This window comes from Oncorhynchus clarkii, chromosome 17, assembly GCF_045791955.1.
Source record: "Oncorhynchus clarkii lewisi isolate Uvic-CL-2024 chromosome 17, UVic_Ocla_1.0, whole genome shotgun sequence".
In the NCBI taxonomy this organism is placed as follows: Eukaryota; Metazoa; Chordata; class Actinopteri; order Salmoniformes; family Salmonidae; genus Oncorhynchus; species Oncorhynchus clarkii.
Genome location: NC_092163.1, coordinates 51748664 through 51820035, shown reverse-complemented (window position 1 = coordinate 51820035; position 71372 = coordinate 51748664). Strand labels below are relative to the sequence as shown.

The window sequence follows — 71372 nt, the reverse complement described above, 5'->3', positions numbered from 1 at the left end:
CTAATTATGACGATATTGCATATTGTCATCCCATTTTGTCCTATTTTCTAAGGACGTCAATGGAAATATTGGTAACGGAGTAAATCAAATTGCATTAAACTGGGAGTTTTGAAAATGCCATGGACGTTTCATTCAACTTTTTTTTTTACCCGTTTTATAGAATAGCCTACATTGGGGAATATTTACGCATGCATTTAAACACAGGCCGTAATATATACATTCATCAAAATATACATAAAAATTCTAGCCTAGCTATTACATATTTGTATTTTTATTTAGGCTATATTTATTATCGACAAGGTATCTTATATTGTTTGGTCTAAAAATGAACTACGTTTTAGTTTTTAGTTTAAACGGTGTTCAGTTTGTTGAGTGCACGGCAGTAATTCAATACACGGTCATAGTATTCTGGTTTTAATATAGGCTATATGTTGTTTAACTCAATTATGGATTTAGATCAAACAAAACTGTTATAACACTAAGATAGCTTAAATATAGCGTATAAAGCCTATATCCAATAACATGATTTCAGTGTGGTCTGTCATAATAATAATAATATAAAATGATTATTTCATCATCATTTTACTCTGTAACACAAACATTTGTAACACATTTTCGAGATAAGATGAGACTCACCTGAGCACGACCGAGTTTTGCTTTTACATTTCGGGGTGAAGCTGGAGGATGATCCTCCGAGCAGGCTGCCGGGGTGGAAGAGACTGCCCCCGTAGTCATGCGCTGCCGGGAGAGAGTATGTGGGGTAGGTCGGTATGGGGTGGTGGGTGGATGGGGTCTGTGCGCTCATTGAGGCAAGGCTGCTCCGGAGAGGACTGGAACCCTCCATTTTCATGCCTTCAGAAATTGACATTTGATACTTGATAGAATCTTTCTCGTCCATTCTCGGGGTAGAGGATGAGGGTGAGGCGGCCCCGAGGTCTGGGGACACATCTTTCGGCGGGGTAGGGGGAAAACTGTAGAGATGTGGACTCGAATGGGACGCGGGTGTTAACGAGGATGCCGAGGCCGTGCTGGCGTTGCTGCTGCAGGGGTATAGGCCACCATGAGCCCCGGAGCCTGAGGCGTGTAGCCCGGTCTTGCTGAAGTGGCTGACCGCCCATGCGTTGTGATGGTGGGCCGCTGAGAGGGCTGCTTTGCCGGGCTCTAGCCATGAAATCCCCGGGCTATGCAGGAGATGTGGCCGGCAGACCTGACCCCCAGCGAAGCGAGCTGTAAGAATAGTAGAATAATATGTTCATAGATGGAATACACAAACCAGCTAATAATGTTACAACTCTCATTGATGATGTGATGCTATAGGATTACAGAAAGTTGGGACACCGAAGTCCTTAACCTGTTGACGCAGCGTACTTAAAGGAATTATTCGATTCGCGAGGGGCACAAAAAACGCAGTTGGCAGGTATTCAGACAAAACGACAGAAACTATAACCGCAGAAATATATTTTCTCGTTTTGAGTCATCTTGATATTTTATAATCCGTGATAAAGATTTAGCAAAGACATGCATGGGGTCTGGTAAGTGCACTGGAACCTCTTTCGCTTGACCCAAGCACTAATACATGACACCCTTTCAGCTGTGTATTATTACATAGTTTCTCACTCCTTGTTTATCTGACTAGTTCTTCAGTCAAGAAGGGTAAATTACATTTATTTGACTATAATTTCCTTATTTTTGTCATCGGCTGAATTGCTCTCGTGTCCACAACTTTTAATGGTCTCATCCACTGCCTTACATTTTTGTTCTCCCATGCAAATTAAACTTTATAGTATGCTCTCTATCAGACATTTCTGCAATTTCAACTAGTAGGCCTATCAAACCGATGCATATAAACCCACCCACATTAATGGGTAAATAAACCTGTGCGGGTTGTTTATTGCTTTGAGAAAATACATGAATAGCCTATGCCCACGATAATCCCTACTTTATCCTGATAATTAAGTTGTTTAGGAAAGTGAATGTGAGGTCTTACCGTGAGCTTGACTGTAGGACACTCTGGCCCGTGCATGAGCGGAGTTGTGGTAGTACGGGTTTCCCTGCGAGTCAAGATGGTTAAAGAAAACATCCACCTCGTCCGGGGGCAGAAGCTGCGCGGTGGGCTCCATGTAGTTATGCGAAAGGCCGGGGTGGTGAGAATCCGGGTGTTGGCCGTTCAGCACGGCGTGGTGGTGCATCCACCGAGGTGGATCAGCCGCTATATCCATGTCTGTGTGGATCTCTCCGTGTTGGGCAAACAGGGTGAAAAGAGAAGAGGGGCCTCTCTAGAGAGAGGACAACGTGTTCCTGAACCTTACTCTCTCCGCTTTGTCTTAAAAAAATGTTTTGCCTCCCTCTCCTGATAAAATGTCCTCCTATTGTGGAAAACAGAACATAAATGTGTAGAGAATTTTCGCTCGTCAATCTCCTATAACTCGGTCTTCACTAGTAGTCCGATGAGATCCTCTTGCCTCTCCTTCTTCAACAGGCATCGGGTAGTGTTTGACACTGGACACCTGTAATACAACCAAAAATAGGATGTTTATATTTCAGAGGCATTTACAAGGTGTTACGTGTTTTTTTCTTTGTATGCCTGTCCTGTCCTAAGAGAATAATTCGGGGAGGCTGCTTCTTTTTTATGTACGATTTGTAAGTGATGTATGTAAAGGTAAAACATAAGATAAACACCTCGAATCACTCGTCCCCACCCACTCCCATTCCGAGGAACCTGAAATCATCGACCCATCCTCACCGTAACGCGCACAGATAAGTACTTTTGAACTCATGCATACTCTTCATTTAGGCTAGTAAACTAATCATCGTCAGTACACTCAGAACAAACTGTTAAAATGCTTACAAAGCGGAAGAAGTCATTTGTTTTCTTCACACAATTTTGGAGAAAAAAATAATATATATTTTATGCAAATACCTTGTCTGTCTCAGGCTTGGTTATTCCGATTTCAAGCCCCTTTGGTAGAATTCTCCTCCAGTTGGCAAGTATATTTTCCTTTCTTGTATTGACTCAATTTATACGGCATATGTTTGGTCTATTTTTCCTTGGTTTTGGCGTAGGGTTATTTGCTGCGTAAACTCCGATGGAGACGGATAGGCCTTTAGCGACATGCAGCTGTAGGAACTGTCAGCACTGGCGCCAGTGAATTCCATGTCATGTGCGCAGGGGCGGGGTCTTGACTTCAGCGTTGATCCCGCGACAGCCAATTGGATTCTGCCTTTGCCAATTCTGACAACTGCCTCTGCAGAATCACCATGCCATTCGCCTCTCCATCCCAAGCACCAGCGAGCGGACAGCCCTGGCCCCTGTATGCTTGTCTCATCCCAGAACGTATTAATCAACAGCGTCACCTTATTAGTTAAGCAGCCCCGGGCCACCACCCACACCAATGCTTTCTCAACCAGGGGAGAAATGTCTTTGTTTATGCCAAGTGTAATGATCACTTTATATTTGAATAAAAAAGTTATTTTCAATAGGAATGAGTATGTAAACCTCTTTATATTTAGGCTACATTAAACTATATGCCAGACTTTTAAATCCCATACGTAAAAATGCGTAATAATTTAAATAGGCTAGGCTACTCCAATGTTAATCTTATTCATGCTGTTCAGCCTATGAATTACAAACATTCTGACATAATTATGGCTGTGGTGTAGGCCAGTGTGGTCTTTCGTGTAGTATAAACATGTTTGTGAATCAGTGGCAATCACATGCTGCTTTACATATTAATGCCTCATTTGACTGGCGGGTCAGCAGCGTATACCAGCCATAGAGGGCCACCAAATGGGGTTGGTGTAGTAAATGGTCACAATAACGCAGACCCAAGAAACCGAGCAGTCCAGCCACGGGTGCAAAGACACAGTGTCGCCACCGGTGTCTGGGCATCCTCATTATCCCGCGGGCAAAGCTTTCCAGATTTTTGTCGCACCTATCAAACCTGAGTAATCTCACATTAGATGAGAGAAATGAATGATGAATGTTTGTTGGGAGAACTGTTTGATTTTGGAGTGGGGGGCACATTTCAGCTGGTATATGTTACATGTTGTCATATCTCCTTATCGCCATAGCCGCGGGAAATAAAACTACTTATATGTTTACCAGTTTCTTGAAATACTTTGCAAATGTATGTTTACCAGTTTCTTGAAATACTTTGCAAATGTGAAAACTGAAATGCTCTATTCATTCCTTTTATATTTTCGTAGACACCCTTGTCCAAAGCAACTTACAATAATAATGCATACGTTTTCATACTGGTTCCTCATGGGAATCAAGCCCACACCGTTCTCTACTAACTGAGCCACATCACATCATCACAAACCACTTGATGTCTCAATGTACTCAATTACTGTATTGTGCATTGTTTTTCTTCATGGTGGTGGAAAGTCTACAGGTATAAACCTAGATGACCAGCCTATGTACAATACAGTAATGTACATTTACATTAAGTGGTTTGTAAGGATGGTAAATTAATACTGCACAAAAAGTTATTATTTTCGATGTTGTTTAAAAAAGAAAAATATGTAATTTGATGTGGATGTTTTGTGTCTTTACCCAGAACTCTGCACCTTTTGATGTAAATGTTTGAGGACAGGGTTTTGTTCTTTCTGGATTCCATTAGAATGTCAATTGCAGAGAAAGGGAGCGGGAAACAACTTTTTAATTCCAACTATTGAATCCTGCAAGACACTGTTGTAAGCGGAGATGCTAAAAAAAATGTTTTTGCCCCATGCTACAGACATCTATCTATATGGTACGCGAATACTGGTAAAGTCCCAGTGCACTACTTTTGTGAAAAAATATATTTTTCAAAAATTATATTTATTTGTGTAACTTATAATCATTTGTATAAATATGTTTATTTTTTGGTAGTGTGAATATGAATGACAGGGAATAATGTGAGGAGGGAGCACAAGGCCCTGTCCCACCAACTAGCCGCTTATCTGACGCCCCTCCCTGACGTCACCGCATCTTTAGAGGAGAAAAAAAACATTATCGTGAAATTAACTTTTAATAATACTTAAAGGAGTAGATGGAGATGGGGGAGCACGAGATCTGCTTACCTCCCAAAGGATAAACTTGAATAAATGCAAGGACACTCTATTGTGAGGAATCCAGTAGATAGCAGTATTAATTATACATAAAGTAGTCTTTTGACCTTTGATGTGGTTTAGAAATGTGTCTACATGGATCCAGTGGCAACAGAAGACAGCGAGACGGAGATTGGGTCCCACTAGCCCCACCAGGAATTTGATTTGACCCCAGAGAACACAAGACACAATCAAACACAGTCAATAAAGCAGAGAAGTGAAGTCTGATGGACTATGGAGTGGACACAGCATGGGGGAACATAGACGAAAAAAATCTGCTTTAATGCACTTTTGTTGTGAACATCCTTCCTGGTGGTTGGATGGTGGTCAGCGTGGTATCGTCACTTCCCTCTACCTGTTATTACAATGGTACAAGTAGCAGCCGCTGATTAGCCTATATAGCCAGACATTTAGTCACCAGAGTCCTCCGCCTCCTATGTTTTTTATTTAACCTTTATTTACCTAGGCAAGTCAGATAAGAACACATTCTTATTTGCAATAACGGCCTATTGAGGAACAATGGGTTAACTGCCTTGTTCATGGGCAGAACGACATATTTGTACCTTGTCAGCCAGGGGATTCGATCCAGCAACATTTCGGTTACTGGCCTAACGCTCTAACAACTAGGCTACCTACGGCCCCGATGACATGTTGATGACATTGCCACTACTAGACAATAGTTCGTTGTTTTTATGCTGTGCTGTAGCAAGGGTCTTGTGGGATGGGTGCCTTGGGGAAACAAAAAAGGCATTCAGAGCAGCAGTAATCACACTGATAATTAGCAAATGTCGCGACAAGGATTTGCGTTGCTAACCTGTTTGTTCCTACCGCGCTTGATCGCTCTCCCATTGGCAAGGTGGGCGTCTGGGCGAGGACCAAAAGGTAGGCGCGCCGCAGATAAGGGGTTGACATTACTGAGCGCCACCGTGTGAGCGCGCACTGCAGAGAGATGGTCCCTCGTCATTGGTAATTAGCCTGGATAGAAGAGGGGAGAGGGGCAGAAGGTCCTGCACAACAGGGCCCAGTCAGTCTCCAGCCCAACCACGGGAGGTGGCTGCTGAGATCAGTAATTGTTTTTTGAATTGGGTTAAAAATGTAAATTGAATGTCAAAATAAATTATTATTAGGCTATTATTATTATTATTTTATTATTATGATCACATAAACTATATATCTAGCCTACTATACTATTGTTATGTTATTATTATTGTTTCGTCATTGTTTTATTGTTATAAAGCAATCATAATATAGGATAGTTTTCAGAAATTAGGCCTATCCATGATTCCCAATGAAGTGCTACAAATAGTCTACTATAATGACGATAGGTCTACTGAATTGGAAGTCAAATAGTGAACATTCTGCACATATGTGATCTCTCTATGATACTAAAGCTGTATCAAGCTTTTAGCCAATAGCGCCCCTCATGCTTTCGATGCAGGATTTACGCTCACTTACAGCCACCCTCGCCATTCCTAAAGACGTTGCATTTGATAACACTGGGCTACTACAATACCTGTGAGCAGATGTCCATTGAAAATATAGCACCATTTCTCAATTCAATGGTTCTATTTTTTCTGTGTGCCGGAATGAACAAATGCCACATGCAAAGTATGTTACAAATACGAATATGCTTTGGAAAAAGTTGAATATGCTCTCAGTAACACGTCTTCCAAAACAAAACTGCATATCCTATACATGGGAGATTTTCAGATTTTCAAATAGGCTACGTCTTGGCAATACTTGGCGCCTACTCTGTGGTGTGTGACACAACTAGGCTACTGTCCATTCAGAGCAATGCGCAGTGCTTGACTTTGCCTGAAATAGTTTCCAGTACTCATTTTGGGTGCTGGTACTGTTTATATTTAGGTGCAGGAGTTCCACAATAATTTTCAGAGTATATTCTATAAGCGAACAGGAGCTCAAGCAATAAAACAAAATTGAGTTGCGGGTACTCAGCTCCGGTGAGCTCCTGCCCAAGTCAAGCACTGGCAATGCGCAACGACAGCGGATTGATAACAGAACGGACATTCAGTTCGGATTATCCTTTTCTCAAGTGAAAAGGCGTCGTTTACTATAGTCTGTGGCTGCGGTTAGAACCGTTACATTCTCTATTTTTCCAATCAGACGCGAAGCTGGATTTCAGGTATTTTGAAAGTAATAGCCTATAACAATGCGTCAGATAGGGTTGAAATATCATCCTCCCTACTTCACCCCTATGCTCCCTGTCTTCCCGGCCAGGGTAAGTAAGCTATGTGACAGGGGAAGCTGGAAAACAGACTGCACTGTGAGGGATAGCAAGGCGGATTACAAAGTCGCGAGTCCCTGTTGTGATTGAGCCAACCCTGGGCGCGCGTGGAGTAGGCTACAGCTGTCAGAGCACGACTGGCACGGATGGCGGAGTCGTATTTTACACGCACTAGACACTCAAGAGCCTAAAAGCAAGATGGACAATCGGCAGATAGACCGTTAGCTAGGCTTATTTTAGGGCCATCAGAACCACATACCTGACAGTATTTAGATACATTTATCTCCTAATTTTACTGTAGCCTATAGATGGATGAGACAGAACTTTGGCTGGCGAGATCTCGCATTTAAATAAGAAATATGTTAAATTAACCAATTATGTCCAATCCAGTGGTGCACACGATCTTGCCTTAATGGTTTACACGATTAACTTTTGTATTTAAAACATTGAAGTTACTCCCCCTCCTTGGCTATTGTGATTATAAATATACCCTTTACTCCTCCATTCATCCCCTTCACACATACACTTCACATTATGGAAAATAGCCTAGGCCTACTACACGCTAAGCCTTTGCAAAGCTGCCTAACAAGACCATGGGCTCGTGGCGCCGCAGCCGGCAGGTGCTTGAGAGCACGGGCTCGGGGTCTCGTGCCCACGTCCCCCCAGGTTCAAAGGGTAAAACACACACACACAAACACACACACACACACACACACACACACACAAACAAAAGATTACTCGAGAAACCAAAACGTTAACGGAATTAAATTCACATATTTTAGAATAAGACAATACAAATCTACTGGGGGGAAAGGTGGCTGCTCTCAATTGCCTAAATGTTGGATGGAGTTGGATTTGAGCTGTATGATCATTGAAGAGAGAATACTATTATGAATACTATTCAATATAATTGAGAATGTTGACATTGTGTTGATAAATGTGCCTATCATAGACCCTAGCCTAATAACCGTTGCATAATGTTGCCTGTGTACGGTGTCTTTCTTCATTTATCTTACTCGTGCTCCTCCTCAGAATCGAGAGAGAGAGAGAGAGAGAAAACGTGCCAAAGTTCTATGTTGCTATGTGGCAGCAATCTCTCGCAGCACCGGCACATTGTGCCAGTTGTGTAGCCTATTTATGAGAATAATGACACCACTCGTCCTTTCCTCTTCATTTGCGTCATTACAATATGTGTACAAGCAGCAAGCGCGTGGCAATGTGCCTTTACTGCTTCTTTTGTACACCCCCCTGTCTCTGCGTCTTGACTTTAATTTCAAACGAAAAGGGAGCCCATTTCAGCCGTTCCTCTTTCAAAGATGCTCCGAGCACGACAGGGCATGTATCATTTACTTGTTAGCATGATTAACTGAACAACTGGCTAATAATAAGGATGGAGATTATTATTATTATGTTGAGGGATTATAATCGTGAATAGCCTAATGATAATAGTGTGATAATGCATTGATGATAAGGATAAATTGCCTATGCATGTCATATTTTCATTAGGCCTATAGATACATTATTATTAGGCGATGTGTTGGAGCATCATTCTCAATAAGAAATTCTGATTTAGCAATATACGTTGTTTATTCTCACGTGAATCCTATCTTTTTTTTAAAAAATCGGGTTTGGTTGGTCTTAATGAATTTACAAATGTCAGACATTGGCTAGGCGGGGAATTTGTCAGTGATGTGGAGTCTGGAAGCCTAAGGTCAATGTCACTTGGTAGACTTAATCACAATAGGACTGAACGCAGGCAGTGTTGTTAGACCGGCGACGGTGAAATATTTTGATTGGGCCTTATCTGCCATCACAGCTCCCAAAATAATCCTGTTTAAAAGACAGGAGAGGAGAGAACCTCAATGCAACAAATGAAATTTTGCATTAACAAGTGACAGCATTGTGCACAGTGAAATCTTGGATACAATACCCAGCTAACATATTTAAGTGTGCCAAATATTAAACTCATCTGCATGATAATGTGGCTATATCAATGTTGGCTGCGATGGGCATTTAGTGCGAGCCTTTTTGATCTGGTGTGGCGGGCAGAACCGGAGCACTCTTGATGCGCACGCGATAAAACCTTATCAGTGGCGAACATCCACTTCCATCTCACTTTTTTAATTAATCTCGCCACACTAACCCCTTTCCCTTTCTCCATACTCTTTATGTCTCTCTCTCTCTCTCTCTCTCTCTCCTCGCTCTCTCTCAACTCTAAACACACACAGGCACACACACACTGCCCTTTGCCACAGTGGCAGCAGTAATTCTATTCAAACCAATAAAAAAGAGGAGAAGGAAGAGAGAGAAAGAAAGATGGAGATGCAGTAATTTACCACACTAATAATGTTTTTCAAAAGGAGGTGCAATGGACAATGCACAGTGTATCCCCCCCCCCCCCCCCCCCAATAGTTATTATTGTTTTTCTAAATTGTTACTATTTTGAGTCTGAGATTATTATTATTATTATACCTGGTTATAATCTAATTCAAATAAATCCAAGAAATCTTATGTGCCGCATCAGTTTGTTCCATGCAGTGGATTGTAGGAAACATCCCTTATGCAATATATTGTGAGGGGCAGTCAATGTTTGTTTAATAGGAAGGAGAAGATTTCAAGGCTGTGTGTGTGTGTGTGTGTGTGTGTGTGTGTGTGTGTGTGTGTGTGTGTGTGTGTGTGTGTGTGTGTGTGTGTGTGTGTGTGTGTGTGTGTGTGTGTGTGTGTGTGTGTGTGTGTGGGTGTGTGTGTGTGTGTGTGCGTGTGTGTGTGTGAATGTATGAATATGCTCGTTGGATCCTCGGGTCCTCCTTCTGATTATAACCCATCCCGGGGTAATTTTTCAACGGTGCTAGCTAATCTTTGTTCTTTGTGAAGATAATAAATAGCCTAATCGTTATCAGCGAGCTGCTGAAGGTGTCGGGAGAATGAGGCTGATCGGCCCGGGAAATAGGCTCCAAAGTGCCGCGGAATAAATGGTATTTCTTATCTCCCTCATCCAGATTATCGCCGCCTTTTCAAACTCGCACAACAAATACATCCAATGCATCGAATGCATCATTTACCCGAGTAGATCTCTCCAAATGATAGACAGATAGTGGGGAGGGGGTTCGGAGGAGGGGGTACTGGGTCCCTGGAAATATTTCATGTGGCCCATGCGGCTCGTTAAATAAGTTTAAGCAAAGGCTTATATATTGATTTAGGCTTCAATGTATTTGGAGAGCCTATTTATTTCAATTCAACTCAATTATATTCTGTTACATTTGAGATACAGATTTTATCTTAAGAATCTGCAATCCATGGTCTTTGTTGTGGTATCGCACACCAGCTAGTTATTTTATGTTGAATTTCACTGGATAACGGTCTCAGAGGGAACACAAGTAATTCCTCCCACGGATAAAAGAAATCGAATAATTATCGCGACGGTTTTTTCTTTGCGAGAGAATTGTTGACTTTTCAGTATCCCTGTGCTAACATGCTAATACAATTAACAAAATCATAAAATTACTCACGTAGAATCTCTCAATTGTAAAATACTTATAATAATTATAATAACTTTTCGGTTAGAATTCGGATGTTAAATTTCTTTCGATAATAGCGGTCGTGTGGAAGTTGATTAGGCAGTTGTTGATTCACAGTCCACCCCCCTGAAAAAAACTCTAGGAGCTTAAAGGGTGTTTTGTTATAGCCTAATGCTTCCATGTACTATATGCTTCTTATTATTGTTACTTAATAAATATAATTTTTTAACAGACAGAGTTCTTATTAATATCAGAATAACGAACTTGAATGATGTAGGGAATATAGGTTACTCACCATGAAACCCAACAGGTCTGTTATTTTTCAATCTGAGAATCTAGAATCCATAAACATTCATATAATTTTTTGCATAATATGGCGTCCCCGCATCACAGCCAATCAATCATGTGCTGTGATATTTACATTTCTGTGTAGGATCCCCACGCCTGCCGCCCACGCCTTCTCTATGTGCGCACTCTTGTGGCCAGTGATCGCCTTTCCATTAATTGAGTAATTAGCCGTTCTGCAATAATGAGCTGGCCAAGATTCGTTTTTTTGTTGTTGAGCGAAGCCCACCCCATGCCCAATGAATACGAATTGACCTAACCACGTTCGCGGCTGCCCCACTGTCTGCAGTCATGAACCACAGAACTTGAAAACATAGGCTTAAAATGAGGGAACGAACCATCAAACCGACTTTCTGACCACAAGCAGAGTAAATCAGAACTAACACAATTGAGAGCAGAGTTTTTGATATCCAATGGGCTATTTTAGAAATATACATATCTATGTTCAGCCCAGCCTCACACTATGTTTGTAGCTGACCTAGGATGTATCCCCTACAAGTTAAACTCCACGTAGGCCTGGAAAGTAGATTGTGATGGTGTTGAGCCTGAGACGACTGAACCCCAGGAGGAGACTGAACCCCGGGAGAAGGAGTAGTTGAGGAGAATGTATGTATCTGTACACGGCAGCAACAACACATCAGCAACGGTATTATCTTGTATGCAAAACTCGGGACACCAAGTGCGACCTCTCATATGTTGACTATTTGATTAGTAATTTTATGTCATATATTAATTCGTTTAATTTCTAATTTAAAACGCACTTTGTCCCTAATGCACGTTCTAAGCCTATGTGTTCGTAAAGCACGTGCACATTATCCTGAAACGCTTCTGTAATGTCTAAACATGTAGCGTAGGCTTACGCAGGTTCCAGTGGGCCAATCCTGTAACCTATAACAATATTATTTTTCGTGAAATCCTTTCATATACGAAAATTAAGCAGACTCGTACACATTTCATTCCTCTCGACAAATTGCATTCTTCAGGCAACGACGGAAAAACGAAACGCGTGGATGGCTCTGTGAGGGCACAGGGCACAGGGAATGAAAAAGAGGCATCGACTTATTATCGCACTTGGAACATTATGTATATCTGAGTGACACGTTATGACAAAAAGCGGTATTTTTCCAATATACACAAACTCGGCGCTTAATAACCAGGCATCTCCAGGCGTCTCCCGGGCAACACTGATAATGCTACAGCCATTTTCCATATCTTTGCCAGAGTCTATTATACTCAGGGATTAGCCCTCCTTCCGGGAAAGGTCAAACACAAAGTCATTGAACCTGGAGTATTTTTCCCTCCCTGTTTATCCCCCCTTGTGATAGTGCACATTCTATTTCCCCCATCCTCCCGTCAACCTGTTTTACTATCATTAAAACTACCCTTGTTTGGTTCCTTTGAAATAATCACAATGAACCTAAGCAGCTCTTCTCACGACTTCAGTGCATGTAATAAATATTTAACAAACACAAACACGCGCCAAGGAGTGTGCCGTTATCTCAATAGTCTCAATGCATTATTACAGTTTATATGATAATGGTCTATTAGCTGAAAGAATATGAGCGCCAGGCAGTGGGATGTGGTTATAAGCAGGCAGACAGTGACACCCAGTGGCGAGGCCGTGGCCAACACAACATTTTATGCATTTAGCACTGCTTTAGTACCATCCACTCTTGCCACTTTTATGAAAAATACCATACCAGTTAAGTTGGAGAAAGCAGTTTGCTAACTCTTATACTGCTCTAACTCTTCTACTGTTCTAACTCTTCTACTGCTCTAACTCTTCTACATGGAGTTTCACTTTGAAGAGGGTCTCTCTTGTCTGAGAGAGACACACCTGCTAGTGGTCTCCTTAAACTGTAAAACAGAAGTGAGATGTAGAGGAGAAAAAGTAGGCTCAAAAGTCTATGTCCTCTTTTCTGTCTCTCTCCACCCCCCTCTCTAATGTTCATTCAGGGTATTTCTGTGCCGAGCAGTAGAAGAGTTAGGTTAGTATTTCTGTGCCGAGCAGTAGAAGAGTTAGGTTAGTATTTCAGTAGAAGTGTTAGAACAGTAGAAGAGTTAGAACAGTAGAAGAGTTAGAACAGTAGAAGAGTTAGGTTAGCATTTCAGTAGAAGAGTTAGAACAGCAGAAGAGTTAGAACAGTAGAAGAGTTAGAACAGTAGAATAGTTAGGTTAGTATTTCAGTAGAAGAGTTAGAGCTGTAGAAGGGTTAGAGCAGTAGAAGAGTTAGAACAGTAGAAGAGTTAGAGCAGTATAAGAGTTAGAACAGTAGAAGAGTTAGAGCAGTAGAAGAGTTAGATCAGTATAAGAGTTAGAACAGTAGAAGAGTTAGAACAGTAGAAGAGTTAGAGCAGTAGAAGAGTTAGACCAGTAGAAGAGTTAGACCAGTAGAAGAGTTAGATCAGTAGAAGAGTTAGAGCAGTAGAAGAGTTAGATCAGTATAAGAGTTAGACCAGTAGAAGAGTTAGAACAGTAGAAGAGTTAGAACAGTAGAAGAGTTAGAACAGTAGAAGAGTTAGAACAGTAGAAGAGTTAGAGCAGTAGAAGAGTTAGAACAGTAGAATAGTTAGAGCAGTAGAAGAGTTAGAGCAGTATAAGAGTTAGAACAGTAGAAGAGTTAAGTTCGATGTGTTAAAGGTGAAGAAAATAAACAGTTCTCTCTGGCCGTCCTGTTGGGGCCGGAGAGAGGGGGAGAGAGGGAGGGAGAGAGAGAGGGAGGGAGGGGGAGACTGGAGGGGGAGTGTGGTCCATGACCCTTGGGGACACAGGTTATGGACCTCATGTTTGTTATTGTAAAATGTTAGAGAGGTGACAGCAGGGGAAATTCTCCCTCCTCCGTCTCTCTTTACTCTCACTCTCTCACTCCCCCTCTCTCTCTGTTTCTCACTCTGGTTGTCTATCTCCCCTTTCCATCCTCCTCTCCCGTATTGAAAATCGAAATCACAGGAAAGCTATTTGGAATGATTAAATTATATGAAATTGGACTGTCTATATACGAAATGGCCAGACAGTTCTGCAGTCAGGGATTCAGGGATATTTTAGTAAAGGTTTTGTTTAGTTGCATTTCTGCTTATAAATACCATTTGGACTACACGTCTTCCACTCTATACAACCTACTATCTCTTTTCATTTAACATTTAAATATCTCTATCCCTCCTTCTCCTTCTCCATCCCCCTTTCCCCATAACAGTGTGGTGCCCTGAGAAGTGGCTGTGCTAATTCATTAGAGGTCAGGAGTTCACTTCCTGCCCAGAGTGCAACAGGAAGACATCGTTTACAGCACCTCGTTGCTGACAACCGGTCAATCACACTGGCTTTCACAGGCCCTATCTAGGGACTTGGAGAATTCCAAACACTGAACTCAGCCTGTTTGCCTTCATCTGTCCGTCTGTCCGTCCGTCCGTCCCTGATTGGTTACCACAGACCTCTATGCAACTCTTGTGTTCATGTTGCTATCACTACCAGTGTTAGTGTAGCAAAAAACAGGCATGTTAGACCAACGACTGGGCTAAGCGCGCACGTATGTGTGTGTGTATGTGTGTGTTTGTGTGTATGTGTGTGTTTGGGTGCACGTGTCCATTGGGTGTAACATAGTGCAATAATGTTCCAGACTTGAAGCCCAGAGTCTGGACGGGAAGTGTGGAGAGTCCATAAAGGTAGCATTTACCGGTAGTGTGGAGTGCTGAGAGAGAGAGAGAGTGAGAGAGAGAAAGAGAGAGATCACACGGTCTCTGTCTCTCTATATTTCCCTACATTTTCCTTATCTCATCATCTTCGTTCCAAATACTTAATGTAGCAGAGTTTCCCATTTCCTCTGTGCAGGGATACATTGATAAGTAAGGTGCAAAGACAGCAGGTAGAGTGAGAGAGAGAGAGAGAGAGAGAGAGAGAGAGAGAGAGAGAGAGAGAAAGATAGAGACACACCTTCATATTTTGTGTATTTATGTACGTATGTCTGTGTGTGTGTGTAATGTTGTTAATCTGTATGTCTGGTTTGTCTGTAGATCCTGGTTGATGGAGAGACATAGATCCCCAGCAGACGTCATCCTACTCTGAGGAGCTGTCTCTGCTTTAAGCTGATTCACCAGAAACATCTGGTCCTGCCTGTCACATCCACTCTATATACACACAGACAGGGAGTAAATAAGATGCGGATCTGTCTGTGTGTATGTGTGTATGTGTGTGTGTGAAATGTCACTCTCTCCACACCGGAATCCTCTCCTCTGTTGGAAGTTAGCCAGTCAAAATCAAATCAATCACATTTTATTGCTCGCATACACAGATTTGCAGATGTTATCGCACTACAGAAAAATGTGTGTGTTTCTAGCTCCAACAGTGCAGTAATAATACCCAGCAATACAAAACAATAGGCACATAATCCAAAAGTAGCAATACATTTTTTTTTTACATTTTAGAAAAATCATTGTCAGAGTTCAGAAAATAAATATACTTTTGTTTTGGCCATTTAGCAGTATGGCCAGTATATGTATGGAAAAAGGTCTGTACAGCGGAAGATTTATAGGATGAGCCATGACTAGAATACAGTGTAAAGTGGGGAAAACAGTGACCAGTGTTCAATAACTACGTTGCCTTCGGAAAGTATTCAGACCCCTTGACTTATTCTAAAATTGATTACATTGTTTTTTCTCCCTCATAAATCTACACACAATATCCAATAATGACAAAGCGAAAACATTATACATTTTTTGTTGTTGCATATATATAAACAAAAAACTTAAATAACACATTTACATAAGTATTTAGACCCTTTATTCAATACTTTATTGAAGCACCTTTGGCAGCGATTACAGCCTTGAGTCTTCTTTGGTATGATACTACATGCTTGGCAGACCTGTATTTGGGGAGTTTCTCCCAATCTTCTTTGCAGATCCTCTCATGCTCTGTCAGGTTAGATGGAGAGCGTTTCTGCACAGCTATTTTCAAGTCTCTCCCGCGATGTTCGATCAGGTTCAAGTCCGGGCTCTGGCCGGGCCACTCAAGGACATTCAGAAACTTGTCCCAAAGCCACTCCTGTGTTGTCTTGGCTGTGTGCTTAGTGTGGCGAAGGCCGAATGGCATAGGCAAGATGCAGTAGATGGTATAGAGTACAGTATAAACATATGAGATGAGTAATATAGGGTATGTAAACATTATACAAAGTGGCATTGTTTAAAGTGACTAGTGATACATTTATTACATCCAGTTTTTAATTATTAAAGTGGCTGGAGTTGGCAGCCACTCAATGTTAGTGATGGCTGTTTAACAGTCTGAAGGCCTTGAGATAGAAGCTGTTTTTCAGTCTCTCGGTCCCAGCTTTGATGCACCTGTACTGACCTCGCCTTCTGGATGATAGCGGGGTGAACAGGCAGGGGCTCGGGTGGTTGTTGTCCTTGATGATCTTTTTGGCCTTGTTGTGCCTTCTTCACCACATTGTCTGTGTGGGTGGACCATTTCAGTTTGTCCATGATGTGTACGCCGAGGAACTTAAACATTTCCACCTTCTCCACTACTGTCCCGTCAATGTGGATAGGGGGGTGCTCCCTCTGCTGTTTCCTGAAGTCCACGATCATCACCTTTGTTTTGTTTATTTTGAGTGTGAGGTTATTTTCCTAACACCACACTCCGAGGGCCCTCACCTCCTCCCTGTAGGTGTCTCGTCATTGTTGGTAATCAAGCCTACCACTGTAGTGTCGTCTGCAAAGTTGATAATTGAGTTGGAGGCGTGCATGGCCACGCAGTCATGGGTGAACAGGGAGTACAGGAGAGGGCTGAGAACGCACCCTTGTGGGGCCCCAGTGTTGAGGATCAGCTGGCTGGAGATGTTGTTTCCTACACTCACCACCTGGGGGCGGCCCGTCAAAAAGTCCAGGACCCAGTTACACAGGGTGGGGTCGAGACCCAGGGTCTTGAGCTTAATGACGAGTTTGGAGGGTACTATGGTGTTAAATGCTGAGCTGTAGTCGATGAACAGCATTATTACATAGGTATTCCTCTTGTCCAGATGGGTTAGGGCAGTGTGCAGTGTGATTGCGATTGTGTCGTCTGTGGACCTATTGGGGCCTTAAGCAAATTGGAGTGGGTCTAGGGTGTCAGGTAGGGTGGAGGTGATATGATCCTTGACTAGTCTCTCAAAGCACTTCATGATGACGGAAGTGAGTGCCAAGAGGCGATAGTCATTTAGCTCAGTTTACCTTAGCTTTCTTGGGAGTTAGTCAGACCAGATTATCTTGTTTCTCATGGTCTGAGAGTCTTTAGGTGCCTTTAGGCAAACTCCCAAGCAGGCTGTCATATGCCTATTTACTGAGGAGTGGCTTCTGTCTGGCCGCTCTACCATAAAGGCCTAATTGGTGGAGTGCTGCAGAGATGGTTGTCCTTCGGGAAGGTTCTCCCATCTCCACAGAGGAACTCTAGAGCTCTGTGGAGCTTGGTTACCTCCCTGACCAAGGCCCTTCTCCCCCGATTGCTCAGTATGGCCGAGTGGCCAACTCTAAGAACAGTCTTGGTGGTTCTAAACGTTTTCCATTTTAAAATTATGGAGGTCACTGTATTCTTGGGGAACTTCAATGATGCAGAAATGTTTTTGTACCCTTCCCCAGATCTGTACCTCAAAACAATCCTGTCTCGGAGATCTATGGACAATTTCTTCGACTTCAAGACTTGCTTTTTGCTCTGACATGCACTGTCAGCTTTGGGACCTTAAATAGACAGGTGTGGGCCTTTCCAAATAACATCCAATCAATTTAATTTACCGCAGGTGGACTCCAATCAAGTTGTAGAAACAGCTTAAGGGTGATCAATGGAAACAGGATGCACCTGAGCTCAATTTCACGTCTAATAGAAAAGGGTCTGACTACTTATGTAAATAAGGTATTTCTGTTTTTTTACTTTTAATACATTTGCAAAAATGTCTAAAAACCAGTTTTTGCCTTATCATTATGGGGTATTGTGTGTAGATTGCTGAGAAAAAAAACATTGAATACATTTTAGAATAAGGCTGTGACGTAACAACATGTGGAAAAAGTCGAGGGGCCTGAATACTTTCCGAATACTTTTCACTGTTTGTACATAGGGAAAAGCAAAGCAGTCTCTAAGGGACAGGGTAGAGTACCGGGTGGTAGCCGGCTTGTAACAGTGACTAAGGTTCAGGGCAGGGCACTGGGCGGAGGCTGGCTAGTCTGATGGCCCGGAGATAGAAGCTGTTTATCAGTCTCTCGGTCCCAGCTTTGATGCACTTGTCTCCTCCTTCTAGATAGCGGTCAGTCAGTGAGTCTCAGTCTGCGTTTGTGTTTGTGTCTGTGCACGTGTGCTCTCTGTCTGTCTGTCTGTCTGTCTGTCTGGCTGGCTGGCTGGCTGGCTGTTTTCTTTTCACCACAGCCCTGCAGGTGCAATTGAGGGAGACAGTTGGCTGTTGTGCTACTTTACCAGATCCTTCATCCTCCACCTCTCTCTATGTCCATCCCCAACACACACACCTGCACAGACATGGGTGGTGGGGAAAGACAAGGGGAGGGGCTAGGGGGCTAATGTCACTGAAGATGGTGGTGTTGATTGGCCTATGGATGATTGTCTACGAAGCTAACATACATAATTGTTTTAAGATGTTCATACAAAGGATCATTTAGCTATTTGGTTTAGAATTTTAGGATCCCTTTAGGTATTTAAAAATATATACAGAAATTATTTTATTAAACATTGAAGAGATTGGGGCCTCCTGGGTGGCGCAGTGGCTAAGGGCGCTGTACTGCAGCACCAGCTATGCCACCAGGTTCGCACCCAGGCTCTGTTGTAACTGGCCGCGACCGGGAGGCCCAGTAGGGAAATCCTTGTCTCATCACGCACCAGCGACTCCTGTGGCGGGCCGGGCGCAGTGCGCGCTAACCAATGTGTCGGAGGTGCACAGTGTTTCCTTCGACACATTGGTGTTGGATGGCGCTGTGTTAAGAAGCAGTGCGGCTTGGTTGGGTTGTGTATCGGAGGACGCATGACTTTCAACCTTTGTCTCTCCCGAGCCCGTACGGGAGTTGTAGCGCTGAGACAAGATAGTAGCTATTAAAACAATTGGATACCATGAAATTGGGGAGAAAAAGGGGTAAAAAACAAAACAAAAAAAACAAACATTGAATAGATTTATACATGGAAAAACAGATAGTCCAAAAATAAATCAAAAGGAAGTTTGTTTTAAAGTGTCTGAGAGATATAAGAAAGATCAGGAAAGATCAGGAAAGATCAGGAAATATATTAAATGTACCAATTGTTAATAAATATTTTTGGGGGCACTAAACTACTTCCATATACACTGAGTGCACAAAACATTAGGAACACATGCTCTTTCCATGACAAACTGACCAGGTGAATCCAGGTGAAAGCTATGATCCCTTATTGTTGTCACCTGTTAAATGCATCTCAATCAGTGTATCTGAAGGGGAGGAGACAGGTTAAAGAAGGATTTTTAAGCCTTGAAACATTGAGACATGGATTGTCCTAGAGCAAAACAGTTGATGTGTACATGTTCACGAGAGTCTCACCTTTCCATAGAGGGGCCAAACCGTTCAGACGCTACAGAAATGTTTGTGAGAAGACCAATTTATGGGATTCTCCTGGTCTGACAAACACTGCTGTAGCTCGGCCACCTTCCACCACAGAAGGGAAAGGTCGACATTGGCAGATATGGTGGATTGAGACGCAGCCCATACAAAAAAACAGATTCTCTAGCTTAGACAGATTTTGATGGGGATTTTTTTATTATGCTAATTCGATTTCTGCAGGGGCTAATTTCATGGAATTTTACACATTTTGTTATGACTTATGCCATGTCAATGATATCTGAGTGAGAGTGACTAACAAAATGAATAGAGCCCCCCTGGTGGTCAGGACCCCTGGGCACGTGCCCTGCATGCCCGGTTTGTTTTCGGCAATGATTACTACAAGTTTAGATAACTTGCTAGACTAACTTACCAATCAATGTTTTTTTAGCTGACATGGCTAATTGAGTGACTGTCAGTGACTGGCAAAACAAGATAAACTGCTGTTGCACAACCAAATGTTGAACTTGCACCTTCTGTATTCTACTATTCTAACTCTCAACAATAGGTTGAAACCCCGACTGAGTGTATACTTTACTTGACTGACTTCATCAGGAAATAGATTGATGAGGGAAATCTGTGTGGAATGGTACTAGTTAAACTACAGAAGGCCTTTGATACAGTTAACCACTGTCTCCTAATCTCCAAACTGGAGGCACTGGGTTTAAGCAGTATCCCTCTAGGCTGGGTAAAGTACTACTTGACAGGTCAAGAGCAAGTGGTAGAGGTTAATGGTTCACTGTCTCAGGCAAAACCAGTAAGTTGTGGTGTTCTGCAGGGGAGCGTGCTTGTGCCTCTACTGTTTTTACTGTATATTAACGATATGATACTTGTTCTTGCCGTCTTTTCCTTTATGCGGATGACTCTACACTTCTGGTGTCTCATAAAAGTAAAACTATGTTGGAGCGAATACTTAGCCCAGAGCTTCCTGACATTAGCAAATGGGTTGTAGGTAATACGCTATCTCTGTACATTGATAAAACTGAGGCAATTATTTTGGGGTCCAGACCTAAATTGTGTAGGTCCTCTGAAATCAGAGTGAAGTTAGGGAGTGAGATGCTGACTACTTAAATCTCTGTTAGCTACCTGGGATGCATCCTTGAACGAAGCTTGCGGCGTGTGAGCATGGTCACTAAAGTGCAGTAGCGTGCCGTGGGCCTGGGGCCTGGGGCCTGGGCCTTCAGTGAGATCCTACACAGTCCCACCCGAATGAATCCACCTCTTATTACCATCATTATGATGCCATGGCTCTAGACACTATACATTTAGACAGAAACGCAGTATAACCAGGCGTTGCGTCACCTTGAAATTTACATTTTTATTCAGAGAATTGCAGGGGAAGAGTACAATACCTTTTCATTGTGCAGCTCCGTTGCCCTGCACGCTTGTTCGTTGAGCTGTAGATCCACTCGGGTGTCCCCAAAAGTTTTCAAAAGCACCATTGCTTGTAAGTGCCCAGCCGTACTTTGGTGTCTCGTTGCTGCCTTGGTTAGACAACTCACGTGTACTTCTCGGAGCCTGTGAGCCATTGATAGCGCTCGTAGTTGGAACTTTGAAAGTGGCGAACGAACCCCTTTCCCGCCTGTGACAGGCTTTGTAGCGTCGGCGTCGAGCGACCTCTCCTGACAATGTCTAACTTTTCTTGAAAAGTTTGTCTTGAGAATGGGGCTATAATTATATCCTCGACCAAATCGATATCTTCTCCTCCTTCCGCCATTGTGGGTTGAAAAAACAGCTTAGTAGTACGCAAATTAATTAGTTTATCAAATTCAGTTTCCTACATTTTCATTTCCATTCACTTTAAGCTACAAGCGCCAGCACTGTTGATTCTGAAGGCCTGAGGGCAGATTTTAGACTCCTGGCAACACATGATGGCTGAATATGATTGGATAAAAGATCTAACATAAAGACCAGCCCTCCAAATCTCAACCTGGGGTTGGAAGCAGTGCAACCAAGAGGAAAGCTATGAAATGAAGAGTATAACTCTTACTCTGGGGAATAATTTAATACATATTTGTGGGAAAATATATATTTTTTAAATAGGCCAGCAGAGAAGGCCTTGCTGGCCCTGACGGCCCACCACTGCTAAAGTGCTAGGGAAGGTTCATTCCTGGACTAAAGTTTTGGCTAAAAAGTCCAAGCTGCTTGATAAGGACTTAATGAGAGTGCTAGCCACTGCCCTCATTCAATGTCATTTTGACTACACTTGAACTTCCTGGTTTGGGGCTTATCTAAGCTTCTGAAGGGGAAGCTCCAGATAGCCCAGAATAAGCTGATCAGGGTAGTATTGAAGGTGAGTCCACGTATTCACATAGGCAGGAGCTGCTTTCAGGAACTCAACTGGCTGCCTGTTGAGGATAGGGTGTCCCAGATTAGACTGGGTCTGGTTTACAGGAGTATCTATGGTTCTGCACCCAGTTATCTGACTGGTTACTTTTACCATGTTAGGGATGCACACAACCACAGAACCAGATCAGGTGTTGCTAATGTGTGCTTATACAGGTTCAGGAGTAATGCTGGGAAAGGTACTTTCTTGTGTACCGGAGCCTCAGATTGGAATGAGTTGCCTCTGCCCATAAAAACTGTGTCCTCTCTGGGCAGCTTTAAAAATAAAGTAAAAACCTGTTTGATGTCTTCTGTGCCCAAATGAATGTACCCTACGATGTAACTGCAATGATAAGATAGATGTTCTTCTTCTTTGTTTTCTTATCTCGCAGTCATACTATGTTCAACTGTGTTTGATCTTGCCTAGCCATCTTGTCTCAAGAGGACCACAATGGAAATAAGTCCCAGACTTTATTGTGTGTTATCCTCCATTCTTTAACAATGGAAATAAGTCCCAGACTTTATTGTGTGTTATCCTCCATGCTTTAACAATGGAAATAAGTTCCAGACTTTATTGTGTGTTATCCTCCATGCTTTAACAATGGAAATAAGTCCCAGACTTTATTGTGTGTTATCCTCCATGCTTTAACAATGGAAATAAGTCCCAGACTTTATTGTGTGTTATCCTCCATGCTTTTACAATGGAAATAAGTCCCAGACTTTATTGTGTGCTATCCTCCATGCTTTTACAATGGAAATAAGTCCCATACTTTATTGTGTGTTATCCTCCATGCTTTCACTCATGTGCATGTATGGCTTTTTCTAGTTTTTGTGTGCTTGTTTTTTTAAATGGTCAAATTAATAAACGTAACTTAACACTCTGTGTGTATGTGTCTGTGACTTTCAGGGCAGTTTTATTAAGGGGAGACATCCCTTTGATATGAGGATTAGATTCTGCCTCATCCTCATCCTACCCTCTCCTCCTCTCTCTTGTAAAGGTGACAGATGACAGTTGAGCACTGGATTATTGGAGAGCAAATCAGCACATTCTGCAGCCTAAATTCCTTCCTTTCACCCTCTATTAGTGTGCACAACATTTACGGCATCTACTGTTGTCTTCATATACAGTACGTGTGTGGAGTTTGTGGTTGGAGATACACTGCACGCCTACACATTCGATTTGAGAAGGTGTTGCTTGAGGTTACCAACCAATTACACAACAAACCGTCCCTTACAAAAAAGTCCCTCCACCACACCTCCCCTCTCTTCCACTCAATCCACCTGTGAGTACAGAGAGAGCATTAGAAACAGAAGACAGAAGGAGAGTTAGGCCAGCCACACGGCGCCCTCTATCTTCTCCTTCCCTCCCTCCCCTAACCTCTCTCCTTACCACATCAGGATACACTTGTTTTGGTGGGATCCGGTTTCAAACGGAACCCTGTCTTTCTCTGGTGTGCCGCAGGCCCGGTATTATTAGCAGACACATCCCGTCCCCTCTCAGTGGGCTGGTGGTCAGGGAGGGTTGCCCCTAACGGACTCTTAACCCCCCCACCGCCTTAGTAACCCCCCCACTCCACCGCCGACACACACATTCCCACCCTCCCCCAAACTAACTCACCTCACCTTACATTCGGTCCAGAGTGCATTGCAGAGTGCATCCCTTCGTAGGGATCTTTGCACGTTAAAGATCATAAAGGGATAAAGTAAGAGACTGCTGCTTCTCACTTACTGAGCTCTCTTTTCTCTTTTCTCTTTATCCCCTTTTTCAATCTCATCGTTTCCTTGCAATCCCTCTTCTACCCCTATAGCTGAGCACCAAGCCTTTATGCCTCAGCATAGGAAGTTAAGGGCAGAGACCTAGCCCAGCAGCACAGAGACTGAGTCACATGTCACAACTCTCTCTTACTATCCCCTCACTCTATGTGCCCCAAATGACCCTTAGGCCATGATCTGCCACTCCAAGTGTTGAGATAAGGTAAAGCATGACTCAGGTCAGCAGAAGCTTAGCTCAAGTCTAAACTCTAGTCCTACAGGAGTGAATCTGGGAATGCCATTCTCGGCTATTGTCATATAATTTTCGTATGGCTATTCAGTATTCATACATTTGACATACTTTCAACAGTTGCTAAAGATCACATTAGGACCCACTGTGTGTTGTGGTTGAACTGCACTCTACCGTACAGATTATTTGGAGACTCCTGTCCCCACATACTCTTCATATCTCTGTCCAATGGCTATAGAATGGCATCATGCTAAGCTGATCCTCCACTGTAGGATATATGATACAGCCAGAGAACCATAGAGTGTAGAGTAATGATGAGGTCAAATCCCAGTGCAGTGGGAATGGCCTCTTATTCCCATAGAGAGGCACTGATCACGTCCCCTGTCCCCCTCCGCTCTGCTCCGCCACAATGTGCTTCTTATACACACTTGGGTTTTCTGTATGCACTGTATGTTACCGTACTATTTATTTTCCTACAAAACACAATATCTATTGTCTGGTGACGGAGACCTCGCTTACACACATTGTGATTCTGCACGTAGCTGCACATTGCCTCTGTGTGTTCGCTTGTGAATCTTTTAGGCTTTTGCCTAGTTTGTTCCCAGATGAACTTTTTAGTACAGGTCAGAAAGAGATTATTTTTTCCAGAACCGTCTCTCAACTTCAAGCGTCAACCCTCAGGCAACGCTGCCATCTGGTGCTGAGATCTGCTCTAGGGGTTTGTGTGTTCAGACCTGCTGAGTGTGTCAGGATACGGCCCTAATGGAAGGCTGGCTATAGAGTCATGCTCCAAATCCAGGCCCACACTTTGATTGGGCCTGTTTGGGTCCGTATGAGTTTCATTGTGTTGGATCTCTTTGCGTAACAGTCTTTCTATTTTACGGTATTTGGACTTTACACACCTAAACAGGCCAACTGATTGTAGACTTCTACCATGTGCTCCCAAAAGGTTGTATCTAATATGGGAAAAACAGAAAAAGAGTAACACTGAGTCTATCTTGGTCATACAACGCTCTTGAACATCACCAGTAGTGCTTTGAGGTTGCCATGGTAATGTTGGCACAGAACCAGAGGAGAGTGGGTTGTGAGAGCACCTGTCTGCTGACTCTCAGGCTCACTGTTGCCCAATGTCTATCTAGTGTCAGTGCCGAAGTGAGGTGAGGCAGGTTGTTGTTCGTAAAAACACTGTGCACTCTGTGCTCCAGGGCTGTTGAAATGGAACGGGTCACGTGTGTCACTTCCCCCAGGGGTGCATGGCGGTTCTCAGGGGGGATGTTGCTGGCTAACCGCTGCCCAGGCTGGGCTTCCGGCCCTTGGGCAGCTCAGCCTGCTGGGGCCCCTCTCGCCCTCCAGCACCCTCACTATCACCCAACTCCAGACACTGTGTCAGGATACTGTGGTGACACAGCCCTGGGCCCTCGGTTCCTCCAATGTCAAAAAGACTGATGGGAGGATAGGGGAAGAGAGATGCTTACAGGTATGAGGAGTTACTGAGTGACGGTGTTCTTAATCATCAATGTAGCGATCTTCTTCTGCACTGTTCCACAGCCATGTGTTCTGGCATAGTTTTGCCATGTTCAACTTGACTGTGAGCCTAAAAGATGATTGCGGGCCCACAAAACATAGCCCTTCAACAATACTGTAACTCCATCACACTACATATACTTTGACGTTATATGCTGTTGATTGTGTCAGTGACAGTGAACTTGCCATAGGTTTTGATCCTAACTGAAGATGTTCAGATCTGAGTTTGTTGGCACTAATAATTAACCTCAATAATGAGGTTTTTAAGCTAATTTCCTACAATTCAAAGTATTTTGACATGGTTAAGGCTGTATTCTTATTCTCAAACATTATAACAAAACCAGTGAGGGTCTGATTGTCTAGCTTTTATTTTGTTGATTGTAAGTTCTCAAAGATTTTAGGCTATTATTGAAAAATATATAGAGCCATTATCTTTTCCACATACTTTCTATTTGGTTTTAGTGATTTAAGTTTACACTGAAAGCATTTTTTCCATCGCAAACACGTATTACATTTTTTTGGGGGGGGGGCAGGTCGACCACCAGTTTGACCACCACAACATAAAGGACAATATGCCTGCTTTGGTTTTTACCCTTCTAACTCAACCCTGGCTGCAGTGATCAACAGTTCTCTCTTTATATATCCAACCACAAGGGGGTAGATTGTCTCTCATCCCACATCAAGCTACAGTAAAGACCAAAATGTCAGTCAATGATATGACAAAAGAGCCATTATAGGATAGTGTGTGTGAAGGGTGGACTGGTCATAGGACAGTCAGGGCAAATGGCAGATGGCCTGGTCCATTTTCTGTCTCACTTGAGGGTTTTGCCCAAAATTGTCATTCTTTGGCTAATACCCTGCTGAAAGAAAACTGCATAGACCAACAGAAATTTCAAACGGGTCTATGCCGGTCTGATGCTGGTCAGACGAACATGGTCTAGCTGCAGGGCAGTGCACATACCTCTGGTGACCAGCATAACCAGGTCTATGCTGTTTTTTTCAGCAGGGTAAGGAGGGCCTCAAGGGAAAACTTGGGACAGTGTGTTAGAAATGCCTGGGACAATTTCTGTGTGTGTGTGTGTGTGTGTGTGTGTGTGTGTGTGTGTGTGTGTGTGTGTGTGTGTGTGTGTGTGTGTGTGTGTGTGTGTGTGTGTGTGTAAGAGAGAGATAATGATAACTGAAGCGGTATGATCAAACTACATCTGTGAGGGGAGAAGCCAGCTTGAAGCCTTTTCATCTCTAATAAAGGCTTGTTTTTATTAAGCCAAGCGCATCATTCACCTCCCATTCAAGAGAGAGAGAGAGTGTGTGTGTGTGTGTGTGTGTGTGTGTGTGTGTGTGTGCGTGCGTGCATGTGTGCATGAGCATGAATGAGCGTGCTTTTCTGGAAGTAGTGTTTATTCATACGTACAGTGTGGTCAGTTGTACAAGTTATTGAGCTTTACTGCATATAGTATCTGCTATTCTGAGGACAGCGTGTGTGCTTGCTTTGCTGCAGGCAGTATGTGTTTGTGCTTGTCGGTGTGTGTGCATGGGTAGTGTGTGTGAAATACTGTGGCTGGTTGGGAGTCTGCCTGCTCTCTGTCCATCTGTCTACATCAGCCTTGCCCCCCCCCCCCCCCCCCCCCCGGTGTTATTATCAGCCACTCGGAGCTTGTTGGACAGACTGGCAGCTCGTCGCGAACGCTGCTAAAATGGGAACAACAGTTTACACACCCCCTCACCCACCACTACCACATAGCCTCACCAGCCCCAACGCACACACTTACACCCCGCAGACACCCTGCACACACCTGCACACAGACAGTGCTCACACACGCACTCTAAACTCCCAGAAAAGCTCTGTGAACCACAGCCAGAGAAGGAGCCGCCCGTCTGACGCCAACTCCAGAGGACAGCCAGAGGTCAGTATGTGTGCGTGTGTACATTTGCGTCTTTCTCACTCTGTGTGCCAGAGAGTGAGCGAGCTACCAAGGTAGGCTTCATCGTGCCCCTAATGCCCATCATGATTGTGTGGGATTTTGGTGTGGGACAGTGTGAAAGCTGTTACAGGTTCTGTGTGGGTGGTACCAAAACGGAGCTGTTCTCTGTTGAGTGTCATAGCATCATTTCAAAAGAAGCACAGTTAGGGTTTGGCTGAGCAATCCCACAGCTGGAGTCAGAACACAGCGGCCTGGAGGCCTGTGGGTAAAGAGTGCTGAGTTGGCTTTCGGCTGCCTCTCTGTTGTACATTAGTACATTATCATGTTATCGGGCCATGGTTTGGAAAGGTCTGAGTATCACCCAACTGATGACTGACCCCCTTCTGCGTGAAGCTGGCACCAGTCAGAGGGGATGGGGGGCAGGAGAAGCAGCCACCGTGTAACTCAGAATGTCTACGTTTTACAGTGTAGCTTTGGATTCTTATTGAAGCTATACACCTTGTTCACCTAGAAATACAGGTGAAAAATGAAGAGGTGCTTGTTCTCTTTGGTCAAGTACTGTACTCAACTGGCATTTACAGTCAATAACACCAAAATAACACCTATAAACTGTTTTCAGAGACAATAATGAAGTCATAGCAATTTATTTCAAAAGTAATTTCTCTACAGGCATGATTGTTAATGCACATTTCTACATTACATTTTTGTTGAAAGATTTGCATAACATATATATGAAAACTTTACAGTTGTTTTAATCTCACAAAAGAAAAAGATGCTGCATGGTATATGACTTGAATGAGGGATAATACAAATGAAGCAGGGGCGAGGAGCCCATGAGCCTTTAGGGTCACAGATTCTGCTGGTTAATGGTGTAATTCAATTACAATACATACTTCAATCATAAACGCTACCTTGTCCTGGACCTAGTTTTCAACCCTCTCTCTCTCTCTCTCTCTCTCGCTCTCTCTCTCTCTCTCTCTTGACCTCTAAATGCTCAGCTATGAAAAGCAAACTGACATTTACACCCTCGACAACCACTGAGATTATTATTTGACCCTGCTGGTCATCTATGAACATTTTAACATTTTGAAGAACAATCTTGCTTTAATGGCCATGTTGATTTGACTTGATAAGGACAGAGTCATCTGACCAGTTTTCCATTTAGCACCATATTTACACCTGGAAAAACGTATTTAATGGCTCACTATCCCAACATTATCCAGTGAATCAAACATCCAGTCATTAGCTGAGTAACAATAACCTTCACACACTCTGCATCCAGTTTAGGGTTTCCCTAGCCTGTTCCCAGATCTGTTTGTGTGGTCTTGCTAATATTGTTTGGAGTGACATGACTATAGGAGTTGGCAAGACAGCACAAACAGATTGGGACCAGGCTATTGTTCCCCACCCTAGATTTGCATATACAGTACCATGGCTCAGAGTATTGTGTAGTAGGCCTATGTTTTAATTTGAAGATGTTAAGTCCCCTATATAGGGGACTTTGAGCGGTTCAGGACATGTTCCAACTGATTTTGGGGTACAAAGCGTTCTGTGAAGGTATTAGGGTCCTGTGCCTTATATTGTCAGAAAGCCCCATCTGTCTACTCTGCGCTACCACTCTCTCAGCGGAGCTGACTTGAAGTGTCAGGTACAGTGCCTTGCGAAAGTATTCGGCCCCCTTGAACTTTGCGACCTTTTGCCACATTTCAGGCTTCAAACATAAAGATATAAAACTGTATTTTTTTATGAAGAATCAACAACAAGTGGGACACAATCATGAAGTGGAACGACATTTATTGGATATTTCAAACTTTTTTAACAAATCAAAAACTGAAAAATTGGGTGTGCAAAATTATTCAGCCCCCTTAAGTTAATACTTTGTAGCGCCACCTTTTGCTGCGATTACAGCTGTAAGTCGCTGGGGTATGTCTCTATCAGTTTTGCACATCGAGAGACTGACATTTTTTCCCATTCCTCCTTGCAAAACAGCTCGAGCTCAGTGAGGTTGGATGGAGAGCATTTGTGAACAGCAGTTTTCAGTTCTTTCCACAGATTCTCGATTGGATTCAGGTCTGGACTTTGACTTGGCCATTCTAACACCTGGATATGTTTATTTTTGAACCATTCCATTGTAGATTTTGCTTTATGTTTTGGATCATTGTCTTGTTGGAAGACAAATCTCCGTCCCAGTCTCAGGTCTTTTGCAGACTCCATCAGGTTTTCTTCCAGAATGGTCCTGTATTTGGCTCCATCCATCTTCCCATCAATTTTAACCATCTTCCCTGTCCCTGCTGAAAAAAAGCAGGCCCAAACCATGATGCTGCCACCACCATGTTTGACAGTGGGGATGGTGTGTTCAGCTGTGTTGCTTTTACGCCAAACATAACGTTTTGCATTGTTGCCAAAAAGGCACTGTATCAGACCCCACATTTGAATATGGAGTGACATGTCACATTTTCTGGCCTATACAGACAAATAATTGATTCGCTCTGCTTATGAGTGACAGAGCCCAGCCTGGGAGGCGGCATATGAACAGTAACAGTCTAGCGTACCCAACAATTGTGGTTCATGTCACTGTGATATTCTCAACCGGATTTAGAGATCTCAACATGAAAAAATACTAAATAATTTCATAATCATTTTTTATATTTTCATAATATTTGAACTATGTAATTGAGCTTGTGTCCTCACAAGTGAGTATATCTCAGCAATTTCTAAATTTTTTCTTACTGAAAGGTGAGATCCAGACCTTTCTATAACTATGCAACATTACCAGTTATTGTTTATGGCCATCTCCTGAAAAAAGATTATGTTTGGGTATGTTTATCTACTAGCTCCCAGGTCAGTCTTCATTAGAAGTTGCGTGGGCGTGTCTTCATCTCCACACTCTTAAAGGAGTAGCGCTCTCCGCTGTGAATGTCTGTCAGGATGTACCAGGTGCCCCAGTATATGCCATTAGTCAGCCCGCTGTAGCGCCCGCGGTAGAAGAGTCCATTCAGGTTAGACGCCAGGCAGGCGTCGAACCACCAGCCTGCACCATAGTACTCTGCACAGTTCCCTGACGTGTAGCGATCGTGGTCACGGTCGTTGGTGCTGAACGCTCGGCCGTCGTGGTTGTAGCGTTTGCTGTAGCTCAGGGCATTGCCCGCGTCACCAGAGTACTCCCGTGCTGTCAGACGGTACCTGGGAGAAGGACAGACAGCATTAACACCATTTACTACTATGTTAAAGAGATATGTTCATGCCAAAATCGAAGTTTGTCAGATGTTTTCAGACCTCAAAAGAGGTCTAATGAGAAAACGAGTCCACGTCCTACTCCACCTGTTGTGTAGATCCAGCTACATGCCTTAATCCCAAATGAATGGGAAAGATTGTCCCCGTCTGATTTCAGGCCATCCCTATCTTCCCATTCAGATGCCGTGGGACCTGAACTGATCTCGACAATATACCACTTTTGTTGTCGTTTGTCAAATACTTTCAAACTTTAATTTTGAGGCAAATAATCTCTTTAATTTGTGTGTATCCTTGTTTGCTCATCGGTGTATGTGTGTGTTTGTGTGTTTCCATTACCTCTGTGCCTCTGCTGCCACTCTGAAAGTGTTGTAGGTGGCTTGGCGTTTCTGCTGGTGCCAGTCCTCCAGTTGTATACGCAGTAGGTGTTGACCAGTGTTGGTGAGAGCATGCAGCGCTGCGTTCCCCAGCCAGTATTCTCCCTGTGGGGAACCAAAACCCTCGCGGTACTCCTGCCACGTCCGGTTGAAGTCCACCGAGCCATCTCGCCGACGCTGGAACACTGTCCACCCCCCACCTGCTGTCTCCATGTCACACTCTGCCTAGGGCAGGAGGGTGCAAAGGTCACAACTCCTGGACATCAGACATCGGTCACATTTACATCAGAGAATAATGATGAAGTTTGCCTGACCATTGCTAATAGTAAAGGGAGTAAAGGGGGTGAGGAGTGAGAGACGTAACACATTGAGAGTTTCTACTCTAATCTGTAAGCTCCATACTATATTTTACACTCTTTATCTCTCTGTATGTTCCCCTCCAAGCTCTACAGATGGGACATAACCCATATACAGTATACAGGTTGTTTGCATTCAGTGTGTGTAAGTATTAGGAGGTACCTCCACTGCAGGTCTGCGTGGGTCAGGCTGGATGGTGTAGATTCCGTTCTCTTTGATCCCCAAACGATAGATCTCAGCACAGTCCTGAGGATGCAGCCTCGCTGAGGGGACCGCTGCAACACACACTCGTGCTCTTACAGCTGTATATTCTGTACGCACACGCACACGCACACGCACACGCACACACACACACACACACACACACGCAAACAGAGTACACACACACACAGAGTACACAAACAGTACACACACACACAGAGTACACACACAGAGTAAACACAGAGTAAACACGCAGAATACACTCACTGAGTACACACTGAGTACACACACACAGAGAGCACACACACAGAGTACACACACCACTCTCACCTGTTGGAGGGTGTTGTGTGATGCTCCTCAACAGTAGTATCAGGTCTTTCTCTCCCTCTCTCCCAACCGCTGCCCCCTCTAAACACATCGACAAAGAAGAAGTTGTGTGTGAGATCGAGGACTCATCCTTCTGATCTGCTGTAGAAGTTATATGGTGGTTGTGAGATACCAGTGTCTGCCCTACTCATACCACACAGAACCTTGCATTCCTGTGCACTCACCTCTGACCGACACAGAGCAGGCCTTACTAAGGCTCTGTTTAGTGTGTGTGTGTGTGTGTGTGTGTGTGTGTATGTGTGTGTGTGTGTGTGTGTGTGTGTGTGTGTGTGTGTGTGTGTGTGTGTGTGTGTGTGTGTGTGTGTGTGTGTGTGTGTGTGTGTGTGTGTGTGTGTGTGTGTGTCTGTGTCTGTGTCTGTGTCTGTGTCTGTGTCTGTGTGTAGTGTTTGTGTGGTCCTCTTAAGAGATAGGAGAGACACCATCATTGTGTGCAGGTGTGAGTGTTTATGGGGACAGAGCTCAAGAGAATGAACAGGAGGACACAGAAAGAGAGAAGATCAGTGTGTGTTTTTGTTCATTTGAATCAGTAATGCCCAGAGCACGCAGGACCCCCCACCGGCGAACGATGAACTGAAAACTCGAAAGTCATGAGTCTACAAGCCTCTCGTTCAAACATCGTTCACCATAAGGGGCTTATTGGAGCCATTGTTTGTGACTGAGACTTTTAGACATGAGCTTAAAACAATGTACATTTGTTGATTGCTAGGCATACAAATAAGATTATTTGTTGATACATTTGAAATGAGGTCTGATAGCAGCCGCAACCGGACTACAATGTAAACAACTCTTGGTGAAATGCCTTGCTTGACTGCAGTGAGGGTGATAAACACAATGATGTTAGAACTGCAACAGCCCAAACATATTCTTCTTCTCTATTCTCAGGATCTATTTTCCTGCCCGCATATTGTCATGCCTGCTCCCGCTCTCCCTCCCCGAGCGCCAGGCTGCCCAGCACTACACACTCCTACCAACATAATTACACACGCCTGCTTCCCTTGTCACACGCATCAGCGATTCATTGGACTCACCTGGACTCAATCATCTGTGTTATTACCTCCCCTATATCTGTCTGTTCCCCAGCTCTCTTCCCCGCTTCAGCATTAATTGTCGTATGTCGTTGTGTTACCCTGTTCTGACGCTAGTCCTGTCCTGATCCATGTCTGTGCTATATTAAATGTTCTCTCTCCGTACCTGCTTCTCTACTCCAGTGTCGGTTCTTACATATATGACAGACAGTTGTCATATTGAAGGCTTCCACCATGCTTCTGCCATTTTAAAGTAGTCAAAGTAGTATACTTGGTGGGCATTCCTTTGGGTTGTAGCCTCACTGGCGCTGCCCATGTTGTTACAGATGCTATCTCAATGGGAGCCGCTGAGCCGGAGTAGTGTGTATTAATCCTGCTGTAGTAGGACTCATTGCGGCCAGCAGGTCAAACGAAGACAAAAATGTATGAGTCACTCAGATAAACTAATCATGACTCTCGAGTCAGTAAAAAGAGTTGTTCAAAAATAATGATTTGTTCACAAAACTGTACATCACTAGTGTGTGTGTGTTTGCCATGCTCCTCACCCAGTCGCCTGGCCATAGCCCTGAGGGCCTGACTGTGACAGTGTAGGTCACACTCTGTCAGTACTGCAGCCATCAGAGCCAGAATGGCCCCCAGCGTGTCCCCTCCCTGGCCTACACGGCCCCTGGGGACCCCTGGCTCCTGGAGGGAATTCATACAGCGCTGCAACTGGACCAGACGCTCCGACACATCCCTGGACTGCAGAGACAACACTTTAGCATTACAGTCATAACATATGCATGTTATACACACCAGGATTGATAGACACATACAGCAGCATTCACATCACACACATACACAATAGTCACACTGCTCTCTCTCCCTCTCTCTCACACAAACACACACACACAAGCACGCACCATCATTGAAAGTCATAGCACACACACACAAACCAACACTAAGGCATGCAAAGTAGATCACTGCCACAGACTCAATCACTCAGTTACACTTCCATCACTCCTAGCCATGTCAGTGGAACACCTGTCATTGCATGGGCTCAGCAGAGCCATATGATGAGGACTTTTATAAACCCAGGCCTAATTTGACTCCCTCTTTGATTGTTATCCCTGGAAAGCGTCTGTCATGTGGTGCCCCTAATCCCGACAGTAGGGACCTGTTACCCCCTCTCCATATACCATAACACTATTGCTAAAGGCACCAGTCACTATCTATACCACTATGCTACAGAGTTGGGCTCGATTCTATTTCAATTGGCTGAGTGATGTTATGTCCATAGTCACTTTTTCAACAGCTTAAACTTTACCCCCTGTCAAACCAGAGGCACATGGCGTGTCAGACTGAGAGACTCTAACCCGGCAGTATCTAATCACCCCTACAGAACAAACATTGTCCAGGCCTTCCTCTGTGCCACCCAGCTCAGAATGATCATTGTTTGGCGTGTACAATACCGGAGTCAGTTATACCTCACTCATTCTACTGGGAAAAGCACAGGAAATGACTTCAGATTGACCTGGTGCGTGATGTCACTCACCTCGGGCTGAACCTGTCGAGCTTCATGTCTGTGTTCCACCCTCAGAGAGGGGTCAGAGGCAGCCAGGGGGACGACCGCCACCCTGCAGCCTGCCATCCCGGGGCGTCCCTCACACCCCCCTGACCCTGTCCTCGCAGGTGGAGCGGCCACCAGACTGTCCTTGCAGTGGGGACAGGCTGGAGGTGCATCCGGGGGGGACAACATGGCCCCTACACACAGGGACAGCAGGGGGAGCACGCCGAGAGAGCCTAATGGAAACATGGGAAGACTCCTAAAAGAATGTGAAAAGCTGCAGAATTCGGGGCAGAATCCAGTCTCTCAGACACTACACCTCTGTGTTCTTCCGTTTACTGTCCCCCCTGACACCGGTTTTCACCTTAAAGCTGTTCTGCCTTGCCAGCCTCTTGGACTTGGGTGCCGACAAGTCTTTAGTGACGCTCTTCTTTTGAGTATTTTTTGGTGTTCTTGATGGGTTTCTGCTCCGCTTGATGCTTTGTTTGAAGCCTTCGATGATGTTCCTCCACACTTTTCCCATAACCTTCTTCTATTTCTGTGTTAACTTCAACTTCTTCTTCTCTGTCTGTCTTTCTATCTGCATGCCTCTTTCATCCTCTCCACTTCTCTCTTTCCTATTTCTCTCTCCCTCTCTCTCTCTCACTCTCTCTCTCCCTGTCTCTGTTAGTGAGGTTCCTTTGACTCAGATTCCTAGATAACTGCGGCTCTCTTTGCTGTCTGACATGCACTAATGCACCCACCCCCTGATTCACACACACGCACGCATGGACACACGCCTTCACACAATCTATCCATCTCTTTGACCCGTACCCTCTCTCTCTTTTTCTCTCTCTCTCTCTCTCTCTCTCTCTCTCTCTCTCTCTCTCTCTCTCTCTCTCTCTCTCTCACACACACACACACACACACACACACACACACACACACACACACACACACACACACACACACACACACACACACACACACACACACACACACACACACACACACACAGTTCATGGACACATGCACCAGTGCAAGGAAAGAGAGAGAGAGAAGAAGAGAGTGAGAAAAGGAGAGACGGAGGGGAGGGGGAGGAACATGTGACTTGAGCATGAGAGGAGAGTAAAGAAAGGGAAAGTGATTGAACTCTAGAACAAGCTCAATCACTTTCCCTTTCTTTACTCTCCTCTCATGCTCAAGTCACATGTTCCTCCCCCTTCTTCTCTTCTTTTCTCACTCTCTTCTTCTCTCTCTCTCTTTCTCTCACTCTATTCCTCTTTTGCTTTCTCTCTGACTGTCAGTGCCCACCTCTAACTCTCTCCTGTCAGTGTGTGTCTGTGTGACAAAATGTGTATATTTGTGATGGTTTTTCCTCCAAGAAGACAAATATTTTCAAACACTACCCTCTCTTGTATACCCCCACGTTTCTCACCCAATCCCTTTGGTTTATTGGCATATGTGTTTATCAACTACGTTCCTACCAGGTCATAAAGACTAGACAGACACTCAAAAGGGGAGAACAGTCAGGAATTCCTCCATAAACACTAGGGTCATCCATACTCATTAGGATGTGCCAAACTGACACACTCTAACAGAATGCCCACAGCCAAGGGGCAAAGACACTTCCAGTGGACTGGCCACCATTCCCCTTTGGCCTTTGCCCTTTCACTGTCAGACAATTGGCACACTTCAGCCACATCCACATTCCAGTACGTGTTGTCAGTCAGTAATGGCGAACAGTCCATTAGTCCTGTACCAGCGTCCCTTCTTTGAATGCACAGACAATAATGGAGGACTGAATGGCTTCAGGCAGCCCTGGATCTCAGGAAATATCAGGGTGATATCGAACACAACAGCACTTTGATGATGAAGTATAGAGCAGCTATATATTTTACACATGAGATTCATTATACAAATAATTCAGTTACAGACAGAGACAACAGAGAATAGATAGCTCCTCAACATCTGTGGTGATGAAGATAACTGATGTTCATCTCAAAATAGTAATGATGACTAATCCAGTTGTCTCAATAGGCCTACAAGAAAATCCGTAAGGGAGATTGTTTTTGGCCTGCTCAATAACGCCATCTCATCATGACCAGTTCGCAAGTAATCAGAGCCTCTGTCAGAAATGAACGAAGACTGCCCTCTAGTGGTTTACTTCCCATAATATCTGTCGTCATCAAATAAATGGAATAATCACCAGATATTAGGATATGGCCTATAGAGATAGACTACAGTTGGCAAATGTGTGGTATGTTTGGAGCCAGTCTGCTTTTGCGTAACATCAAACACGTGGTCAATGTTTTTTGGAGAATAGACAGTCATGCCAGATATGCTGTTTTTTTTGCTGTTTTTTTTTCTTCTAAAATAAAATGTTTTTTCCCTAAACTTATTTTTGGCTGTTATCTGCTTATCTCCTACTGCTCATGGTGCTGTTTAGACTGGAATGTTATATCAGATGAAATGTGGTATTGTAATTTGGAGAACTTCCAAAAATGGATTTAATTTGGATTTCATTGCGTCTGTCTTGGTCTATATTTGGTACAGTCAAAGCCAAGGTATTTGCAACCTTGCTAAAGATGCACCCCTGATGCAGTTATTAAAGTGGGCGTGGTGTATCCTGTTTGTTGCGTGAAACGTTTTAGAGCAATGACGCAATAGTTGTTTTGGAGGAAGTGAAAGAGGGGAGGAAAAAAATCAGTCTAGGAAATAACCTCTGAGAAAGAAGCCAGAGCAAAAGGTACAAGCCAACCAAATCGGAACTGAAACTATAGCTAGATATTTGTATTTAAATTACTGTGGAGAGAGTCTGAAAATACTAATCGGGAAGCTGGATATCAGAGCGATAAGCAACACAAGCAACGGCCACCAAGTCTGAACATTAACATTTTATCTGGCTAGCTTGCTAGCCTGAGACATTTATTCAAATCCAGTAAAAATAGGCTGTCCTGAGACAGCAAGTCGGAAAACAGCGTTCTGGTGTGTTGGAAGTTGAAGGTAAGTTATATGATGTAACATTAGCTAGCTATGACAGCAACGTATGAGGGTCATTATTTCTTACTAAGCGTTTGTTTACCGACGCGACAGGGGGAATGTGAGAAATGTGTGACCGTCAGTGGGGCGGCTTCTCTTGCAGACTCATTTAGCAATAGGTCGGGGACGGTCGCGGTGTACAATTCGAACCATGGCGTCGTGTCCGGCAACAACCGAGTCGCAAATGTATGATGTTCTGTACCTTACGGATAACTATATCGGACGTTGTTTTAAGAGAACGAGGGGATGGGTCAAAGAGACGGATAGATTGTGTGCGGGAGTGTGTCCGTCCTTGCATTTATGTGAATCAGGTGGTGGGTGCATTAGTGCATGTCAGACAGCAAAAAGAGCCACCCTTATTTTAGTAAAAGGAAACTGATTTACGGAGTGTGTGTGTCGCATTGTTTGTTAGATATGTTGCACTTGGTATGTCGTATGCAAATGAGGCGATTTTAAAACGAATTCCTTTTTGGCAGCTACCTGAGCTTGGGAAAATCTTTAGCCCATGTGTTCCGACTTCTAGAATATAGTGTCATGGGTTGCAGATTAGAAGGCGATGACTGGGGTTGTAACAAGAAACATGTTGGTTATTTTCAGTTGGAGTGTTGGATCTACAATAGTTCCATTACAATCTAGGCAAATATGACTGCTTCTACACAGGCAGCCAATTCTGATCGTTTTTCACTAATTGTTCCTTTGACCAATCAGATCATCTCTGAAAAATATTTGATGTGAAAAAATCTGATGTGATTGGTCAAAAGACCAATTAGTGGGAAAATAATCAGAATTGGCATCCTGAGTGAACACAGCCATACCACAGATAAAACAAGCAGCCAGCTGTTTCACCATATGTTTAAATCTGGAGCATCCAGTTAGAATTTCCACTCCTTACCATGGTGAGGAGAGGAAACCCAGTGGCCGGCAGTATAGAGCGAGATGGAACTGGGCTGACATTCTGGGGTAGGGACATCCCAAGATGTATCTGCTAGCAGATACTCATAGACTTCCAGTCATTGCACTAATGCTTTTTAGCATTGGCTCGTGAATATACCTCTAACTTCCTTCATACTGGACACCAAGTCATACAAATAGTATCCAGGAATTCATCTGACTCTGGGGAAGTACATAAAAAGGCAATCATCCTAAAGTATCCCTTTAACCTTACCACAGAGTTGAACATTCTTAGCACAGCATTTGCTTTATATTTGGGCAGAGCATCCATTGTTTGTCCTGACACCCAACACACTACCATAACTCTTCACATAACAGTATAAGGCCAGTCTGCATTTTTGTCACTTTATTGAGCTGTCAAGCTTCTATCTACTCAGCACTCACAGTAGAAGCGGTAACAGTTAGTTCACTCTTCTCTCTGACTGGTGTCGTTGCTTTGGACGATGGTGTCCAGTCTTGCTGTAGCATGCTAAGGAAAGATAGGCTAATAGCCATGTAAATAGAGCTCTCTTCTGGACCAATAATGAAGAACTGCATTTTTTCCCCCGAGCGTTTTCGGTGGATTAAATGCAGATACAAATACATTCGTAAAAGGCTAATATCAGCCGATAATATCAGTCAACTGATAAGTCGGTCAGGCTCTATTAAGCTGACTGTTGGCCTGGCTGCTACGTTGTTGTTTCCCATGATAAATACACTGAATTTGAATGGGTCACTCATGTCGTTGTTTCAGTATAGCATTGGGTAGCTTTTTTATGATGATAGGACTAGGCTGGGCTGACATGGTTCGCTCCAATGACACTGCACCAGGTGTGTGCCTTCTCTATGGCTCCATTGAGAGAGTATGCCCTCAGAAGTTGGGAGTATGGCAGTAGTATTGAAGTGTAATTGCAATGACTTATTAAAACTGCAGTCTGGGAATGGACACCCTGCAAGTGATTGGGAAAGAGTAGAGTTTTATGGTTGGGTCATTCTCTAGCCTCTGTAACAGGAAACATGATCTAGTCCTCAGACTCACTTCCTGTGTGTGTTAAGAGAGCGAATTAATGATGTCTTACTCGTGACTTGGCCAGTAGCTTAGGGAACGCATGACTGGAATGAATGGAGCTCGTGTCTGATTGGCTCATTGGAATAGCCCTGATTCTACACACAGATTGCTAAATCACACACATTATAGCATTGTCTTACACTCATTGTGCAGAGCTATGGATTTCAACCCCAACGATCAGTTTGAAACTATTGGAATATAAGATACAAATCAAGTCAATATACTTGCAATAACGACTTTTGGTTTTAGGTAGGGCAGTGGTGTCAAACAAATTTTGCCCTGGGGCACCACATTCATTCTTCATTATGGTACGTATCCCAGGAGTATCATACTGAAAATGTGCTTTTTCACTAACCTTTAGGGATTTAAAAGGAAACTCCCTCTGGGCCTACACCAATTAAAGGCTTTTAAATTGGTAGGGAGTAGTGAAGGGGAGATTATTGGGACACAACCCTGATTTTTGTGTGTGTGGTCTTTCCTCAGACACGACAGAATGACATCCAGGAAGAAAGTGCTCCTGAAAGTCATCATCCTGGGGGATTCTGGGTAAGCCACTGAGTATTGGTGTTCTCTTTCTGTTTGACCACAGTGTTTAGTCTTCTAGTTTGATCAGAGAATGCAGTTTGGGTGTGCCAGATTCATTAGAACTACAGCTTACTACAGTCTTCCTGTCCAACCAGACTGCTGTTGGTTGGTTGTCCCACACATCTACAGTGCCTTCAGAAAGTATTCACACTAGGGTTCGCCGGTATCCAGATTTTCATACCGTCATGCTGTCCTTTCATCCCGGATATAAGGTATTACTAGTTTAGTACACAAGGGGTCACCAAAAAAACGCAAAAAAAACATTGGGTGTTTTTATTACCAGAATGCTAACAAAATTAGCACAAGTAATATTGCATTTCCATGGAGGCTGTTAGCTAAAAATAAACAAATGGCAAAGACAGGCAATCCAGCTCAGTTATGCATATTTAGGTAGGAGCTACTGAATGTACTTTTTGGTGAGTTTGGCCCTTTACAAGTGAATGTGAACGAGAGAAATTGTACAAATGAACAAAGTTTTGACGCCTGCCTGTCTGAGGAAGAACAGTACTGACTCTGGAGCAGCATGTGTACAACGCTGTGTCTGTGTGCAGTCGGGAGCCGCAAGGGCAATGGGCCTGCTTGCTCTGCTTGGAGGAGAATACAGGCCTAGAATGTAGAGGAGAAAAAATGAAAGGAAATCAAGATGGTGGCAGCTGTACAAATAACTCATCCAAATGGCTTTAACTTGTCAAACACAACACGGTGCCCAGTCACCTTATTAATTCAGTCACTTACTTGGATAACTAGCAAGTTAAAATTAGGGGTCGCTTTAAATGCAGAATCTTGCTGCATTCTATAAGCGCAGATGTAAAATGCTTCTTAATGTTATTTCTTCTCGGCATCAGACAAATTTTGCGCTCTGACTGATGTTTAGCTACTTTTCTCAGGTACAGTATAGTTGCATGTGCCTGATCACTCTGTTGAAGCAAAAAAACACTGACTTTCAATATAAAATTAGACTCCTGTCGATACACAGCTGGACTCACCTGCTCCTCCCGCTTTCTCCTGTTGTGCTATTTCCAACTGTTCTGGGAAACTATGGTAAGCTTCATAATGTGACCGGGGAAATGAAGAACGTAATCTGCTTTATCTCCTAACGGATTGCACAAGTTGACTGCAGATATTTACTTAAATAGCTACAAATATTAAAATGTATTGAAAAAGGTCAAATACATAGTTACAATGGTATTGACAATGGTATTTCCAAATGCCCTGGTATACCGCCCAAGCCTAATTCACACCCCTTAACTTTTTCCACATTTTGTTGCGTTACAAAGTGAGATTAAAATGGATTGAATTGTTATTTGTTTTGTCAACGATCTACACAAAAAGCATTTTTCTTCCTCTATCTTCATTAAATAAGTATTCAACCCCCTGAGTGTTAGAATCACCTTTGGCAGCGATAACAGCTGTGAGTCTTTCTGGGTAAGTCCCTAAGAGCTGTCCACGCCTGGATTGTGCAGCATTTGCCCATTTATTCTTATCAAGATTGTTGTTGATCATTGCTAGACAAGCATTTTCAGGTCTTGCCATGGATTTTCAAGCAGATTTAAGTCATAACTGAAACTCGACCAATTAGGAACAATCACTGTCTTCTTGGTAAGCAACTCCAGTGTAGCTGTGGCCTTGTGTTTTTAGGCTATTGTCCTGCTGAAAGGTGAATTTGTCTCCCAGTGTCTGTTGGAAAGCAGACAACCAGGTTTTTATCAAGGATTTTGCCTGTGCTTAGCTCCATCCTGTTTTATTTTTCGATCCTGAACTCACCAGTCCTTAATGATTACAAGCATACCCATAACATGATGCAGCCACCACTATGCTTGAAAATATAGACAGTGGTACTTGGTAATGTGTTGTATTAGATTTGCCCCAAATGTATCACTTTGTATTCAGGACATATGGTTAATTGCTTTGCCACATTTTTTTACAGTATTACTTTAGTGCCTTGTTGCAAACAGGATGCCTGTTTTGGAATATCTGTACAGGCAACCTTCTTTTCACTCTGCCAATTAGGTTAGTATTGTGGAGTAACTACAACATGGTTCATCCATCCTCAGTTTTCTCCTATCACAGTCATTAAACTCTGTAACTGTTTTAAAGTCACTATCGTCCTCATGGTGAAATCCCTGAGCGGTTTCCTTCCTCTCCAGCAACTGCGTTAGGAAGGACGCCTGTATCTTTGTAGTGACTGGGTGTATTTAAAAAAAAATATATATATATATATATTTATTTATTTCACCTTTATTTAACCAGGTAGGCAAGTTGAGAACAAGTTCTCATTTACAATTGTGACCTGGCCAAGATAAAGCAAAGCAGTTTGACACATACAACAACAGAGTTACACATGGAGTAAAACAAACACAGTCAATAATACAGTAGAAAAATAAGTCTATATACAATGTGAGCAGGTGAGGTGAGATAAGGGAGGTAAAGGCAAAAAAAAGGCCATGGTGGCGACGTAAATACAATATAGCAAGTAAAACACTGGAATGGTTGATTTGCAGTGGAAGAATGTGCAAAGTAGAGATATAAATAATGGGGTGCAAAGGAGCTAAATAAATAAATACAGTAGGGAAAGAGGTAGTTGTTTGGGCTAATTTATAGATGGGCTATGTACAGGTGCAGTAATCTGTGAGCTGCTCTGACAGCTGGTGCTTAACTTCTTGATTCTACTTGAGACGCATATGTCTCAAGTAGGCACCTGGAAATGCAAATGCGCTACGCTAAATGCTAAATGTACTCGTTAAAACTCAAACCTTGATCAAAATTCACAAGCAGGGTATTGAATTAAAGCTACACTCGTTGTGAACCTAGCCAACAAGTCAGATTTTTAAAATGCTTTTCGGCGAAAGCATGAGAAGCTATTATCTGATAGCATGCACCACCTCAAAATGCCTGAATGCGACGTAAACAAAGACTCTGCTTATCCGACGCAGCACAAAACGCAGAAATAAAATATAAAACATTTATTACCTTTGACGAGCTTCTTTCTTGGCACTCCTATATGCCCCATAAACATCACTATTGGGTCTTTTTTTCGTTTAAATCGGTCCATATATACCCAAAATAGCTTTCTATGGAAGCTGTGTCATTCAGAAAAAAACATCGTTTTTAAACGCTGCGTCATTTTTTTAAATGAAAAAAGTCGACGATAAACTTTCACAAAACACTTCGAAATCCTTTTGTAATCCAACTTTAGGTATTAGTAAACGTTTATAATCTATCAAAATGATTACAGGGCGATGTATATTCAATAGCTCCTCGTCTGCAAATCAATGGCTGCCAATGTCCACATTTACAGCGTCCTGGTGGAGACTGGAAGAAACGGAAGCCAGATAGTTGGATTTTCCAACAAAAAATTGAATTGAAAATGACGACAATGGTGACATCGTGTGGAATTTGTATGAATTGCATGCAGGTCGATATTAAATTTTGTCCTCTTTTAACAACCCATGAAAGTGACTTATGGAAATTATTTTTAGCTTTCAGAGAGCAGTTTTTCTTGCGTTTTTCAATGAAACACACGATCTGTTATAGTCACAGCCGTGATTTAACCAGTTTTAGAAACTTCAGAGTGTTTTCTATCCACACATACTAATCATATGCATATACTATATTCCTGGCATGAGTAGCAGGACGCTGAAAAGTTGCGCGATTTTTAACAGAATGTTCGAAAAAGGAGGGGGTAGAAGTAAGAGGTTCTTGTGAGGGAGATAAGTGTTTCCAGTTTCAGATGTTTGTAGTTCGTTCCAGTCATTGGCAGCAGAAAGGTGGCCAAAGGAAGAATTGGTTTTGGGGGTGACCAGAGAGATATACCTGTTGGAGCGCGTGCTACAGGTGGGAGCTGCTATGGTGACCAGCGAGCTGAGATAAGGGGGGACTTTACCTAGCAGGGTCTTGTAGATGACCTGGAGCCAGTGGGTTTGGCGACGAGTATGAAGCGAGGGCCAGCCAACTAGAGCGTACAGGTCGCAGTGGTGGGTAGTATATGGGGCTTTGGTGACAAAACGGATGGCACTGTGATAGACTGCATCCAATTTATTGAGTAGGGTATTGGAGGCTATTTTGTAAATGACATCGCCGAAGTCGAGGATTGGTAGGATGGTCAGTTTTACAAGGGTATGTTTGGCAGCATGAGTGAAGGATGCTTTGTTGTGAAATAGGAAGCCAATTCTAGATTTAACTTTGGATTGGAGATGTTTGATGTGAGTCTGGAAGGAGAGTTTAGTCTAACCAGACACCTAGGTATTTGTAGTTGTCCACGTATTCTAAGTCGGAGCCTTCCAGAGTAGTGATGTTGGACAGGCGGACAGGTGCACGCAGCGATTGGTTGAAGAGCATGCATTTAGTTTTACTTGTATTCAAGAGCAATTGGAGGCCACGGAAGGAGAGTTGTATGGCATTGAAGCTCGCCTGGAGGGTTGTTAACAGTGTCCAAAGAAGGGCCAGAAGTATACAGAATGGTGTCGTCTGCATCGAGGTGGATCATCGACTCACCAGCAGCAAGAGCGACATCATTGATGTATACAGAGAAGAGAGTCGGTCCAAGAATTGAACCCTGTGGCCCCCCCCCATAGAGACTGCCAGAGGCCCGGACAACAGACCCTCCGATTTGACACACTGAACTCTATCTGAGAAGTAGTTGGTGAACCAGACGAGGCAGTCATTTGAGAAACCAAGGCTGTCGAGTCTGCAGATGAGGATGTGGTGATTGACAGAGTCGAAAGCCTTGGCCAGGTCAATGAATACGGCTGCACAGTATTGTTTCTTATCGATGGCGGTTAAGATATTGTTTAGGACCTTGAGCGTGGCTGAGGTGCACCCATGACCAGCTCTGAAACCAGATTGCATAGCGGAGAAGGTATGGTGGGATTCGAAATGGTCGGTAATCTGTTTGTGACTTGGCTTTTCGAAGACATTTAGAAAGGCAGGGTAGGATAGATATAGGTCTGTAGCAGTTTGGGTCAAGAGTGTCCCCCCCCTTTGAAAAGGGGGATGACCGCAGCTGCTTTCCAATCTTTGGGAATCTCAGATGACACGAAAGAGAGGTTGAACAGGCTAGTAATAGGGATTGATACACCATCCAAATTGTTATTAATAACTCCACCATGCTCAAAGAGATATTCAGTGTCTGCTTATATTTTTTTAATCTACCAATAGGTGCCCTTCTTTGCAAGGCATTGGAAAACCTCTCTGGTCTTTGTGGTTGAATCTGTATTTGAAATTCACTGCCTGGCTGAAGGACCTTACAATTATCTGCATGTCTGTCTGAGGTACAGAGATGAGGTCGTCAGAATGCAACTTATTATGTGCCTTTTTTTATTATGTGCCACAATTTTACTCCTGAACGTATTTAGGCTTGCCATAACAAAGGGGTTGAGTACTTATTGACTCAAGACATTTCAGCTTTGCATTTTTTATTAGTTTGTAAACATTTCTAAAAACATAATTCCACTTTGACATGATGGGGTATTGTGTATAGGCCAGTGACTTAAAAAAGTGTCATTTTTCAATTCAGGCTGTAATGCAACAAAATGTGGAAAAAGTTAAGGGGTGTGAATACTTTCTAAAGGCACTGTATGTATCCATTTGATTTATGACTTTTCTATTTCACTTTTCCTCCCCCTCTCTCTTTCACACTGTAATCTGATGCTGCTGTATTCTCATTGTGCCACTGCATGCTCAGCACTGCAGAGGAGAACTCTGGACAGTGTGTGGGGCACCTCTGATGGGGTTTTAATGGTGTCTGGTGTCTCTCTCTGTTCCTTATTGATTTTGTCTCGAGGCATCAGTCATGGTTTCTCTTTCACCATTAGGACTGAATAGATAGATGGAATAATGCAGTCATGTTGAACAACAGCTATTAATCTATCTTTAACACCTCTCTCCCCTGATTGTCCCCCCCCTTCATCTCTATCTCCCTCTCAAGAGTTGGGAAGACCTCCCTGATGAACCAGTATGTGAATAGGAAGTTCAGTAACCAGTACAAAGCTACAATAGGAGCTGACTTTCTGACCAAGGAGGTGATGGTGGACGATCGGCTCGTCACAATGCAGGTACAGAAACATGGCCACAGCACCACTATCATAGCGACAATATCTATTAATAACGTCACCATATAAACCGCACAGCCTGGCTGACACCATATTAACAGTATAACATAGGAGCACAACAGACATTTTCAGGCCGAGAAGACACATCAGAAGTGCCAGACAGGCACACAGATTAATTGACAATATTATAAGGACAGGAGAAGTCTTGGCCTGGATTTCCAGTATGGTGACCGTGAGGTAAGGTGATCTGTTTGGCATTCCCTTTCTTTACTAAAATACCCTTTTAAATACTGGGAAAATGCGTGGTGGAGGCCGAAACCGGGTTAACCATGGAGAAAATTGCATGAGAAAAGCTCCAGAGAACCAGGTGTGAACAAAAATACATAATTACGGGGCTTACTGAAATTGACTTCAGTTGCCGTTCAAATGTTAATTTTGTAAATTTCCCCGAAAGCTGTTACCAACATGTTTCAAGCAGACCACCATAGTCCCTGTGCCCAAGAACATAAAGGCAACTTGCCTAAATGACTACAGACCCGTAGCACTCACGTCCGTAGCCATGAAGTGCTTTGAAAGGTTGGTCATGGCTCACATCAACACCATTATCTCAGAAACCCTAGACCCACTCCAATATGCATACCACCCAAACAGATCCACAGATGATGCAATCTCTATTGCGCTCCACACTGCCCTTTCCCACCTGGACAAAAGGAACATTTATGTGAATGCTATTAATTGACTACAGCTCAGCGTTCAACACCATAGTACCCTCAAAGCTCATCACTAAGCCAAGGATCCTGGGACTAGACACCTCCCTCTGCAACTGGATCCTGGACTTCCTGACGGGCTGCCCCCAGGTGGTGAGGGTAAGTAGCAACACATCTGCCACGCTGATCCTCAACACTGGAGCTCCCCAGGAGTGCGTGCTCAGTCCCCTCCTGTACTCCCTGTTCACCCATGACTGCATGGCCAGGCATGACTCCAACACCATCATTAAGTTTGCAGACGACACAATAGTGGTAGGCCTGATAACAAGGAGACAGCCTATAGGGAGGAGGTCAGAGACCTTGCTGGGTGGTGCCATAATAACAACCTATCCCTCAACGTAACCAAGACTAAGGAGATAATTGTGGACTGCAGGAAAAGGAGGACGAGCACGCCCCCATTCTCATCGACGGTGTCCACATCAACAAAATAGAATGGTCCAAACACACCAAGACAGTTGTGAAGAGGGCACGACAAAGCCTATTCCCCCTTAGGAAACTAAAAAGATTTTGCATGGGTCCTGAGATCCTCAAAAGGTTATACAGCTGCAACATCGAAAGCATCCTGACTGGTTGCATCGCTGCCTGGTACGGCAATTGCTCGGCCTCTGACTGCAAGGCACTACAGAGGGTAGTGCGTACGGCCCAATACATCACTGGGGCCAAGCTGCCTGCCATCCAGGACCTCTACACCAGGCGGTGTCAGAGGAAGGCCCTAAAAGTGGTCATAGACCCCAGCCACCCCAGTCATAGACTGTTCTCTCTACTACCGCATGGCAAGCGGTACTGGAGTGCCAAGTCTAGGACAAAAAGGCTTCTCAAAAGTTTTTACCCCCAAGCCATAAGACTCCTGAAATGGCTACCTGGACTATTTGCATTGTGTGCCCCCCAACCCTTCTTTTTACGCTGCTGCTCCTCTCTGTTTATCATATGCATAGTCACTTTAACCATATCTACATACTACCTCAATCAGCCTGACTAACCGGTGTCTGTATGTAACCTCACTACTTTTATAGCCTCGCTACTGTATATATCCTGTCTTTTTACTGTTGTTTTATTTCTTTACTTACCTATTGTTCACCTAATACCTTTTTTGCACTATTGGTTAAAGCCTGTAAGTAAGCGTTTCACTAAGGTCTACTACACCTGTTGTATTTGGTGCACGTGACAAACATTTGATTTGAACCAGAATGGAAGAATTCCTGAAAGTTAATACCACAAATACTGGGCCAGGAGAACTTCACACAGGCTCCCACAATCAGACGAGCACATGGAACAAGCGGCCTGAGAGGGAACACAAGCAGCTTAACCAAGGGGTATCATCGCAAAGTTCCTTAACTATAGGGACAAAGAAATGAAGGCATGATAATGGAGAAATTGATATTTGAATTGAAAAATGTTATTAAAGTGGGCACATGTTGTCATTATGTGTCTTTTTATAAAAGAGGGAGAAAAACAAGCAGCTATGTGCGTGCGCAAAGCCCACAATTATGCACCTTTTTTGATTAATATTTTGAGCTCTTTGTTGGACAATTATATCGAAATGTATTCATTAACTGAATCCTAAAGTGGAATGTACAAGAAATGTAGCCAGGTCAACTGAACATGTAGCCGGTAAATTCTGAAAATCAGGTGAATAAATGGACGCACGCGCTTTAGTTCGGGCACTGATGTTGCTTTAATATTACAAGTCATGATACCACCCTGCTCTTAGTGATCCGCCTGTTCTGTCCCCCGGTGGGTCAAAACAAGTGCTCCCCACATGTGGTTATTTTCAGTACAACGGAACTGTCGACTACTCCAGTGGGTATGGGCCTGTATCTGTGTTGTATTTATTTAGTTGGAGAATAATTTGGAAAGTTGGGGGAAAAAATGGCTTAATATACTGTAATGGTGCCTAAATAGTCAAATTCATTTTATTTTCAATTATCACAGTGATGGCAAGTGCTTTTTATGTTTTCCTCTTGTTCTAGGCCCTGGGAGGAATAACCTATTCCTTTCACTTGGCTTTTAGAAGTGTCTCATGTATCTCAGAAGGCAGAACCAGCCAGGATTCCTTAATAATAATCACTATATTTACTTAAAAAACACTAATTATACTAGTTGACTAGCATGGACATAGTATTTACACTCTCCAGCTGTTGAGAATGGGTATGGAAGCTGAACACGCAGCAACCCAGACCAGTTGTCGGAGATTACACATACTGATTTATGAATTTGATTAAAAAATATATATCTGCATGAGATTATATGTTTCCCACTTAACACATTTTTAAATTAATATATACATTTCTCCGTTATGTGGCCAGTTTATTAGATACGCCCATCTAGTATCAGGTCGGACCCCCTTTGCATCCAGAACAGCCTGAATTCTTTGGGGTGTGGAAACGTTGCTCAGTTGGTATCAAGGGACTTAACGTGTGCCAGGAAAACATTCCCCACACCTTTACTCCACCACCAGCATGTACTGTTGACACCAGGCAGGATGGGGCCATGGACTCATGGCCAAATCCTGACTCTGCCATCAGCATGACAAAACAGGAACCGGGATTAGTCGGACCAAGCAACGTTTTCTCACTCCTCAATTGTCTATTGTTGGTGATCGCATGCCCACTGGAGCTGCTTCTACTTGTTTTTAGTTGATATGTGTGGTCATCTGCTGCAATAGCCCATCCGTGACAAGGACCGGCGAGTTGTGTGTTCCAAGATGCCTTTCGGCACACCTGTTGTTCTGCGCTGTTATTTGCCTGTTTGTGGCACGCCTGTTGGCTTGCACGATTCTTGACGTTCTCCTTCAACTCCTTGTCAACTAACTGTTTTGGCCCACAGGACTGCCACTGACTGGATATTTTTTGTTTGTCGCACCATTCTTGGTAAACCCTAGACACTGTCGTGCGTGAAAAGCCCAGGAGGCCGGACGTTTGAGATACTGGAACCGGCGATCATACTATGCTCAAAGTCGCTTAGGTCACTCATTTTGCCCATGCTAATGTTCAATCGAACAGTAACTCAATGCCTGTTTGCCTGCTTTATATGGCAAGCTACGGCCACATGACTCACTGTCTGTAGGAGTGAACCATTTTCGTGAACTGGGTGGTGTACCTAATGAACTGGTCGCTGGAGTCTATATTGGACTTACCAATGGAATCATAAGTTGTATTATTATGAATTTTGTTCTTAACGCGCCTTCCTTAAAGTTGGACATTTGTGGTTGACTAGAACGCATTTAAGTCTGGCCAAGACTGTACATATACTTTTTGTATTGCATGGAGACATAGTCACTGACCATTTAACTTGCATTAAAGGGAATGACTACAATGGATGCACCAATAAGGTTGCTCTCTCACCTGTGCAACTGGACAGATTCATGCAGGAAGCATCAAAGGGGAGGAAGTGAAAAAGGAACATGAGGGATTTGTTTTATTTTTCATGTCTTGAATACATGTCCACTAAGAAGCCTGAGGATTGATAAGTGCTATTTTCATTGTAGCTGTTTTCTAGTGTTTCAACACAATGTATGGAGTCAATATGTAAAGACCCATCTCAATATAATGTGTTGTGGATAATACTTAAGATATGAATGCATTAACATGTGTGTCATGGAATTGTGCAACCAGCCAAAATAATGAAGGAATTTTCTTTATTTGAAAAAGAATGCCAACATTTATTTTCTTTTTTTTTGCAAGAAACTCCCCTTTCAGCAATCGAAAGTCAAAGGTCTGGGTGAGCTTGGGATGGCTTGACATTCTCCTCCACCTATTCCTCAAGATCCAGAGGAGTATCAAGTCTAATTGATAAAGTTCCATTTAAGTCTACAGAAATGGCTAAAGGCCCAAATGGGTGTTTTTATAACAGGGAACAGGAAAACTGGCACAAGAAAAAGTAACTTTACTGAATTGCTATTGCCCAAATGAAGACGACCCAAAGTTCATTAACGACAATATTGTAATAGTTTTTAAGGACGTCTGACATTCGGTCTGTGATTTACATACTGAGGAAAGGCAAACAACTTGTCACGCCAATGGGTGATCGGTGTGATTTGATCAAAAGTTGATTTCTAAAGTACTCTTTTGGTAGCACTGATACTAACTTCATGAAGTGGCAACCAAACATGGCTGATTACATGACACAGTGAGTGGGATTAGTTTAAGATCTTAGTTCAGAAAATATGTTGCCCAACAATTGTTAATCCTCTTGCCTTCTGTCACTGTTTCCCTCCCTCTTCCTTTCGTCGCTCCCTCCACCTGTCCTCATGGTCAGATCTGGGACACGGCAGGGCAAGAGAGGTTCCAGTCTCTGGGTGTGGCGTTCTACCGTGGGGCAGACTGTTGTGTGCTGGTGTTTGATGTAACTGCCCCCAACACCTTCAAGACTCTAGACAGCTGGAGGGACGAGTTCCTGATCCAGGCCAGTCCCAGAGACCCCGAGAACTTTCCCTTTGTGGTGCTAGGCAACAAGATCGACCTGGAGAACAGACAGGTGGGTGACAGATTGTTATAGGTGTTAAAACATCTCAAGTTACAGGACCTCATGCAACTGGTGCTAATGTCATCTCCACTGGTGTTTTTAATACATATGAGTAATAATTTCTTAGTTGCAGGGTATTATCTAATGTATGTGTTTCAAAGTATTAATGATGCCACTTTTTCAATCATTGAATTGGAATTTCAGTTTTCTTCCTGAATTGACTGCCCTCAATTGGAATTGAGCCCAACCCTGGTCTCCTCATTGATCTCATCTGATGTTTGTGAATGTCTTTCCACCCACACCCAGGTGACGACCAAGCGGGCTCAGGCATGGTGTCAGAGTAAGAACAACATCCCCTACTTTGAGACCAGTGCCAAGGAGGCCATCAACGTAGAGCAGGCCTTCCAGACCATTGCACGCAACGCCCTCAAACAGGTGGGTGTCCAGGAGAGGGAATGGGTGTTTTGGGTTTTTGGTGTTTACCTTTTTTGGGGGGTTGGGAACTTAAGTAGAAGAGCAAAACTTAGATTCCGGTTTCTCCATCTTCTCATCCTCATTCCCTCTTTTTTTTTCTCTTCTTCTTATTAGGAAACTGAGGTGGAGCTGTATAATGAATTCCCGGAGCCCATCAAGCTAGACAGGAATGACAGAGCAAAGACTTCAGCAGAGGCCTGCACCTGCTGAGGGGGATAATGGACTATCTTCTGTCTGGCTTTCTGGAAAACCCTTCTCTCTCCTCACCTGCTCCCCTTTAGGGAAAGGACTGCATCTCTGGTCTCTGCACCCATGTCACATCCCCCTCCCACCATAATCACACTAAGTTCCCAGTTACACACACAATGAGTATATTGCTCCTCACATGCACCCCTAACACACATTCCAATGATCAAAGATCACGAGAGAAGAATTTGTAGATCCCTGCCTGCCTGTTCCTGAATCCATATCATGAGTGAACCCACAACTTGGCCCACCCACCCTGTCTAACTGTGTCCCCTCTTGGCCTCTCAAATTGGGGGGACCAGATGGAGCCATGTCCTAAGAATGCAGTAGGGAACTCTAGAAGTGATGGCTGATGCTTTTTTACATGATTATGATATCTTTGTGTCATTGTCCTGATACTTCTTATCCTGTATTTTCTGTTTATCAGGAATTAGTTTTGACTTGAAGTTCTATATTGCCTACCTAGCTCTTGTCAAATAATCAGCTGAATTAGAAGTTATTTTTGTTCTTATTGGCTGTCTAAGTTTAAGCCATCAGAAGCTTATACTTGTTTTGCACTTTGTTGTTTTACTGTTTTTTGGGGGGGGTGGATTTAAACGTTGAACTCTGATTTGGGCAGTGTCGGCTAGACCAACAACAAGCCACAAACAACAATACTACTCCCACCATACTTCTCTACTACCCCTAGGAAGCCTGTTGATGCTATAAAAATACAAACAGAAGGCTAACTACGCCCTTTGTAGGGACTGGAGTGCATTGGTTGGTTTAGTAGCCTCATGTTGCAGGGGAAATATTTATAAGTAGGCAATGACGAGAGAAGCTGATCACACAAACATAATGAAAGACAAGAACTTTCTCTATAAGATAATAATACTATTTGCTACTTAATACTACTAGAACTACTGCTACTATGTGCTGTATGTCCTTTGTCAGCCATCTTGTTTCAAAACCAGAATTACAGCTCTGTCCCTATTTACATCTGTCTACTTATGTCTGTATTCCCTGTCTGTTTTTCTGTCTGCTGGTAGCTCAGTATGGCAAGAGTGCTTAATATTACTTTAATTGATTGTGTGCAACTATTGTGTGTAGATATAATAGGGACAGTCTTTAAAAAAAATAAAAAAAAGTTGAGATGAAACATAATTGGATGAGCTTCCTATCAATTAAAGAAACAGTCCAAGGATTTGCCCTCTTAACAAAATAATCAGTGTTATGCCAATGAATTTGTTGAAAGTAAGTCTTGGGATTTCAAAAGTAATAATAAAAATGTTGAATATAAACATTGTTTATGGTTGATTTATTTCCATGTGTTTTAAAACTGTTGGTGAGTGGTTGCATGCGAAGGTTGATGGGATAGAATGACATGGCGTTTATATAGGGAGCATGTTTTATTTGATTAACTTGTGAAGACTGCTTAGCAATCTCCACTTTTATTCAAATGGGAAGTAAAATAGGTGAGACAGAGCTTGTTTTATAGTTATTTTAAAATCCCCAGTCATCCCTACCGTATCTTATAGGCTCATAGTTATTTAATGAATACTTTCTCCCTAATGCTACTCTACATGTTGTATGATTGGAACCACGTTTTAAAATTATTTTTCCTAATTATGTGCATTAACTGGATTTGTTAGGAATGCCGATACATTATAATCAGGGTCAATTAACCTCTACAGGATCGGTGTCCCCCCTCCCCCGAGGGACAGTTGAGCTAACGTAGGCTAATGTGATTAGCATGAGGTTGTAACAAGAACATTTCCCAGGACATAGACATATCTGATATGGGCAGAAAGCTTACCTTGTTAATCTAACTCTGCTGTCCAATTCACAGTAGCTATTACAGTGGAAGAATTCCATGTGACTGAGGGTGCACAATTATGAACAAATGTATTAATAAACCAATTAGGCACATTTGGGCAGTCTTAATACAACGTTTTATACAGAAATTAAATGGTTCATTGAATCAGTCTAAATATTTGCACATACACTGCCATCTAGTGGCCAACGTCTAAATTGCCCCTAACCTGAAATAGTACATTGTGGCCTTTCTCTTGCATTTCAATGATGATGGAAAAAACCCGCATGTGTTATTCTCCTACATTTCTCCATTTCTCCTTTCTCCTACATTTCACATTTACGCAAACTTCAATGTGTTTCCTTTCAAATGGTATCAAGAATATGCATATCCTTGCTCCAGGTCCTGAGCTACAGGCAGTTAGATTTGGGTATGTCATTTTAGACGAAAATTGGAAAATAAAAAGGGTCCGATCCTTTTAATAGTATTGGTGCCGCGCATGATAGGGAATAAATCTCGATTTGTCAATAGGCTGCCACGCGAGGGCGTTTGTGTTAGTTTACATGAATTAAACGTTTTGTGTTGCAGTGGTATTCCATTTAATCGGCATATCATTGATCCATTTCGAATGGCCATACTCTACACTGTTGATTTGCAAGTAGTATTTTGTCAAATAATTTACCGTTTTCAAGTATTTTTCTCCTGAAGTGGGTGCCCCCCTCCTATTTGGAGCTGCGTGTGTGGAGTGCCCTCTGCTCATTCACTGTTTTCTTTGAGATTTCGACATGGACTGATGTGAGCGCAATACAGAACATAATGCATCGCTTAGGCTTCAGAAAAGTTGCTGGTTATAAAATAATGACCTGTCCAATTACGATACAATCACCTCCAAACAAAAATCTAAAAGCACATATTCCAACATACCATTTCCGCACTCTGTGTTGTTGTTCCCAATCACGTCCGTTTGGTAGTTATATAGTCAAGCCAATCCACCACACACCCACATTCACAGCAAACCCGACGGTGATAACAGTGCATTGCAGAACTTCACCTTGGTTTCAAAGTAAACGTCATGGTGAAAAGCGAGGTGGAGGTGACTATAAACGCGGAGGAGGCTCCAGTGGCAAGTGGGCCTAAACCAGCCAAGAAAAAGAAAAATAAGAAAAAAAAGAATAAGCCTGGCAAATACAGTGTTCTTGTGCTAGACGCTGTCAAAAAGTTGAATGAGCGAAGCGGTTCCTCTTTGGTAAAAATTTATAATGAAGCCAAGAAGGAAAGCTGGTTTGATGAGCAGAATGGGCGAACCTACCTGCGGTATTCTATCCGAGCGCTGGTACTCAACAACACGCTGATCCAAGTAAAGGGCATGGGGGCGAACGGTTCCTTCAGGCTCAATGAAGATAAGTTCGCGAAAGAGGTACCGAAAAAGACTCAGCCCAAGGCAGCCAAGACCACCACGAAAACTGCCAAAGCATCGACTACCAAGAAGGCAACCGTCAAGCCAAAGGCGAAGAGCAGCCCGAAGAAGGCACCAGATGCAAAGAAGCCCGCGGCTAAAACGAAGAAGCTGGGTGTCAAAAAGGTGATCGCTGCACAGAAGAACAAGAAGCCGAAGAAGGCCAGCAAGCCACCAGCCAAGTCACCGAGGAAGAAGTAGCCTAGTCGCTATCAAATACAGAACTTTATTTGAGATTTTTATTTTTACACATCTTTTGTTGTAGTTTTTTTTTCTTCCATGGTTGGTTTCACTGGCATACAATGCATAATCAACGGATTATTATAGGCTAAAAGTTGTTTTCTATGTTTATTCTCTGCAAGGCAATGATTGTCTCAGTGGCGTATTGTCAGAGGGACCATGAGTGTAGTGTTGCTTTGAATAACAGGCAACGCCCCCAGTTTTATGTTGTCACTTGTCAGTCCGAGAGATGCCCAGCTACAAAATGTTACATTGTAACCAATATGTTTTTACCTTTACCCAAAGGTTTCCCCTTACGGATATGACCAGGAAATCCTAGTCGTGGCTTTTCATTCTTTTCGAGGTGGCTGACAACATTGCGAAAGTGGTATTTGTAATTCTGAGAAACTGATGGTTTAAAAGACTAGGTCTATTTGATGAGCATTGTATTGTCTCTTCGGGACACGTGGCATTGAAGTGATTGTTAATCTCTGTAAATAAATACCTTAACACGGTCTTTTTTGCATTTTGTGATAAACATTTCTATTTAAGGTGTTAGATTTGAATGTGAGGATAATTTCCTACACTGTCTGTTTACTATACATAGACCAATATCAGAATACTATGGAGTATCTTATTTAATCATGCATGTTGGACTCATTTGTTTTTCAATGAGACAAATCTCAATGAGTGTCTCCCCATATTGTTCAGCTCCATATTTTCTGGTTGGTCTCATAGCTGCGGAAGAAGGGGTGCTGAGGATGCTAAAGCGCCCCTGAAAAATCGGGATTAATTAAAATAATTACATAAAAAATACAAATGTAATGCACTGGGCCCTTACTTGTCCTGTATTAGCAGACATAATTATGTGGCGCAGCAAGAACTTGAGTGATTTGGAGCACATGGTATTAACAAACTGTTCATCTTTCTTGTATTTTGTTTAATTGAAAGTGTATATCCTGCCTAGTGGCTCAGTTTTTAACTACACAGCTAACCATCCTAAAATCTGGATAGGTGTTAGGTGTAACGTTAACATTAGCCCATAGGCCTGCTATGCTACGCTATTATATTTGGTTATGTTACATAAAATGCTAATTATGTGATCTTGCAAGACATTGATTAAGCTTTGATTAACTTTACTAAACGAGCACCATTGTGAGAAGTGATCTGTTTGTGATGAGTAGGACAATTTGGTGTAGGCAACGGATCTTGGTAAGTGTTATTGTAAATGATTGGAGCACCCCTTGGTTCTAAAATGACAGCGCTAAGTAAACAGAGCGGTGGACTATCAATGTATATAATTGATTTTCATAGATTTAATAAAGTAGTGAACATAAATCGTTAATGTGCAGGCAATTCATTTTAAAACAGCCATACAAATCTAGCTTTTAGTGTGTTGTATTCATGCATCTCAAACTCTAAAATATATATATTATTTTAGAAACTATAACCTAAATGCATTATCTCCAACTTGGCCCAATTTCCATTTTCCTACCCCGACATAGCCTACCAAGCTAGAACTGGCCCTGCGTCTCAACCAATAGCCAATATAGGCTAAATATCCCAAGCAGGGCTACAGCAACTTCCAGAAAGGGTCAGGCTCTTGGGCTTTGTGGTGGCTACTCTGGTTTGGGTGTCCTCGGCAAAATGGTGTCGCTGTAATCAAGGGGTCACATATCGTTCTGGGTTCCACTGTGCAAGAGCAGGTCTGTTGAGTTTTATGAACATTAACGCAGACACATTAATTTATATATATTTTTCAATGTTCTGATGTTCTTAACTTGTCAAGCCTCCAACGGGCCTCTGCAGTGCATACATGTAGCCTACATATTTATTTGGTTTGTCATTCTATTTTTTTCTTCTATTACTACACAGCATCTTCAGAGTCTCTCATTCTCTTTCTGTTGTCAGTTCACATGACATGCATTTAGTGGCGGCTTGAGTGTAGGAGCTAATTACACAACAGGGCAATTTTAAGTGTGTAACGGTACAATCGTTTTCAAGATCATATGTAGTTTAGTCAATTTACACATGGGGCTTGCACACTCAACAAATGCAAATATCTAATGGGACAGAACCTGGCTCTGGAGCAGAAGCTTGCACACTGCAACTCTTTTAGAATCACAAAATTAAATCGTTAATAATACAGAATCAGATTATTGTACCATAAAACCCACTAAGATTATGGAAACAGACCTTCGTAAATTTCCCCCCTATTGGCAAAATAGTGGAGAGATCCTTTTACCTTATAAGGAAGAAAACACCAGTCAGACACGTTTTAGAATGATAAGAATAATGAGACAAAATCCTTATCATTCAGTTTAACCATTTCTAGATTGAGTACTGTTCTCATATGAAGAATGAGAGAACCCAAAATAATTCAGAATTCTATTTTGTATGAACATTTTGCTGCTTGTGAATTATATTATCAAAATGTTCTCATCCTATGTAAATTGGGAAATTGTGTAACCAAATAATGAAAACCGACAACAATTATTTTTAAAAATAAAATACAAGTATTACATGTTTGTCTGCTACATTCAAACAATTAATTGTATAGAAAAGTCTTTGTCTTAACGAAATAGGCTCCCCTATGAAGTTTTGTACATAGTGTGTTCCAGTGAGCGCAGAGGGTCACGGAAGAGCCTTGGTAAGTGTACTTCCGTCTTCCCCCAGCGGATACAGAGAAATGGTAAGAGAATGTAGCTATCATTTTTACAATAAAAATAAAGACATTTCGACATTATTTCAACATCAGTCATACGATGAGCAGTATGTCGAGCCTTGCTTGCGTTAATGTGTATGTTTATTGCTAGATTTGGTTTGGTGGCTAGCTAGCTTAGCTAACGTCAGTTAGCATCCCCACCCAAAAGTGAGAATCTGTTTTTAGCCAGTGATGTAGCTAGATACAAGGTTAGTTTGTTAGTTTGGAAGTTAGTGCCAAATACTGTAAACTAAAGTATCCTTTCAAATGTATGCATAAATATAAACATACATTTTCGGGTAACTATTAGCTAGCTATCTGTAATGGTGAAGCAGGGAGCTCACGTCTGTAATTTTACGTCATCTATCAAGCTGGTATATACAAAAAATGATTGCCATGAGTAAAGATCCCCATGCCACATCGATATATTTTCAAAGACAAGCTGGTAGAAGAGGCTAACTAGTTAGCAGAGATCTCTAATCTCAAGCAGACAGCCTAGGTATTTAAGAGGTATGCTGTCTCAACATTTGCTTTCATTTGTCCTCACCACCTAACTATAAGTTATGCACTTGCATCTCGCCTGAATTATTTTGCTTTGCAGTAGGTAGGTCCAAAGTCTAGATTTCTCTTAATTGCACTTCACACACATGGGGTTGCAGTAAGACTTGCCCACTGAAATGTCCGCCCCCATTTACATCGACGGGGCTGCAGTGGAGCGGGTTTGAGAGCTTCAAGTTCCTTGGTGTCCACATCAATAACAAACTGTCATGGTCCAAAAACACCAATACAGTCGTGAAGAGGGCACAACAACGCCTATTCCCCCTAAGGAGACTGAAATGATTTGGCATGGGTCCTCAGATTCTCAAAAAGTTCTACAGCTGCACCATCGAGAGCATCACCGCTTGGTATGGTAACTGCTTGGCATCTGACGCAAGGTGCTAGCTACAGAGAGTAGTGCGAACAACCCAGTACTTCACTGGGGCCAAGCTTCTTGTCATCCAGGAGCTCTATATATGGCGGTGTCAGAGGAAGGCCCTAAAAATTGTCAAAAACTCTAGCCAGCCAAGTCATAGCCTGTTTGCTCTGTTTCAGCCCAGTACCGGAGCGCCAAGTCTACGTCCAAAAGGCTCCTTAACAGCTTCTACCCTGCAAGCCATAAGACTGCTGAACAGTTAATCAAATGGCTACCCAGACTATTTGCATTGACCCTCTTTTTTACACTGCTGCTACTCGCTGTTTATTATCTATGCATAGTCACTTTAGCGCTACCTACATGTACATATTACCTCAATTACATCGACTAACCTGTACCCCTACACGTTGACTCAGTACCGGTACCCCCTGTATATAACCTTGTTATATTGTGTTACTTTAGTTTATAAAAAAAAAAGTTTGCAAATATTTTCTTACTTAAAACAAAGAAGAAAAATTGCAAAAAAACTCACTTATGAGTGAGGATCAAGGTAAGGTCTACTACACCTGTTGTATGCGTCGCATGTGACAAATAACATTTCAAATCAAATTTTTTCTCGGCCCAAATCAGATGCAGACTGGATTGAAGTAGCTAGATATTGTCATTCTGAAAATGCATGTAGTGGCAGTGCACTCAACTGGCCCTAGGCCAGAGCCAATGTGTACACACCATCCTTATCTATTATAGGCTTTATTCAATGTAAAACATAGCAAACATTTCTAAAAACCAGTTTTTGCTTTGTCATTATGTGGTGTTATGTGTAGATTAAGGGAGGGGAAACTATTTCATCTATTTTAGAATAAGGCTGTAATCAAACAAAATGTGGAAAAAGTCAAGGGGGAACTTGCTTAGTTAAATAAAATTAAAAGAGGTTCTGAATACTTTCCGAATGCACTGTACTCATGTGGTCAATATACTTCCTATTTTTCCATTGGAGGGACTCCTGGATGTATCAATTTAATGGTGACTTCACTCATGTTCCACAGTCAACATTATTGTTTTGCATTTGGGTTGTTAGGCCTATTTGAATTTTTACTGACTGTGTTTGAGTTTCTGGGATGGTGAAACCAATGTTGAGCTTTTAGAAACCGCAGTATCAAATACGCACTGCTGAGCTGTGTTGTCAGCCCAACCATGAGCCATTGCTATGGAAGACACAGTATGCCAAGAATTTTAGCTGCAGGTCTAGGCCTGCATGCCTGACTACTTTTGCCCTCAGTTTGTAAGGATAGGTGGTGGTGTAGGAATAAGGGTAAGGGCCTTTTTAGCTAATAGTTTTAGAGAATAGTAGGGTGGAGTGAGGTGGTATTTGGTGGTAAGAGAGGCAGAGGCTGCGGTCCAGTTCACTCCCCCTCTTGGATGTAAAATAGGATTTAGGGAAGGGGCATCTTCGTTATAGTAGCTAAGTAAAGCGTGGTAGGGGTATTTGGTGGAGTGTATGGGAGATATCCCCTCATCTTCTAACTTTTTTTTCTCCTCTTCCTCTCTTTCTCCCTCAGACAGCAACTCTGCGCCCGTACCTCAACGCTGTGCGTGCCACGCTGCAGGCCGCCCTCTGTCTGGAGAACTTCTCCTCTCAGGTGGTGGAGCGCCACAACAAGCCAGAGGTGGAGGTCCGGTGAGTCCCTGTGTGTCTGTCTGTGTGCGGGATAGTGTGTGTTTTCGGGTATTTGACCTATGTTATCCCCCTCAGGAGAGTGTGTTTGACCTAGCGTGTGTATGTTATCCCCCTCAGGAGCAGTAAAGAGTTGCTGCTGCAGCCAGTCATCATCAGTCGTAATGACAAGGAGAAGGTTCTTATTGAGGGCTCCATCAACTCAGTCCGAGTCAGCATCGCTGTCAAGCAGGTCAGTGAGACTACTTATTCCAACGTGTTTAACTTGTCCTTCGATGCAGTTGACATGCGTGATTTAGGTGACTTTCATGCTTTATTCATATTTAGGGATCTTTTTCAACGTCATTGTCGTTACCCTAACAGAAGTGCAGAGATGTAAGCTCAGCTGTACCCTTTTCCCCCCTGTTATGTGAGGATGATTGTTTGCTGGTTTGTCATAGACATGAAATGTATACTGTGATTAGTTGTTTTTTACTACCTGGTGTATGATTGCTGGCTTTTAGAGCCGTAGCCTGTGATTGGTGGGTGCTAAGTCTGACTGCTGTGTGATTTGCTGTGTCCCTGAAGGCAGATGAGATTGAGAAGATCCTGTGCCATAAGTTCATGCGCTTCATGATGATGAGAGCAGAGAACTTCTTCATCCTGAGGAGGAAACCAGTGGAGGTGAGAAAGGAGAGGGACTGGTGGTGCAACCAACAGTTTGAGTTGAAACATTAGGATAATGTTTGTTCCCCTCTTAGAGAACTCAAGCGGTCATATTTTCACACTTTCAAATAAAATGTTTATATAGAAAACAATTGGCAGTGCAAAGAGCAAAACGGCCTCAGTGTTTACTCATCATTCCCCTCCTTTATCTCTCCGACCTCTCCTTCATTTGTCCGCAGGGCTATGACATCAGTTTCCTCATCACCAACTTCCACACAGAGCAGATGTACAAGCACAAGCTGGTGGACTTCGTCATCCATTTCATGGAAGAGATCGACAAGGAGATCAGTGAGATGAAGCTGTCTGTCAATGCCAGGGCCCGTATCGTCGCTGAGGAGTTCCTCAAAAACGTGAGTCCTGTCTGTCTCTTTTACTTTCTGTCTTTTCACCTAGAAGTTTTCCTTTGACCTGACATCCATGTTTTTGACTTACGCAGTTCTAAGAAAAATCCCAAACATTCCTTACGCTGATCACAACTGTCAACATGGTTTCTTGGAGGGTGCGCATCACAGGACAGAGAGAGAAGGGGCAAAAGTGTGACCAGTCAATCGCAGTCGAAAAAAAGTAAAGACTCGTCAGACCAATGGGGTGTGGCCCTTCATTAAGGTATCCCTGTGCTCAAAAATATTGATGTTTGTACATAATGAATATTCACAGCCTCATTTAATTTCTGCTTTTAGAACAAAGCTTTAAAATCAGGGTGGGTCCTTAAAATGAAACCTTAATCAATATTAATGAGCACAGGGAAATTCAGATTTTTTTTTTTGATAATGTAAACAGTTTATTTTACTTTTTTTTTATATAAATATTATATGCACACCATTTTTTGCTATGTTTTTGTTACAACAAACATTCAAACCTGAGGAAAAATGAATTGGTGCACTTGTTTCTTGTCTTAATACACACAGAGCAGACCCTATCATTGATGGAAATTATTGTGATGATAATAATAGTGCTGGCAGTGATGATGAATAAACCCCTTTATTGTTTGTTTGCATTTTGGTGTGTTATTTACGGAAAAAAGACATTACACTACATTATTTTATTAATGAATCATTAACTATTTACATAGGGGGGAATTCCTACATGGGACTTAATGTTTTTACCGCATTCTGACTTTGAACTTAAGCATGGGGAAATGCATGTGCCAGCCAGGTATTCATTTGGGATGGAGATTGCAGAAATGGATGTGTGTTTATAGATATGCTTATTCTGACTTTGACTTGAATTCCACCACCTTTATGCGTGTGGAACAATGAAGGTCGAGTAACCTGTCAGTTCCAAGTGGAAAAACATTACTTTTTTCTGACAAATAACACCATTCTCCATGCTCTGTAATTTACAAATTGATAAGGGCTAGGTAAATGACTTAATCTGGATAAGGGGATTGGAAATGTAAATGACAATTCTTTTAGATCCATTTGACCTTATCACTGGAGTTGTGAAGCCAGTCATTTGGCAGCAAACTGAAGCGTATCACCTTTTCCACAGTGAAGTTAATGAAATGCTGTTCTTATAACTTGCAGGGATGTAATTGAGACCCAACCTATAGGCTTCTGAAGCCATGCACACATGACAGTATAGCGTCATTTCTGATTTCTAGAAGGTTTTAATTAAACGCCTGGACTTTCCACCAGTGGAGGCTGCTGAGAGGAGGACAGCTCATAATAATGGCTGTAATGGAATGGTATCGAAGACAAACGTGGTTTTTAAAACGTAACTACAAATATTCAAATGTATTTAAGTTAATACCTGCTGCTGAGGGGGGGTCTGCTCATAATGTGTTTGATGATACCTTTCCATTTATTCTGCTCCAGCCATAACCACGTGTCCGTCCTCCCTAATTAAGGTGCCACCAACCTCCTGTGCTGCAGTCAATTTGTGCAATAGATTAGGAAATAAAGCAGATTGCGTTCTTAATTTCACCTGTCACATTATTTAACATTATGAAGCTTACCATAGTTCCCCAGAACAGTTGAGCCAGTCACGTGTGTTATTCAATTCACTACTAGATGTTTGCCATCAGATAACGGCTGATGTGCTTTAGAAGTAAAAAAATATATATAATCTGAGTTCTTTACAGCTGTCATTTTTTCCCCTATAATTGTTTCCCTTCTCTGTGCACCAATACTTTTCCTTCAGAAAAGCGTGCATCACAACTTTATTCATTTGCACAATTTCTCTTCTTTAGGATTGTGTTGGCGGATCGCATCCAATTTAAGGTGAATGCACCGCCACCTACTGTACTGGAGTGTGAGGCTATTCACTGTCTACCAACATTTAGGCTCCCGAGATGCGAAGCGGTCTAAGGCACTGCATCTCAGTGTAAGAGGTGTCATTACAGACCCTGGTTAGATTCCAGGCTGTATCACAACTGGCCGTGATTGGGAGTCCCATAGTGGTTTGGCTGTCATTGTAAATAAGAATGTGTTCTTAACTGGCTTGCCTAGTTAAATAGAGGTTACATTTCAATTATTATTATTTTTTATCTTTGTGATACAGTATTGTAAAATTGGGGAAAAGGAAAAATTATCCTGCCAACTATTAGCCCTCTAAAAAAAAATAAACACCACCCCATTCCACGATTTTACCCTACCAACAGTCTGGGAGGACAGAACACTATGGCTCAACACCCCCTGCAACTGTTCTGCAGTAAAACCTTGCAGTCTCAAGTATTTCTCTGCCGCTGCCTCCACAACCTCTATTTGATGTGACTTTCCATCGAGTTCTGGAGTACAATTGACAACCATAGCTATGAATGCCAAGAAACCTACCTTACTGAAGCACATATTCTTCCCATCACTCTCTATTAGTCTCTGCCTACTCACAGGAATCCTCTCAGGATCCCTCACACAATTGATATTGTGTATGATAATGACATTCGGTAGCTACTAGCTATGCTTGTATAACTGAGCTGTATTTGCCTTTGCAATTAGTCTATGTTCGTCTTCCCTCGTTAGCATTTAGCTAACAGCGTATGTGATTTCTCTATTATTTGTGCTAATTTTGTTAGGATTTTGGTAATAGAGGCCCAATGGGCTTTTTTTTGCTTTGTGCTATGCCGGTAATACGGTAAATCTCAGGATGGCAGAAGAACAGTATGACAATCTGGATATCGCCCAAGCCTACCTGGCGCACTGGTGTCATCACATTTCCATGATTATTAGGGTAGATTTATAGGACTACTGTTCAACCCCTATTGTACTTACCTTCCAATAGTTCATGGATTGAACAATTGCATATGCCAACTTTCAGGATGAATCAAACCACTATTTTTGATTCACCAATATATTTAGTGCGTAAAGGCTCTCCAAATCTGTTTTTTTATTATTCATAAATACTTTCCTAACCCTAAATAATATATTTTAATGTGTCTGTCTAGAAATTTTTATTTAAGGCTACACCAAATTTAAAGGTATGGCTTTAGTTAAATGTAATGAAAACCCTATTGAATGAAAATGGCACAATAAATTCTGTTGGCCAGCAAGTGGGAGGGTTTTCAGCGGTTAAATTAAATGTATTCAGCGTGCAAGGGAACCACGCCTGCAAAGCCCTTAAGGTAAGTCTGAATACCAACTACTGAGGAGTGCGTAGGAAAGGCATACATTTCCTAAGTATGAATCGGGCCCATTTTTAAGTTCAAGGTCAGAATACCCATAGAGAGAATAAAAAAAGTAATTAAGTTCCATTTACACACACTTAATTTGGGTCAGAATCGGCCCCTTTGTGTGAAAGCTCTCCAAACCTGTTTTTTTATGTAGGTAGATTCATAAATACCTTCCTTAGCCTAAATAATATACATTGCATTCGGAAAATATTTAGACCCCTTCCCTATTTCCATATTTTGTTACGTTACAGCCTTATTCTAAAATGGATTTAAAAAAAAAATAATCCTCATCAATCTATACACAACCCATAATGACAAAGTGAAAACAAGTTTAATTGTTTTTTTTATTTGAGCAAATGTGTGTGTGTGTATATATATATATATATATAAAACAGGAATGAGACTTAAAATTTAGCTCAGGTGCATCCTGTTTCCATTGATCATCCTTGAGATTTTTCTACAACTTGATTGGAGTCCACATGTGGTAAATTAATTTGATTGGACATGATTTGGAAAGGCACACACCTACAGTGGGGCAAAAAAAGTATTTAGTCAGCCACCAATTGTGCAAGTGCTCCCACTTAAAACGATGAGAGAGGCCTGTAATTTTCATCATAGGTACACTTCAACTATGACAGACAAAATGAGAAGAAAAAAATCCTGAAAACCACATTGTAGGATTTTTAATGAATTTATTTGCAAATTATGGTGGATAATAAGTATTTGGTCACCTACAAACAAGCAAGATTTCTGGCTCTCACAGACTGTCCTCCACTTGTTACCTGTATTAATGGCACCTGTTTGAACTTGTTATCAGTATAAAAGACACCTGTCCACAACCTCAAACAGTCACACTCCAAACTCCACTATGGCCAAGACCAAAGAGCTGTCAAAGGACACCAGAAACTAAATTGTAGACCTGCACCAGGCTGGGAAGACTGCATCTGCAATAGGTAAGCAGCTTGGTTTGAAGAAATCAACTGTGGGAGCAATTATTAGGAAATGGAAGACATACAAGACCACTGATAATCTCCCTCGATCTGGGGCTCCACGCAATATCTCACCCCATGGGGGTAAAATGATCACAAGAACGGTGAGCAAAAATCCCAGAACCACACGGGGGGACCTAGTGAATGGCCTGCAGAGAGCTGGGACCAAAGTAACAAAGCCTACCATCAGTAACACACTACGCCGCCAGGGACTCAAATCCTGCAGTGCCAGACGTGTCCCCCTGCTTAAGCCAGTACATGTCCAGGCCCGTCTGAAGTTTGCTAGAGAGCATTTGGATGATCCAGAAGAAGATTGGGAGAATGCCATATGGTCAGATGAAACCAAAATATAACCTTTTGGTAAAAACTCAACTCGTCGTATTTGGATGACAAAGAATGCTGAGTTGCATCCAAAGAACACCATACCTACTGTGAAGCATGGGGGTGGAAACATCATGCTTTGGGGCTGTTTTCCTGCAAAGGGACCAGGACGACTGATCCGTGTAAAGGAAAGAATGAATGGGGCCATGTATCGTGAGATTTTGAGTGAAAACCTCCTTCCATCAGCAAGGGCATTGAAGATGAAACGTGGCTGGGTCTTTCAGCATGACAATGATCCCAAACACACCGCCCGGGCAACGAAGGAGTGGCTTCGTAAGAAGCATTTGGCCTATCCAGTCTCCAGATCTCAACCCCATAGAAAATCTTTGGAGGGACTTGAAAGTCCGTGTTGCCTAGCAACAGCCCCAAAACATCACTGCTCTAGTGGAGATCTGCATGGAGGAATGGGCCAAAATACCAGCAACAGTGTGTGAAAACCTTGTGAAGACTTACAGAAAACGTTTGACCTCTGTCATTGCCAACAAAGGGTATATAACAAAGTATTGAGATAAACTTTTGTTATTGACCAAATACTTATTTTCCACCATAATTTGCAAATACATTCATAAAAAATCCTACAATGTGATTTTCTGGATTTTTTTTCTCATTTTGTCTGTCATAGTTGAAGTGTACCTATGATGAAAATTACAGGCCTTTCTCATCTTTTTAAGTGGGATAACTTGCACAATTGGTGGCTGACTAAATATTTTTTTGCCTCACTGTATGCATCAGCCTACTAATTATACAAATATGCCCTATTATATTTTTAAAATTTAATCAAATTTGCTAGCCTATAGGCCTACTTGTAACTGTGTAAGCTGCATGTGCTGCACCAGAATCGCATGTTCTCTTCTGCTTTGTTATGGTTTGAATGATGTGTGTAATTCCAGTCCATACATATAATACCGTATAAAACAGTACAGTACAGTAATACAGTTCACACTCAAAGATTAGCCAACCAGAGCTAGTCTAATCTATTGAACCAATGGGTTGTATTGTAACTATTTTATTATAGTGCAAGTATATTCATGACGTCATATAAAAGGTGATTGGGCAAGTTGGTCCGTGTGCATCAGTCTCCTGTGTTATGTTACTTGTTCTTTCATTAAAGTCAACCAAAGTGATATTCACCTCTGGATTCTTTACATAAAGCATAACACTACACCGAAGAGAGCATATAGCTTGCTACATCTATGGGCTTTTCTGTCGTGCGTAATATGCAGTAGCCTATATCACATGTATTGGATAACGGCACATTCATTTGAGTTTTTTGGGGCTTGAGCTCACTAAATGTTAATGTAGGGTTCATAAAATGTATTTAATATAGTTCGTCAGATTCAGGTAGCACCAGGTTATAATTTTCATGCTGATCAAAGCTACAATCAAATCCAGAAATATTGATATGCTTTATAATGCTTTTGAATGACACTTCCGGTTTTGTAGGGAAATACCGGGTTACCCGGGAGAAAAGGGATTTATTCTCAGGATGAAACATTTGTAAAATACCAGGAAAATATTCAACCCTAGTGTGTAGCACTTGTTGTTTATCAAGCTAACAATCTATTCTCGGTAAAGTTATCTAGGTAGCTAGCTACATACATAGAAATAGGATAGACTGCCAATATTCGTTTTTTTTAATGACACAAACGTTAGCTTGATCTACTAAAAACAACAATGTTAGCTAGCTAATTAACATATTTCATGGCCAAGATGTTCAAATGTTCATAGATGACCAGCAGGGTCAAATAACAATAATCAGTGGTTGTAGAGGGTGCAAGAGGAGTAAATGTCAGTTGGCTTTTTTTAGCCAATCATTCAGGGTATCTCTACCATTCCTGCTGTCTCTAGAGAGTTGAGAGAGAGAACTTAAATTCACACAGGACACCAGATAAGACAGGATAAATACTCCAGATATAACAGACTGACCCTAGCCCCCTGACACAAACTATTGCAGCATAAATACTGGAGGCTGAGACAGGAGGGGTCAGGAGACACTGTGGCCCCGTCCGATGATACCCCCGGACGGGGCCAAACAGGCAGGATATAACCCCACCCATTTTGCCAAAGCACAGCCCCCACACCACTAGAGGGATATCTTCAACCACCAACTTACTAACCTGAGATAAGGTCGAGTATAGCCCACGAAGATCTCACCCACGGCACAAACCATGGGGGAGGGGGGGCGCCAACCCGGACAGGAAGATCACATCAGACTCAACCCACTCAAGTGACGCACCCCTCCTAGGGACGGCATGGAAGAGCACCAGTAAGCCAGTGACTCAGCCCCTGTAATAGGGTTTGAGGCAGAGAATCCCAGTGGAGAGAGGGGAACCGGCCAGGCAGAGACAGCAAGGGCAGCTCATTGCTCCAGTGCCTTTCTGTTCACCTTCACACTCCTGTTTCAGACTACACTCAATCATAGGACCTGCTGAAGAGATGAGTCTTCAAAAAAGACTTAAAGGTCGAGACCGAGTCTGCGTCTCTCACATGGATAGGCATACCATTCCAAAAAATTGAGCTCTATAGGAGAAAACCCTTCCTCCAGCTGTTTGCTTAGAAATTCTAGGGACAGTAAGGAGGCCTGTGTCTTGTGACCGTAGTGTACTTGTAGGTATTTTTGCCGGAAAGTAGAGCATTGCAGTAGTCTAACCTAGAAGTGGGACAAGCATGGCTAAATGTTTCTGCATCTTTTTAGGACAGAACGTTTCTGATTTTTGCAATGTTACGTAGATGGAAAAAAGCTGTTCTTGAAACAGTCTTGATATGTTCATCAAAATTGAGATCAGGGTCCAGAGTAACGCAGAGGTCCTTCACAGTTTTATTTGAGATGACTGTACAACCATCAAGATTGTCAGATTCAACAGAAGATCTCTTTGTTTCTTGGGACCAAGAACTAGCATCTCTGTTTTGTCTGAGTTTAAAAGAAGAACATTTGCCACCATCCACTTCCTTATGTCTGAAACACAGGCTTCCAGGGAGGGCAATTTTGGGGCTTCACCATGTTTCATCGAAATGTACAGCTGTGTGTTGTCTGCATATCAGTGAAGGTTAACATTATGTTTCCAAATGACATCACCAAGAGGTAAAATATATATTCCTACACTTAAATTACCCTTGCCTAACGATTGCATCTGAAGCTGGGCTTGCAGCACAGCTATCCTCGCCATAAGGCAATCGTTCTCCTGTATATTAAGAGTACAGTGCCTGCAATTAGAAGTCATGTTAATGTTACTACTTAGCTTCAGATGGTGAAGGTTCTGACAAACCACGTCCAGATAAAGCGTCCGGGGTGAAAAAGTTGAATGAAATAAGTCGATGGAAAAAATACAAATATAAAACGGCAATTAAAAAGTAAAAAACGTAAAGTTGGCAGGTAGCAAAGTAAGGTTAGCAAAAAAACTCACAGCAGCACGTAAACAATTATTAGACACTATTCAATCATCTCTTGTTTTGGAGTAAGATGGATGTCTAAACCCACTAACCATTTATGTAGGTGTTCTTTGTATGATATGAAATAAAGTGTTGACTATAGTGTATTTTTTAGTCATTGAACATTCCCTGTTTGTCTGATTTATTTGGTTGTCACCCTCATTTTGTCTGATATTGCACAGATTTGCAGCAGAAGCTGATGTCCTTGAAAGGGGATACTCAGTCAGTTGCACAACTGAATGCATTCAACCGAAATGTGTCTTCCGCATTTAACCCAATCCCTCTGAATGAGAGAGGTGTGGGGGCTTCCACAGCGCCCGGTCAACAGTTGTTGTTGGGGGTTAACTGCCTTGCTTGAGCAAGGGTAGAATGGCAGATTTTTCCACCTTGCAGGTTCCGGGAATCAAACTATCGACCTTTCGGTTACTGGCCCAACACTCTTTGTGCAGGTGTAAGTATTCCTGTATGGCTGACCTAAGATGCATCCCATCTCCTCACCTGTACTGTATAGCAACTGTATTGGAGGAGAAGGTACAAGGTCCCTCACCTTTGACCTTCTCCAAATGGTTTTGATAAGGAGGTGATGAGAGGAATCGAGGAAGGATGAATTGAGAAACAGCCTAGCACTCACCCCTCTGCTACACTCACTGACCTCCTCTGCATCAACCTCAGCAGCCAGAGAGCACTGTATGAACGGAGTCAATCTAGCACCCACAGAATTAAGGGTATTTGAGGGTATTTAATTCTGCTACATTGACTCAGATCACACAGTCGGCGGCTGAGTTCTACTGTCTGTGGTGAAAGGGGTGTGACTAGCAGAGGTGAGATGCAGGTGAGTTGTAGTAGCCACTGGGATGTGATGTCATCCACCTGAGACTTGAAGTCGTGTCTCGTCCTGTTTATCATGAATGTATCTACAGTGAACAAAAATATAAATGCAACAATTTCAAAGACTTCAAAGAGTTACAGTTCATATGAGGAAATCAGTCAATTGAAATAAATGCATTAGGCCCTGGAGTTCACATGACTGGGAATACAGATATGCATTTGTTGGTCACAGATATCTTTTAAAGAAAGTAGGATAGCAGATCAAAAAACCAGCCAGTATCTGGTGAGATCACCATTTGCTTCATGCAGCGCAACATCTCCTTCACATAGAGTTGATCAGGCTGTTGATTGTGGCCTGTGGAATGTTGTCCCACTCGTCTTCAATG

At 42.6% G+C, this 71372-nt stretch overlaps 5 protein-coding genes across 5 annotated transcripts in view; 3 read left to right on the top strand and 2 right to left on the bottom strand.

The window, feature by feature from the left end:
* Nucleotides 1–3135, bottom strand: part of LOC139371063 (GATA-binding factor 2-like) — a 13002-nt gene extending 9867 nt beyond the window's left edge. Inside the window, exons 1-3 of the mRNA XM_071111110.1 lie at nucleotides 2921–3135; nucleotides 1988–2507; nucleotides 637–1227 (exon numbers count right to left, since the gene is read on the bottom strand). Of these exons, the coding sequence (XP_070967211.1) occupies nucleotides 637–1227; nucleotides 1988–2219 (823 nt within the window). The 5' untranslated portion in view covers nucleotides 2220–2507; nucleotides 2921–3135. The remainder of the gene's footprint in view (nucleotides 1–636; nucleotides 1228–1987; nucleotides 2508–2920) is intronic.
* Nucleotides 3136–30410: 27275 nt separating this feature from the next.
* Nucleotides 30411–35205, bottom strand: LOC139369451 (fibrinogen-like protein 1). The gene is made up of 7 exons (XM_071108715.1): nucleotides 35022–35205; nucleotides 34671–34918; nucleotides 33682–33877; nucleotides 32055–32132; nucleotides 31686–31798; nucleotides 31129–31391; nucleotides 30411–30741 (listed from the first exon to the last, which is right to left on the bottom strand). The coding sequence occupies exons 1-7, from the start codon at nucleotides 35203–35205 to the stop codon at nucleotides 30411–30413; spliced, it is 1413 nt and encodes a 470-aa protein (XP_070964816.1).
* Nucleotides 35206–37292: 2087 nt separating this feature from the next.
* LOC139371062 (ras-related protein rab7-like) lies at nucleotides 37293–53584 on the top strand. The gene is made up of 6 exons (XM_071111108.1): nucleotides 37293–37667; nucleotides 40186–40248; nucleotides 46214–46340; nucleotides 51362–51580; nucleotides 51875–52003; nucleotides 52157–53584. The coding sequence occupies exons 2-6, from the start codon at nucleotides 40196–40198 to the stop codon at nucleotides 52250–52252; spliced, it is 624 nt and encodes a 207-aa protein (XP_070967209.1). The 5' UTR covers nucleotides 37293–37667; nucleotides 40186–40195; the 3' UTR covers nucleotides 52253–53584.
* A 1503-nt stretch (nucleotides 53585–55087) lies between these two features.
* Nucleotides 55088–56270, top strand: LOC139371060 (histone H1.10-like). The gene has a single exon (XM_071111106.1). It carries the CDS (start codon nucleotides 55153–55155, stop codon nucleotides 55735–55737), a length of 585 nt encoding a protein of 194 aa, XP_070967207.1. The 5' UTR covers nucleotides 55088–55152; the 3' UTR covers nucleotides 55738–56270.
* Nucleotides 56271–58380: 2110 nt separating this feature from the next.
* On the top strand, nucleotides 58381–62741 carry LOC139371061 (actin-related protein 2/3 complex subunit 4). Its single transcript, XM_071111107.1, has 6 exons — nucleotides 58381–58447; nucleotides 60932–61050; nucleotides 61168–61279; nucleotides 61615–61710; nucleotides 61932–62102; nucleotides 62189–62741. The coding sequence occupies exons 1-6, from the start codon at nucleotides 58445–58447 to the stop codon at nucleotides 62192–62194; spliced, it is 507 nt and encodes a 168-aa protein (XP_070967208.1). The 5' UTR covers nucleotides 58381–58444; the 3' UTR covers nucleotides 62195–62741.
* The last annotated feature ends 8631 nt before the right edge of the window (nucleotides 62742–71372 follow it).

What these genes read in the sequence shown, in the direction of transcription:
- LOC139369451 (XM_071108715.1), bottom strand. Translation starts at nt 35,205, where the DNA reads ATGGGAAAAGTGTGGAGGAACATCATCGAAGGCTTCAAACAAAGCATC. An exon ending in CTCGACAGGTTCAGCCCGAG is followed by an intron (nt 33,878 to 34,670) that starts GTGAGTGACATC and finishes TTGTCTCTGCAG; the next exon opens with TCCAGGGATGTGTCGGAGCG. An exon ending in GTGGCAGCAGAGGCACAGAG is followed by an intron (nt 30,742 to 31,128) that starts GTAATGGAAACA and finishes TCCTTCTCCCAG; the next exon opens with GTACCGTCTGACAGCACGGG.
- LOC139371062 (XM_071111108.1), top strand. Translation starts at nt 40,196, where the DNA reads ATGACATCCAGGAAGAAAGTGCTCCTGAAAGTCATCATCCTGGGGGAT. An exon ending in ATCATCCTGGGGGATTCTGG is followed by an intron (nt 40,249 to 46,213) that starts GTAAGCCACTGA and finishes CTCCCTCTCAAG; the next exon opens with AGTTGGGAAGACCTCCCTGA. An exon ending in ATCGGCTCGTCACAATGCAG is followed by an intron (nt 46,341 to 51,361) that starts GTACAGAAACAT and finishes CCTCATGGTCAG; the next exon opens with ATCTGGGACACGGCAGGGCA.
- LOC139371060 (XM_071111106.1), top strand. Translation starts at nt 55,153, where the DNA reads ATGGTGAAAAGCGAGGTGGAGGTGACTATAAACGCGGAGGAGGCTCCA.
- LOC139371061 (XM_071111107.1), top strand. An exon ending in AAGCCAGAGGTGGAGGTCCG is followed by an intron (nt 61,051 to 61,167) that starts GTGAGTCCCTGT and finishes TATCCCCCTCAG; the next exon opens with GAGCAGTAAAGAGTTGCTGC. An exon ending in TCAGCATCGCTGTCAAGCAG is followed by an intron (nt 61,280 to 61,614) that starts GTCAGTGAGACT and finishes GTGTCCCTGAAG; the next exon opens with GCAGATGAGATTGAGAAGAT.